The sequence below is a fragment of the Arachis hypogaea genome, chromosome 13 (assembly GCF_003086295.3).
Source record: "Arachis hypogaea cultivar Tifrunner chromosome 13, arahy.Tifrunner.gnm2.J5K5, whole genome shotgun sequence".
Lineage (NCBI taxonomy): Eukaryota > Viridiplantae > Streptophyta > Magnoliopsida > Fabales > Fabaceae > Arachis > Arachis hypogaea.
This window is the reverse complement of record NC_092048.1, coordinates 28,698,422-28,770,510: the sequence shown is the minus strand read 5'-3', so window position 1 is coordinate 28,770,510 and position 72,089 is coordinate 28,698,422. Positions and strand designations below refer to the sequence as shown.

The 72,089-nt window shown below is 39.7% G+C and overlaps 3 protein-coding genes and 2 long non-coding RNA genes across 7 annotated transcripts in view; 4 read left to right on the top strand and 1 right to left on the bottom strand.

The window, feature by feature from the left end:
* The first annotated feature begins 34,449 nt into the window (after positions 1 to 34,449).
* Positions 34,450 to 39,165, top strand: LOC112737858 (G-type lectin S-receptor-like serine/threonine-protein kinase At4g27290). 2 transcript variants are annotated; one of them, XM_025787993.3, is made up of 7 exons: positions 34,450 to 35,953; positions 37,185 to 37,313; positions 37,390 to 37,547; positions 37,630 to 37,840; positions 37,942 to 38,179; positions 38,274 to 38,424; positions 38,787 to 39,165. In XM_025787993.3, the coding sequence occupies exons 1-7, from the start codon at positions 34,702 to 34,704 to the stop codon at positions 39,078 to 39,080; spliced, it is 2,433 nt and encodes an 810-aa protein (XP_025643778.1). In that variant the 5' UTR covers positions 34,450 to 34,701; the 3' UTR covers positions 39,081 to 39,165. The 2 variants fall into 2 exon arrangements, 1 of the variants encoding a protein (XP_025643778.1); XR_003169120.3 differs by having other exon boundaries at positions 34,496 to 35,953; positions 38,357 to 38,424.
* Positions 39,166 to 43,674: 4,509 nt separating this feature from the next.
* On the top strand, positions 43,675 to 45,536 carry LOC112737857 (flavonol 3-O-glucosyltransferase UGT89B1-like). The gene has a single exon (XM_025787990.3). The coding sequence runs from the start codon at positions 43,824 to 43,826 to the stop codon at positions 45,207 to 45,209; it is 1,386 nt and encodes a 461-aa protein (XP_025643775.1). The 5' UTR covers positions 43,675 to 43,823; the 3' UTR covers positions 45,210 to 45,536.
* A 13,270-nt stretch (positions 45,537 to 58,806) lies between these two features.
* Positions 58,807 to 59,955, top strand: LOC140177521 (uncharacterized). Its single transcript, XM_072210640.1, has 2 exons — positions 58,807 to 59,394; positions 59,488 to 59,955. Exons 1-2 carry the CDS (start codon positions 58,807 to 58,809, stop codon positions 59,953 to 59,955), a joined length of 1,056 nt encoding a protein of 351 aa, XP_072066741.1.
* A 7,806-nt stretch (positions 59,956 to 67,761) lies between these two features.
* Positions 67,762 to 69,034, bottom strand: LOC112735847 (uncharacterized). The gene is made up of 3 exons (XR_003168570.3): positions 68,972 to 69,034; positions 68,701 to 68,809; positions 67,762 to 68,060 (listed from the first exon to the last, which is right to left on the bottom strand). It is a non-coding gene; the product is annotated as an uncharacterized lncRNA (long non-coding RNA).
* A 2,461-nt stretch (positions 69,035 to 71,495) lies between these two features.
* The window catches only part of LOC140178126 (uncharacterized), a 3,136-nt gene continuing 2,542 nt past the window's right edge, over positions 71,496 to 72,089 (top strand). Inside the window, exon 1 of one of the 2 annotated variants that reach the window (XR_011870367.1) lies at positions 71,496 to 72,089. This exon is cut by the window's right edge and continues 158 nt beyond it. This is a non-coding gene — a long non-coding RNA (uncharacterized lncRNA). The other variant, XR_011870368.1, reaches the window with a different exon arrangement.

Sequence of the window (72,089 nt, the reverse complement as noted above, 5' to 3'; positions counted from 1 at the left end):
TCTAGTTACCTGAGCCTTATCCTTGGACAATCAACACCACAGACACATAACTGGACTCTTTAACCATTGATACTCAGAGCTTTGCAACTTTTGATCTTTATCTTGATTTCTTTCTTTTATTCTATTTCTTTGCTATTTTTTTCTCTCTTTCTTTTTTTTTCTCATTCAAATTCAAGGATCTTTTTATTTGGTCAAAGGTCTCATAGTACTTCTCTAGGCCTCATGCTCATAAGGAATAATTCTTCCCTTTCACACAAGATCCTCAACATTTTAGTTCAATCCATGATAATCAAAAGTATGTACCACCACTTTTCATGAGAATAATTTATGTATCAGATTTAACTTCCCTCTATCTAAATAGCTCTTTTTCATGTAATTAGAGTGCTTAAGAAGACCTTATAAATAGTAAGTTCAATAGACAAGACAAGGAATAAGAAACATAAAAACAATGCAAATGCAAAAAGGAAAAACAAACAGAATAAAAAGAAATAAAAGGTAAAAGAAGTGTAAAAGAACTTGACCACCTCATTCATTGTTGTTGCCTTCATCTTCTCATAGGCTATGTAGAGCATAGCCTCCAACACCAAATTTAGAGTGATTGCTTATCTTCAAGTAAAAAAGAAAGAAACAGTGATGATAGAAATAGGAATAATCATGATTATCTAGTGAAAGCAATCAAGTAATGCAGATGCTTATTCAAATAAAACAAACCAAATTAAAACAAAACAAAATTAAAGATAAAACAACGTAAAATAAATAGGTTGCTAATATGTTTGCATGGGGATGGACCTTGTATGGGTGAAGTGTCACAACACCAAATTTAGTGTGACACAATCAATATAAAACTAGGCCAAATACCCAGTGAAATGCAAGCATCTTGTTGGTGTAGCAACACCAAACTTAATCCATGAAACACATACACAACTTTAAACAAAGCAAAAAGAATGATGAAAAGAAAATACCGAATGTTAGGTTGCCTCCTAACAAGTGCTTCTTTAACGTCACTAGCTTGACAGTTGTTTCTTGCTAAGGTGAAGGTTGATCATAATGCTTCAACTCCTCCCCCCTGACTGTGAATCTTATCCTTGTGTCTTCATTTATTAGCTCAATATGCTCAAGAGAAAGTATTTTACCCACTGTGTATGTATACGATGGATGGTAAGTCAACTTCACTTTCTCTCCGGGTGAGAAGTCTTCAGTAAGAATCTTTTTATTTCTTCATCCCCATAAGCATCTTCTTCTTGAGTGCTCCCCCCTTCCAATTGAGAGTATACACCCAACACTAAACTTAGAATGTAAGGGGGTTTCTTGTTAGTTTTCACAAAGGGGGGCTTGGGTAGTGTTCATACCCAGGGTCGAGCTGTCCGAACCGGGATATTCAGTAGCAAAGAGACCGACTTGTTCAGGTCAAAGCGGACCGACTTCTTTACGAAGAACTCGGCCAAATCGACAGCAAAGCCCAATAGAAGGGCCCAAATAGAGGAACACGACCCAGAATCTAAAAGCAATCCCAGCCTACAGAGATAAAGGCGGTTCCCTTGAAGATAAGCTGACTTCACTCAAGATAAGATAAGATAAGATAGGATAACTAACTTATCTTATCAGAAAGGTCAGCCCACGCTACTATAAATACACTGGAGCACCCAGGTATAACTCATACTCTGATTCTACATAAAACCTGCTTAATACCCGTGCTAACTTAAGCATCGGAGTCTCTTGCAGGTACCCCCCACCCTCCGGTGGTCAAGGATCAGCAGTGCAGCAAGTCCAACAAGTCGGACACAATAACTCCAACCGCCACCAGCCAGCCGGACACACCATCTCCGACCAGTACAGAAGATCTCATCTGAGATCGACCTCCAGTTTCAGGTAACCCTCGGAACATTGGCGCCGTTGCCGGGGAACCTGGAAGTCATCCCAAAACCATGGCGGACGGCCATGACAACGACCACGATTCAGATCTGGAAAACAGAACACCGCACAAAAACGCGGACACTATGCTAAAGGATACCCCAGGATCCAACGGGGACAAAAACTCACCAAATCCGGGAGCTATGAAAGCACTCCAAGAACGTTTAAAACAACTTAAGAAAGAAACCCAGCAACAACGGGAGATCGGAAAAGATCTGCAAAGAGAGGTACGGCGACGACGAGAACTAGAAGAAAAACTACAGCAATTAGAGGCCGACCTCAAAATGAAAGCTCCTCGGACCACTCCTGAGGAAACTTCACGCAAAGAACAGGACCCATTCACCAGGAAAATTATGAAGACCAAAATTTCAAAAGACTTCAAGCTTCCGGATATGGTTTTGTACGATGGCACCACAGATCCTAACCACCATCTTAGCAATTTTAGGAGTAGGATGTACCTTACCGATGCCTCAGACGCCGTTCGCTGCAAAGCTTTTCCAACAACTCTCACAAAAACGGCGATCAGATGGTTCGACAACCTACCTCCGAAGTCCATCACAAACTTCGACGATCTGGCCAAAAAGTTCCTGGCCAGATTCTCCATCCAGAAAGATAAGGCCAAGCACGCACCCAGTTTACTAGGGATCAAGCAAGGAGATCGGGAGAGCCTCCGCAACTACATGGAAAGATTCAACAAAACGTGCATGGACATACAAAGTTTACCAACAGAGGCTGCCATCATGGGGCTTATCAATGGCTTACGAGAAGGGCCTTTCAGCCAATCCATATCAAAAAAGTATCCTACCTCCTTAGACGAAGTACAAGAGCGAGCAGAAAATACATCAACATGGAAGAGAACGCTCGGTTGGGAGAAACCTCAAAATATGGGGCCTCCTACCGAGACAAAGACAAGGACTCCAAAAAGAAAGAAGATCGACAGGGTGAGAAAATTAAAAAGTACCACAACTATACTCCTCTCAAAGCATCCTTGGTCGACATATACAAAGAAGTCTGCCATACAGAGAAAATTCCCCCAGCGCGACCACTCAAAGGCAAAAAGGGAGGAGGAAATCGGAAGGAATATTGTGAATACCACCGGATTCAAGGGCACTCTACCAACGAATGCTTCGACTTGAAAAACATCATAGAAAAATTGGTAAGAGAAGGCAAATTAGATCGATTTCTGGCCACCCGGGATGATGACCAAAGAAAAAGACGGAGAGACGAAGATAATGGACGAACTGAACGGTCACCTCGGACACCAGAAAGACACGTCCACATGATACATGGTGGATTCGCAGGAGGTGGGATCTCCAAATCATCCCGAAAGAGATATCTCAAAGAAGTATACCACGTTGAGGGAAAGGAGGAAGCACCCAACATCCCGACGATAACATTTACTAAAGAGGACGCATCCGGCATCATTCCGGGACACGACGATCCCATGGTCATCACAATTATATTAGCAAACGCCAATCTACACCGCACACTAGTGGACCGAGGGAGTTCTGCCGACATCTTATTCAAAACAGCTTTCGACAAACTCGGTTTAGATGAAAGGGAACTTAGAGCATACCCGAACAATCTGTTTGGACTAGGAGACACCCCGATACAACCGTTGGGATACGTATCGCTACACACTACTTTTGGAAAAGGGAACCAATCTAGGACCCTCAAAATAGACTACATAGTAGTCGACGTAAGTTCAGCCTACAATGCTCTCATAGGTCGGACAACACTCAATCAACTCGGCGCAATAGTCTCAACCCCACATCTATGCATGAAATTCCCAACTACAGAGGGGATAGCCACGGTAAAAGCAGATCAAAGGATGGCACGTCGTTGCTATAACGAGAGCTTAAACCTCAAAGGAAGAGGAGAAGAATTTCATACAATTGAGCTTGGCGGAGCTCAGCGTCGGGAGGAACTTCGTCCGCACTCAGAAGGCGAGATAGAGAAGGTTCAGATTGGAGATACCCCGGATAAAACAACTAATATCGGCACGGTCCTAAGAGGAGATTCAAAAAACTCACTGATACAATTCCTGAAAGATAATGCCGACCTCTTCGCATGGAAAGCCGCAAATATGCCAGGCATAGACCCTAAGTTAATGTGCCACAAGTTGGCGGTCTATCCAGGATCTCGGCCGGTGCAGCAGAAGCAAAGAAAACTCAGACCAGAGCGATCCCGAGCTGTGGAAGAACAAGTGCAAACGCTACTGGAGGCAGGATTCATAAGAGAAGTCAAGTACCCACTATGGCTAGCCAACGTTGTTCTGGTGAAAAAATCAAATGGGAAGTGGCGCATGTGTACCGATTACACCGATCTCAACAAAGCCTGCCCAAAAGATCCATATCCACTCCCAAGTATTGACGCCCTGGTAGATGCTTCCTCCGAATATAGATACCTATCATTTATGGACGCCTATTCAGGATATAACCAAATCCCCATGTATCCACCATATCAAGAAAAAACATCATTCTTGACACCAAAAGCGAACTACTGCTACATCGTGATGCCTTTCGGTCTCAAAAATGCGGGAGCTACTTATCAAAGGTTAATGAATAAAGTCTTCTCTGCTCACATTGGGAAAATCATGGAAGTTTACGTGGACGACATGTTGATAAAAACACAAAGCGAAAATACATTACTGTCCGACCTGTCCCAAGTATTCAACACTATAAGAAAACATGACATGCGACTCAACCCCGCAAAATGTACCTTCGCTGTTGAAGAAGGCAAATTCTTGGGATTCATGCTCACACAAAGGGAAATCGAGGCAAATCCAGACAAATGTCAAGCTATACTCAACATGAAGAGCCCAACCTGTGTCAAAGAGGTACAACAACTCAACGGAAGATTGGCCGCCCTATCCTGATTCTTAGCAGGAGCTGCGATAAGATCTCTCCCCTTCTATGCTACTTTAAGAAAGGGAAAACAGTTCGAATGGACGGCAGAATGTGAGCAAGCTTTCCGGGACTTCAAGGAGTTCTTAGGACGGCCACCTATCCTATCTCGACCACAAAAAGGAGAACCACTTATATTATATCTCGCGGTAGGAAGCCGAGCGATAGCCTCAGCACTAGTCAGAGAAGACGAAAATGGGCAACAACCCGTCTACTTCATTAGCAAAGCACTACAGGGATCTTAGCTGAATTACCAAAAAATAGAAAAATTTGCCTATACCCTCATCCTAACATCTCGACGACTCCGTCCATACTTTCAGGCTCATACCATTAAGGTCAGAACTAACCAACCCATAAAAGGAATACTACAGAAAACAGATTTAGCAGGCAGAATCCTACAATGGGCAGTCGAGTTATCAGAGTTCGACCTCCAATATGAAGCTCGGACGGCCATCAAATCACAATACCTGGCCGACTTCATCGCAGAATTCACAGATACCCCGGAAACTCCCACAGAATGGAATCTCTACGTGGATGGCTCCTCAAATAAAACTGGAAGCGGCGCAGGCGTGATAATAGAAAGCAACCAAGGAACCCAAGTTGAGCTCTCCCTCAAGTTCGGGTTCCCGGCCTTCAATAACCAGGCAGAATATGAAGCACTGTTAGCTGGTTTGAAGCTGGCTAAAGAGGTCGGAGCTCAAAAACTCAATATTTACAGCGATTCACAAGTAGTCACATCACAAATAACAGGGAGCTACCAAGCCAAAGATCCCACCATGAAAAAATATTTGGATAAAACCAAGGAACTGCTCGGACAAGTTGGGGAATATATAATCTACCACATACCCCGCGAACGAAATGCCCGAGCTGATGCACTCTCAAAACTAGCCAGCACCAAACCAGGGGGCAACAATAGAAGCCTCATCTAGGAAATGTTGCAAAACCCATCAATCTCGGAAGAGGAACAAGTCTTGGCCATAGCAAGTCAGGACCAAGGATGGATGACCCCCATAATCAACTACCTCAAAGAAGGAACACTCCCCGCAGAAGAAAAGGAGGCAAAGAAGTTAAAAAGGGAGGCACAGTACTACACCATCATAAACAACATCCTATACAAAAGAGGAATCTCAATACCTTTACTAAAATGCGTACCGACCTCCAACACAAAGGAAGTGCTAGAAGAAATATATAGCGGCATTTGTGGTAATCATCTCGGAGCGCGAGCTCTCACCAAAAAAGTACTCCGGGCAGGATTCTATTGGCCAACTTTACAAAAAGAAGCCACAGAATTTGTAAAGACATGTCCACCATGTCAAGAACATGCCAACTTTCACATCGCCCCACCAGAAGAGCTCATCAACGTGACTTCACCTTGGCCATTCGCAAAATGGGGACTCAACCTTCTCGGCCCCTTCCCACAGGGGTCAGGACAAGTTAAATTTCTCATAGTGGGCGTAGATTACTTTACAAAGTGGATCGAAGCAGAACCCCTAGCCAATGCCACCGCTCAAAGAAGTCGGAAATTCTTATATAGAAACATCGTCACAAGATTCGGGATTCCATATTCAATAACTACAGACAATGGCACTCAATTCACAGATGCAGGCTTCAGAAAACTAGTAGCCGACCTGAATATAAAGCACCAGTACACCTCCGTCGAGTATCCACAAGCCAATGGTCAGGCCGAAGCGGCTAACAAAGTCATATTGGCTGGACTAAAACGGAGATTACAAAATACAAAAGGAGCCTGGGCAGAAGAGCTGCCACAGGTCCTATGGGCATATCGAACAACTCCACATTCAACCACGAAGGAATCCCCCTTCCGATTAGCATACAGAACAGAAGCAATGATTCCAGTAGAAATCGAGGAAGGATCGCCAAGAGTAGTTCACTACAATGAAGGAGTGAACTTCCAACTTCAGAGAGAAGAGCTCGACTTGTTACCCGAAACCCAAGAAAGAGCTCGAATCAGGGAAGAAGCTCTAAAACATCGAATGGCTTCCAGATATAATCAAAAGGTGGTGCCGAGAAGTTTCATAGAAAATGATCTCATCCTAATCCGAAATGATATCGGAACAACTCGACCAGGAGAGGGAAAACTGGCAGCAAACTGGAAAGGACCCTACCGAGTTATAGAAGTGCTTGAAAAGGGCTACTACAGACTGTCCGAACTCGATGGACGGGAGCTTCCCAGGTCATGGCACGCCTGCAACCTCAGAAGGTACTACAGTTAGAAAAAAGTATATAAAAGATCTCATCATTGGATGCACTCTTTTTCCTGAAAAGGTTTTTTAATGAGGCACCAAGTTGAGACTCAGACGATCCCATATGTATATATTTCTACCTTTTCTTTTAAATAAAATATTTTTGAGATATTCTACAAAGATTTCAAGACGTATTAATCTGAAGTATTCATCGTCCGATTATAAAGCGACAGGTCGACATAAAGTGAAAAACAATTTCACTGTACGATCACGATAAAGACAAATCGTCCGATAAAGGTGAAAACGCGATTCACCCAAAAGACGATCTAGAGATGACAACCACTTTCTACAAATCGGCAAAGATGAACACAGAATAATGCAAGAAGTTATCGAAAGCAATCTTAAAAAGAACCTGACGAGGTCTTACGGATCGCTAAGATAATAACTTTAAAGACTGGCCGACGTTGCCAAGTCGGACCAAGTCAATCCAAGTTATAAGTAAACCCTGGAAAGAGGTCTGGCCAACCCTATTAAAGAGGATTAGTTTAACTTAAAAGGGCTCGATACGACAAAGTCAGCCCAAAACTAAAAGTTATCAAAGTAGTCCCTGAAAGAGATCTGACAAAGATCCAAGAAAGAGGACTATAAATAACTTAAAGGAGACTGATATAACCAAGTCGGACTCCTACTACCACTAAAAGTTATCAAAGTAGTCCCTGAAAGAGATCTGACAAAGATCCAAGAAAGAGGACTATAAATAACTTAAAGGAGACCGATATAACCAAGTCGGACTCCTACTACCACTAAAAGTTATCAAAGTAGTCCCTGAAAGAGATCTGACAAAGATCCAAGAAAGAGGACTATAAATAACTTAAAGGAGACCGATATAATCAAGTCGGACTCCTACTACCACTAAAAGTTATCAAAGTAGTCCCTGAAAGAGATCTGACAAAGATCCAAGAAAGAGGACTATAAATAACTTAAAGGAGACCGATATAACCAAGTCGGACTCCTACTACCACTAAAAGTTACCAAAGTAGTCCCTGAAAGAGATCGGACAAAGATCCAAGAAAGAGGACTACAAATAACTTAAAGGAGACCGATACGCCAAGTCGGACTCTTACTACTACTAACAGTTATCAAAGTAGATCCAGGAAAGAGATTGCAAAAATAACTTGGAAATGGACTGCGAAAACAACTCGGAGACCAACTTGAAGGAATCAGGTCACAAATCAAGCGAAGAACGAACCAAAAATCAAGTTAGATCTACCTAGCAACAACCACAAAGGATTCAAAATTCAAAATGCAAAAGCATTCCAAAAAAGTGGTTAAGCTGTAGGGCTCCAACATTCACGGAAAAGTCCAGCACAAAAGATAAAAACCACAAGGTCAAAAAGCCTCGGAGGCAACCAAAACCTACCACAAAGAAGCTAAAGCATGCTACCATTTGTTTTTTATAAAAAACAAAAGTTGCTAAGGCAAGCAAAAGGAAAGTGCCAGCAAAACGTAAAGAGTTTAATAAAGCCCACAGGCCGGGCCAACCACATGTCCAGAATAAATATAAAAAGCTAAGAATCAGAAGACTTTTTAGCAGCATCAGGAGACGGAGGCCGAGTCTGGAGAGGAACGGCATCTACCGTACCGTCATCCCGATTCAGAATCTGGCAGTCGGGATCAGAAACAGGAGGACCAACCTCGGCAGGGACAGCAGGAGTCGACACCTTGGTAGAAGCTACAGGGGGAGGATCGACATCATCCTCATCCTCGTCATCAGGGACAACCTTGCCATCCCTGACAACGTTCTCCAAACTGAAGAGGCTCAGATCAGCTTCGGGAGCAATAACCTGAACTTGTGCCTTCAGGTTTTCATAGGCAGCAGTTACACTGCCAACAAGGTGACCTTGAAGTTTGGAGTAATTCTCCCGGGCATTCTCCAATTCTTCTCTTAGGCGCAACACCTCCCGGTAAGATGTCAAATAACTATCCTTGTGCCGCATAGCCGTGTCCTCGGCCAGTTTCAGAGAGCCAGCCAAGGAAGTAGATATAGCCTTCTCATTTTCTAAATCTTTCTCCAACTTGGCCACCCTTACTTCAAGCTCCCCTTTCAAATCCTTCATCCGATCAAACTCCTGTTTGGCCTCTTCCATAAAAGCTTTAGTGGCATGAAGAGGGAGACTTTGAGCAGTCCGATATAGGGCCGCCCCCATATGCGCCAACTTGATACCACTACGAGTGATGTAATCAAAATGATGAAGAATCGACGCGTCGTCCATAGGAAGAACACCATAAGGACCGACTTGTTGATCTACAAACTCAACTGCATCAAAGTCAGGAGCGTCAAGATTGAAAGGTTCAGTTGTCCTTTGCTTCTTACTAGGAGGAGGACCAGGAGCCGCAACGGAAGATTGTGGAGGATCAACCTGACGGACCCGAGGGGTAGGAATTGCTCTCCTCGGCCCAGGAGAACTCGGTATAGGAGGTTTAACCAGAGGCTGAGAAGATCCCTCTCCAGCCGCTTTGGCCGAGAGGTTTAGTGCTGCGGTCGCCTTCTTCGCCTTCTTATAGGCCCTCATAGAATCATTATTCTTCGACATCTCTGAAAAACACAAAAAACAAAAGAATTGTTACAACACAGGAGAAACAAAGCCCGGGAGCAAGTATAAAAATAAATCAGACAATACCCAAAGCAGCCCGAACCAACGATGGATCACTCAAAAATCTCTTCGTGTCCAGGTGGGGCGGCTTCCCCCACAAATCTTCAAGAAAGACCACAAAGGCCCGCTCAACCTCACTAAGCATTTCCCACGTGTAACGTGGCACTCTTACATTCTTTTGCCACTCCAGAGGAAAAGCAGGTTCATCATTTTCATCAAGAAAAAAGGGGCGAACCCCCTCAATGGCACGGACTCGGAAGAAGTAATTCTTAAAATCTTTAAACGACTCATCATACATAGAAAAGACTTTATGCCCCTGGGCCGACCTAAAAGAAACCCATGAAGCTTTCTTTTTAGAGGAACCCCCAGGTTTGGCCGAGACAAAAAGATAAAGGAAAAGAGTCTCGGAAGGTGTTATATCCAACTCCTGACAAAGAAGCTGAAATATTTTGATAAAACCCCAAGAGTTTGGATGCAGCTGAGATGGGGCAATATTGCAAGACCACAACAAATCAGTTTCAAAATCGGTAAAAAGGAAAGTAACGTTCAATTGGCTGAAAAAGTATTCATAAGCATAGAAAGAGGGACGCTCCCTCTCGACGGAAGTCAGAAAATAGACTCTCTCATCAGAATCAGGAGCAACAAGCTCATAATCACCCTCGTAGGAACCGTTAGCACAAATCCTATGGCGCTTCCTCAGCTCTGTGCAAAATTCAGCATCCACAATAGAAACACACAACAAAACAAGGGAGTCCAGCCAATCGGACATCCCCTTGGGAACTCGGAAAGACATCTCTACAATGTTATTGCGAGAAGACATGAAGCCAACTAAATCCTACAAAGTAAAGAAAGAAGATGGGATTACTAAAAACATCTCGGACAAGGGAAAAACAACTCAACACGATGCAGGAAGATCACACAGAAAAGGAAAACCCCAAGACTCAAACCAAAATCTTGGGGCATCCTTTGGAGGCAATAATCAGGCAAAGTTTCCAGAAAAAATCCACAACTCGCACCCCAGTACCTCTCAGAAAGAAAAACAAAAAGAAAGCAAAAATACAAAAAGGATCGCTCTCATACGGTTTATCAGAAGAAAGCGCTATTTCTACAGTTTAGTAAAAACGGTCAAAGAGGAAAGGTGCAAACTTTTTTTCAAAACCAAGTAAAAGGCAAGTACCAACACCGAGCATACCAAAATCATCAAAGACACCATCCCCCTTCTTTCCAAGAATCAAATGCGTTATCATCAAAAGCACAAACAAGAAATAACATGCAGAAAGCCCTAAAACACATCAAAGCAATAGGAAAGGCAAAAAATACTCAGAACACGCATTACGACTACAACCAAGGCACAAGTAGAAGCAGAAAGGTCCAAACTTCCCTCAAAGCAAAATCGCAAAAAAGCCAAAAGCAGCGAAAGAGAAAAGAAAATGCGAATAGAACTCACCTGGAGAAAAGAAAGCTTCAAAGGAAAAGATGTAAGTCGTCCCGATAATCGCCAGGCAACGCCGCCACGAAAGAAAAGAAGAAGTGAAGGCGAAAAACAGAGAACGAGAATAACGGAGAAAATGATGAAGAAGTTACGAAAGAGCAAAGAAGAGAAACCGTCTCTGATTGTTCAAAAATCAAAATAAAGAGCCAAAGGAAAAAACGGAGCAATTAAAGCTAATTAATTAGGGCATTAAATCCTCACACGTTCCCCAGGACAAAGCACTAATATAAAAGAGCGCGCTTTTAGAGGAAAACGTTCTACATTCAAAAAAGCTGCTGCAAGAAAATCGACAAAATGCTTGAGTTCGGCTTCACTAAAAAAGGATCGAAGTCGAAAACTCGACCTCAAAAAGAAGACCGAGCTCAAACAGGGGCACTGTTCATACCCAGGGTCGAGCTGTCCGAACCAGGATGTTCAGTAGCAAAGCGACCGACCTGTTCAGGTCAAAGCGGACCGACTTCTTTACGAAGAACTCGGCCAAATCGACAGCAAAGCCCAATAGAAGGGCCCAAATAGAGGAACACGACCCAGAATCTAAAAGCAATCCCAGCCTACAGAGATAAAGGTGGTTCCCTTGAAGATAAGCTGACTTCACTCAAGATAAGATAAGATATGATAACTAACTTATCTTATCAGAAAGGTCAGCCCACGCTACTATAAATACACTAGAGCACCCAGGTATAACTCATACTCTGATTCTACATAAAACCTGCTTAATACCCGTGCTAACTTAAGCATCGGAGTCTCTTGCAGGTACCCCCCACCCTCCGGTGGTCAAGGATCAACAGTGCAGCAAGTCCAACAAGTCGGACACAATAACTCCAACCGCCACCAGCCAGCCGGACACGCCATCTCCGACCAGTACAGAAGATCTCATCCGAGATCGACCTCCAGTTTCAGGTAACCCTCGGAATAGGTAGCAAACTCTTGTTAGTCTCATAAGGAGGTTCTTGAGGTTAGGATCAATTGACTCAATCTTCATGCAATTCTCCTCCTCACTTGAATGATGCATGATTTTAAAGACATGAAAAAACAAGTGCTCATCATGCACCCTCAACATTAATTCTCCATTTTCCACATCTATTAAAGCTCTTCCAGTGGCTAGAAAAGGTCTCCCTAGAATGATAGAGGCATTCTCATCTTCCTCCATGTCAAGAATAACAAAATTCACTGGAAGAAAAAACTTTTCTACTTTGATCAAGACATTTTCAACCACTCCATGTGTATACTTGATTGATTTATCTGCCATTTGTAAAGCTATTCTTGTGGACTTTATCTCTTGAATTTGAAGCTTTTTCATCATAGAAAGAGGCATCAAATTGATACTTACCCCTAAATCACACAATGCTCTTTCAAAAGTTGTGTTTCCAATGGTGCAGGGAATTTGGAAACTCCCAGGATCTCTCTTCTTTCTTGAAAAATTTCTTTGAATAATTGCACTACACTCTCTAGTCATGACCACTGTTTGGCCTCCCTTTAAGGATCTTTTCTTGGACAACAATTCCTTTATGAATTTAACATATAGTAGCATTTGTTCAAGAGCTTCTATGAATGAAATGTTGATTTGTAGTGTCTTGAATATCTCTAAGAATTTGGAGTATTGATTTTTCTTGTCCTCCCCCTGGAGCCTTTAGGATATGGAATCTTAGGCTTGTACTCAGGCACTGGAAACTTCTCAATTGGTGGCTCTTTTGAAGCTTGAATTGATTGTTCTTGAGAAGTTGTGATCACGTGCTCCTCTAAAGGATTGGCTTCCTCTTGGGCCTCTTTTCCTTATTTGTCAGTGGCATCCTTCTTGGCTACTTTTTCCACTACCTTTCTACTTTTTAAATAAATAGCTTTGCACTCTTTCTTGGGGTTCAGAATTGTATCACTACGAAGAGAATTTTTGGGTTTCTCCACAAATTGTTTTGCAAGTTAACTCGCATCTCTAAGTTTCTTATGGAGGCATCTTGGTTCTTAAAATTGGATCTGATTTCTTACATAAAATTGGAGGTCTCTTCCATGAAATTGTTGCTTCTTTGGATGAATGTGGATGTATGTTGGGTGAGTGTTTCTAAGGCATTTTTTAGAAAGTTTATTCTTGGTGGATTTTATGGTAGTTCTGTGGGTGGTGTCTGGGATTGGTAAGGATTGTTAAGGGTATTAAAATTGTTGGTTTGTTAATTTTGGTTATGGTTCTCCCAACCAAAGTTAGAGTGATTCCTCCATCCCTGGTTATAGATTTTGGAATAAGGGATATTAGGTGGTGGATTTTAAAATTTTTTTATGTAGTTAACTTGCTCTTCCTTGAACAACCCACATTCGTCATCCTTGTGAACTCCTCCACATAAGTTACAACTCACCTGTGAACCCACTGAGGAGACTTGCATGTGCCCCATTTGCCTTGTGAGTGTCTGAGTGAGGCAATTTGTTGGGACATCATCTTGTTTTGTGCCAAAAGAGTATCCAAGGTATCCAACTCTATCACGTCTCTCTTCGTTGTTCTTTCAGAAGAGTATAAATATTGATTGTTAGCCACAATCTCAATCAAATCCAATGCATCTTCAATGGTCTTCATATGCATGGATCCTCCAGGTGAGGAATCCAATAAGGTCCTAGAAGTGGGTGTGAGTCCATAATAGAATATTTGTAATTGCATCCAGTCAGCAAACATATTTTAGGGAAACTTTCTCATCATCTCTTTGTACCTCTCCCAAACTTCATAAAGAGATTCTCCATCTTTCTGATTGAAAGTTTGGATATCATGTCTCAGCTTTGCCAACCTTTGGAGTGGAAAAAACTTAGTTAGGAACTTCTTTACTAAATCATCCCATGTTGCAATGCTCTTCTTAGGCTGAGTCTCAAGCCACTTCTTGACTCGGTCCCTCACAAAGAAAGGGAACAACATCAAATGATATGCTTCAGCAAAGACACCATTAGACTTGATGGTGTCACATATTTGTAGAAAGCTAGAGATAAACAGGTTGAGGTTTTCTTAAAGGCTCCCACTGAATTGACAATTTTGTTGAACCAGAGTTATAAGTTGAGACTTCAACTCAAAATTATTTGCCTCCACAGTGGGCCTCATTATGCTACTTCCACAACTATTGTTTGTGGGGGGTGACATAGTCTCTAGGAGTCCTTCTGATATTAGCATTAGCATTGTTGTTGGCTGCCATGCTTTCTGCCTTAATTTTTTCTTTACTGACTTCTTCAAATTGGTGGTCTCTAGCTTGCTTTCTTTGTCGCCAAAGAGTCCTTTCAATTTTTAGATCGTAAAGAAGAGGCTCTTTCTCTTTATTTCTCTGTATAAACAAACAGAAAATAAGAAAATTTGGAATTTTCTACATCAAAGTGAAGAGAATTCCCAGTGAAGTAACTAACAAAAATGAAATAAACTGAAATAAAAGAGTCTAATCTAGGTAATAAATTAACGGGTAGTTGTTATATCTCAATTAATCTCTGGCAACGGCGCAAAAAACTTGATGTGGATTTTACAAAACCACAAATGATCAGCAAGTGCACCGAGTCGTATCAAGTAATACCACGAGAGTGGGTTATCGTTCCCACGAGGATTAACAGATTAAGCAAGTAATAATCAATTGATTATTCTAGTCAGACAATTAAAATTTAGGTTTTTAGAAAGCTTTAACATCAAACAGTGAAATAAACAAAGGCAAACCATGAGTATTGAGAAAATAATATGATTAGAAGAGTTAAGGTTTCAGAGATGTTCAGACTTTCAGAAAAATACTTTTCACTTTTTACCTTGATCATGCAAAGATGTATCTATGGAAAACTGTTAGTAATCAAACCTCAATCCTTTGGTAATTTAATTTCTCTTTAACCTAATTAATCACTAATTCCTTAGTCAATCACTTAAGAAAATAGTTGAATCATGTTCATTGATTTAGAAGCCACATAATTCACAAGAATTATTCCTAGTTGATTCGATGTCACATATCAAGTCTAGTTTTTAAACTTAAGAATTGTGAGAATAAGTTCTCAAGTTTAATTCAATTAATTAACTTTTTCAAGAAATTAAGAAAATTCAAGTCAGACAAGAATTATTCCCAACACATTCAAATCCTTTGGATGAAAAAGAAAAACTTTTTCTTAAGAAAACATCAATGCATTAATCAAAGGTAGAAAAGCTAGAATATTAGTTCATAGGAATTAACAGAGCTCTTAACCTTAATCAAGGAGATTAGTTGCTCATGATTTTAGAGAAAACCTAAAATTATCAAGTATAAAAAGTGCTGAATAAAAAAAATGTGTGTGTCCTCTCCCTTCTATACTAACCCTAAAACAAATTTTAAATTCAAAACTTAAAACGGAATCAATTTAAGACAAAATCAAATCAAACTAATTAATGTTTCTCCTCCTCCAGTTAAGCCTCAAATCTTTCTCCTCATGATTCTCGATCAATGCTATAATTGAGCTTAAGTTGAGCCTTGAGTGAATCACTTAAGTCTTGAAGAATTGGAGGACTTAATTGAATGAATTAAAGCCCCCGGGAGGTGACCCATAATCCCACGTCACACGTGAATCCCTTCACATTGTACGTGAAGTCAAATCTTGTCCAATTTTCTCTCTGTCTTGATCACGTTAGACGTGGAGAGTCCCACGTTGAACATGGCTTCATCTTGCTTTAATTTTTGCCTCTGTTTTGCTCCCAGGTGTCCCACGGCTGAATTTTTACATGAGACACGAACTGAGTGTCGTACGTATGCATGGCAGATGTGTACGTATGATGCTCCTTATGGCTTTAATCGTGCGTACGCATGCTAGATAGATACACGTGATACCTTTCTATGACTCTAATCGTGCATACGCATGATAGATGCGTGCGTATGACTCCCTTTGATTCTCTCTTTACGTTTCATGTCTGGAGACTCACGTTGCACGCTAATGTTATCATGCGTACGCATGCCAGACGAGTGTGCACGATGGCCCTTTTTGCACTGGTTGTGTGTACGTGCATGAGATGCGTAGGCACAACAACCCTATGTACAATGGCTATGTCTTCACGTCTCACGGTTGCACTTCACACTTCCAATTTTTGCTTTTTGTTTTGCTTAGCTGTTCCATGCCTAGATGCCCATATTGCACGGTTATCTTTCCGCATCAATCAGTGTATAGGGAGCTCTCTGTTTGGTTCATAGGGCTCTTTGAGTTGCTTTCCCTTCTTGTTTTTCTTACTCAAAGTGATTCCTAGCCTCTTTTTCCCTTTGATATTTGTCAATTCTCTTCAAAATTCTCCTGTAATCAATGAATTCAACTAACTTAAAGTAATGCTCATTTAGACATGAAATCATTGCTTATCTAATAAGAATTCTTAGCTATTTGAATGAAATTATAAAGAAAAAACAACTAAAGATGCGAATGCATCAATCAGTGACAATAGTATTCAATCATATAGTTCTAATTATTCTTTACATTCATGTTAACTAGTTTCTTTCTACTCCAAGATTTATCTTCTTCTTCTTAAATCCGTTCTTGCTGCACTTTCTGTTAAGCTCATTAGATTCTAGTGTCTCAACTAGAATCTTTACATGGTATCGAGAGCCTTTTCATTGTTCCCATCATCATGTCTATCTCATTGACTGAATCCTCTTCCAAGAAACCCATTACACCTATTACTGAAAAGCTTGATGAATATAACTTCACAACTTGGGGGTACTTGGCCCTTCTTACAATTCAAAGTGTTGCTCTTGAGAATCATCTTGATCCAACCAAGATTCCCCAGCAATATCAAACCCATGAAGCAACAAAGACTTCCACAGAAACTGAAGAATATAAACAATGGAGGCTTGATGATCTCACTCTTTCAACATGGTTCGTTTCCTCAATCTCCACCACACTCAAACATAAAATCATTCATTGCAAATGGTTTCATGAAGTCTGGACCATTCTTAATAATCACTTCACAGACTCATTAACCACAAGAATCCAAAGCCTCAAGTCACAATTGAAGAGTGTTAAAAAAACTGGATCTGTCACAGAATACTTGGCCAAGATTCATAAATTGGTCAATGCACTATTTGCTATAGGTTACACAATCTCAGAAGATGATCATGTTGCTGCAATTCTTGATGGACTCTTTGAAGAGTATACAGGATACATCACCTCGGTAATGTCAAGGCTTGGATCATTTCGTGTTTCTAAAGTAGAATCTTTCCTCCTAACATATGAAGATATGCTTGAATGGTTCAAATATCCAGAAGGTAATTTTCCAATTGCAAATTTTGTTCAATCTGCACCAACTTATATGTATCAAGGAGGAAGAAACCCTATGCCTCCAAGAGGCCGAGGAGGACGAACTAGAGGCCGTGGAAGCAGATTCCCCTTTTTAAATCAACGCCCACATTGCCAACTATGTGGGAGGCTGGGACATGTAATGCAATCATGCTATTACAGATTTGATCCCACTTTTTAAGCAACATCTTCCTCTTCATAACCTCAATTTCCATATGGAAAATCTCGCTCACCACCACCCTCTTCCTCATTTCATCAACCAAGGGCCTATCTTTCAACACAATCAACTGTAGGAGATGCAATTCGGTACCCAGATTTTGGTGCTAGTTACCACATAATACCAGACTCTCTCAATCTATTGACCTCCACTCCTTCTACCAATGAATCATATCAACTCTATGTAGGTAATGGCCAAGGTAATAGAATTCTTGCTCGAGGTTCTTCTATTCTTGTTAATCATAATTGAAATTTAAGTTTCTTGTTGACAAATTTACTACATGTACCTAATATCACACAAAATTTATTAAGTGTATCCAAATTTGCTGAAGATATTGGTGTGTTGTTTGAATTTTGGCCACATTTTTGTTTTGTTCAAGATCAGGTTACTCGAGATCTTCTTCACCAAGGCAAAGCTGGAAAAGGAATCTATACTTTTGATAATCTTTCAATTCTAAAACATGTTGCTTTAAGTTCTAATGATACTTTACATAATTTTGTTTCTGTTTCTAATATACATTTACAATCTAAGAAAGCTCTTATTGCTAAAAGTCATAGAGATATAACCATGGAACTCTGGCACAAATGTTTAGGCCACTGTTCAGTCCCAATTGTTAAATCAGTTTTGAATAAATGCTTAATTCCAGTAGATATTGATAACCATGATTCAACAGTAAGTGAATTTTGTTCAAATATAGCAAAGATGCATAGATTGACTTTCTTTGAATCAAATTCAATTTACAATTCTCCTTTGGAACTAGTCTTTATTGACATTTGGGGCCCATTATCTATTACATCTAGAAGCGGATTCAAATACTATATTTCATTTGTTGATGCATGTACTCATTTTACCTGTATATTTCTTCTCACCGACAAATCACAAGCTCTTCTTGCTATGCAAAACTACAAGATATTCATGGAAAATCAAATTAGATGTAAACTTAAATCTGTTCAAACTAACAAAGGTATGGAGTTTATGGCTATAGCTTTTACTAATTTTCTTACTAACCATGGCATCATGCATAGAAAGTCATGTCCTTAAACACACCAACAGCAAGATAGTATATAAAAGAAGCATAAACATATTACAGATATAGATTTATCACTTCTTACAACTGCTGCTCTCCTAATGCAGTTTTGGGAAGATGCTTTCACCTCAGCTTTGTATAACATCAATAGATTACCAACTAATGTTCTCTCAACAGATCACCATATGAGGTTGTATTTAGTAAAGTTCCTGATTACAATTCTTTAAAGATACTTGGTTGTGCATGTTACCCCTATTTAAGACCTTAACAAAGCTAAGTTTGATCTTACTGATGCGTGAGCATCTTTTCTATCTTTTCCTAGTGAATTTGCATTCAAATTGTTGAATTTAATCAAGATTTAAATATCTTTTAGCCACTATGGATGCTACTTTGAGTTGTGTGCAATTCGATTTATTTTAGGTAGTATTCTGATGGATTTAACGGAGTTTTATAGAAGAAGAGGCAGAAAGTGGATGATGCTATCAACCCTAGCCTTCCTGCACTCTAACGGACATAACTTGAGCTATAGAGGTCCAATTGACGTGATTCTAGTGGCATTGAAAAGCTAATTTTCAGAGCTTTTCAACGATATATAATAGTATGCCTTTTTTCTTCATTCTATACGGCCAAGGTGGCACCTAACTTGGAATTTCCCAAGTTAGGCGCCATGATTTCAAAGTTAGGCACAGGAGGGAAAGTTCACTTCAGGCACTGCAAAGTTAGGTGCCATTAGGCTCAAGTGAGGCACCAGGAGAGGAGTTCAGCGTGAAGTTAGGCGCTATGCTCATCAAGTTAGGCGCCAGGATGGATTTTTGCACTAAGTTAGGTGCTTGTTTTCCCAAGTTAGGCGCCAGGTACAAGCAATGCGCCTCCAATCCTTGCTGCCTCCTCCAAGTCCAACTTCAACATCCTCAAGTTAGGTGTCATTCCTATGACACCAAGTGGTCTCCCATTCATCCATCAAAGAGCACTCGAAGATTGCTTTTAATTTTGATTAAAAACTTATTTTATTTACAAATAGGAAAAGATATTATTTAGGTTTAGAAAATATATTTTACATTAATTAGGATTAGATATAAAAGGGAAAAGAATTAGCCCTTTGGGCTCACTCTTCTCGAACCTCATTCCGCACTTTACAGTTTTACAGAATCCTTGTTTTCTCTCTGAACCATGAGCAACTAAACCTCCACTGTTAAGGTTAGGAGCTCTGTTTATTCTATGGATAATACTATTACTTTTCTATTTTAATTCATGTATTGATTTCAATTTCAAGAATTGTTTTCGTTCTTCATCTTATGAATCTGGGTGGAACGAAAGTATGACCCTTATTCTAATTGAGTTCTTGTAAAACTTGGAAAAGCAATTTACCTGAACAACAACTTAAAATCAAATTCTCCTAAATCACTAATTATCTGGACTTAACGGGATACTTGACATATAATCTTCTTATATTTGGGTAATTAGGGTTTCTGTGACACATAAACTAGATTTGAACTTAACCCTCTAATTGGAATCAAGTGACCAAGATATTGGCGGTTGATGAAAGTTAGAGGAGACTAAAAAGGTTTAAGAAATTAGGGTTTAGTCACATATAGTTTTCCATGAATTGAATCTTGCATGATTAAAATAGTTGGTAAGAAATAGAAATCGGAAGATAAACATATCTGAAACCTTAACTATTTTACTCATATATTCTTCACACCAGTTTACTGCTTGCTTTATTAATTTTTTGAATTTACTGATTGATGCAATTGAACTCTCAAAACACCATTCTCTGTTTATCTGACTAAGTAAATCACTCAACCATTGTTGCTTAATCCATCAATTCTCGTGGGATCGACCCTCATTCACTTGAGGTACTACTTGGTACGACCCGTGCACTTGCCGGTTAGTTTGTGGGTTATAAATTCCGCAACAAATTTTTGCGCCATTTCCGGAGATTAACAGCTATTAGTTGTTTGATTGCTTAGATTAAGCGTTTTTACTTTAGTTTTGCTTGATTTATTTTTATAAATTTTTTAATTTAACCTAGTTTATTTTTTTCTTAATTTTTGAAATTAAGTTTGGTGTTGCCTCAGCTATTTAATTACTTAGATTAGATAATTTTTTTTTCAATTAGTTTTCTTTTATTAATAAATTATATTTTTATTTTCTTTTTCTTTGCCCTTCTGTTTTGTCCCCCCCTGTTTTTCTTTTTTTCTTTTAATTTTATTATTTAGTTTTAATTTTAATTTGCCTAAAAAAAACTAAAACTTTCGTTCTTCTTTTTTATTTTTTTATCTTTTATTTTTTTTAGTTTTCGTTTTTTATTTTTTTAATAATTCAATTTATTCTCTTTATTTTATTTTTCTTTTGTTTTTGTTTTCCTTTATATTTTATTTTATTTTTGTTTTTTATTTTTATTTTTTATTTTATTTCTTTTTAAAATATATGTATATATTTTAAAAAAATGAAAATAAAATTCTTTCTGTTTTTTTCTCTTTATTTTTCTGTTTACCACATGGTGTGTTAATTCTGTTTGGTGTTTTGTGCTAAGAAAAAATAATAGAGAGAGATCACATGGGTTACTACTCACACCCAATGAGTGATTCATATTATTGTGGAGGGAGAAACTATCCAAATTTTGGTTGGAAAAGTCAAGACCAAAGAAACTTCAGTGCTCCATGTTCCATCTATCAAGAACCACCATCTCCATATTCATATCAAGAACCACCACCTCTCTATTCATATCAAGAACCACCATCTCCATATACATACCAAGAACCATCATCCTCTTTTTATTCATATCAAGAGCCACCATATCCTTATTCATATCAAGAACCATCAGCTCTTAAGCTTCTCATGAAAGAATGCATACATGATATGAGGATGAGTGTCAAATTATAGATAAATATATGGAGTTGATTATCAAGCCCCAGGAAGAGGAATAGGCAAATTCCTTCCTAAGAGATACATTGCAAGATCCTATGGAAGAAAGTGAGGAAATCAATCAAAGGAGTTCATACTTCAGTGAATTAGAAAACTCTCCACCCTCACTCATGGAAGAAGAGGAAGATGCAAAAACAAAGGAGAAAGATGCACAAACAAAGGAGGATGATACACAAACAAAAGAGGAAGTCATGCACACTCCATGCTTGCATATTCCAATAATTCTGGAGGAAGCCATACAAGTCCCTTTAATTCTATGCATGCAAGCTCCTGAGAAAAAAAAAATCTGAATCCACTGCCCACATTTGAATTAAAGTCTTCTCCTCCAACACTTGAATATGCTTTCCTTAGTCCTAATGAATTAGAGAGTTGTATGGGAGTTGCTTTTTGGTGGGTATCATTTTTCTCCTCATGTCCACTAAAGTCATTTCTCTTAACTAACTGGAAGAAGAGAAAGAAAAAGCAACAATCAACCGTCAAGCTAGTGACGTTAAAGAAGCGCTTGTTGGGAGGTAACCCAACTACTAGTATCCTTGGTTTTGCAGTTACTTTGGTTTTAACTTTATAGTTATTTTGATTTTAGTATTATAGTTATTTTAGTTCTGGTTTTAAATTACTTTATCTCAATTTTTTAGAATTTTTCTTGTTTTACATGTGTTTTGGTCATGCAGAGTGATTAGAACAGGAACGGGAGCAATTAAAAGGAATTTTTGACACCCTGGAGTTTTTCTTTACTTGGGGACAAGCAAACTTTTAAGTTTGGTATTGCAGAGTGCGCTCTCTGTTTACCTTATCATCAGTGGCAACATGGGGAGATGAATGTTCTTCATGGAGGAGCACAGCCGGAGGAATGAGACGGCCACTAGCATAACTGAGGTGGTTGAGTTCCTTTCATTCTATTTTCCCTTCCGTTCTTATTTTGTTGTCTTCTGTTTTCTATTGCTTTGATTGCTTGCATGATCTTTAGTACTTTCAGTTCTTAAGATTTAGTTTCATTCTATTATTTTCTTTTAGTTAAAAAAAAAACTTTGTCTCATATACCGCTTACTTAGCTTGAATCTAAAAAGAAAAGAAAAGAAGTGATGTATTGCATGAGAAATTGAGTTGCATGAGAAATTGAGTTTATATTGAAGAGTAGTCTTATTTACTTAGATGTGGTAGTATTATCTGTGATTCTGAATGCATGATATGAATATTGCATATTTAAATTTGAATCAAAGGATGTTGATGTATGAGGAACAAGAATTTAGAGAACTATTATGAATTCTCTGAAGTAAACAAAAGCTTAATCCTTGAAGCAAAAGAAACAGCAAAAAAAAAATAATAAAAGCAAGGTCCAAGGCTCTAAGCATCAATGACTAGGGAGGTCAGACATGATTAAAAGCTCAAAGAGTTGTTTCTCTAGTCACATGCTTGTAGTGTAATTGTGTCAAGTAATCCTTGAGACAGAGCACTAAGAGTTGAGATCAAATGCATTTAACAGCGTATGCCAAAGGCTTTGAGCACCACTGTCTGGGAGTGACTGAAAGAAAAAATCAGAACCTAAAGAGCGTCCCCCAATCAAGTGCTTGTGGTGTTTTTGTATCAAGTAAAACTTGAGACAAAGCATTTAAAGTCACGGTTATGCTCAAGGTGCAAAGTACCAAGGAAAAGAGAATGAAAGAAAGGATAAAGGCCAGAGAATTCATAATATTATCCGGATTCTCATTCCAAATGACAGTGACATTCCTCTGATTCAAAGGATAGTGAGATGCTAAAGCTATTCAGGATTGTAGTTTATAACTCCCACTATAAGAAGAGACAGGAGCCTAATTGAACACTCACTTCTCATGCAAATTCACATCCTAAGCCTATATTAGCTTTGGTTGCTTGAGGACAAGCAACAATTCAAGTTTGGTGTTGTGATGCGTGAGCATCTTTTCTATCTTTTCCTAGTGAATTTGCATTCAAATTGTTGAGTTTAATCAAGATTTAAATATCTTTTAGCCACTATGGATGATACTTTGAGTTGTGTGCAATTCTGTTTATTTCAGGTAGCATTCAGATGGATTTGACGGAGTTTTATAGAAGAAGAGGCAGAAAGTGGATGATGTTGTCAACCCTTACCTTCCTGCACCCTAGCGGACATAACATGAGCTACAAAGGTCCAATTGACGTGATTCTAGTAGCATTGAGAAGCTAACTTCCAGAGCTTTTCAACGATATATAATAGTATGCCCTTTTTCTTCATTCTATATGGCCAAGGTGGCACCTTACTTGGAATTTTCCAAGTTAGGCCCATGATTTCAAAGTTAGGCGCAGGAGGGAAAGTTCACTTCGGGCACTGCGAAGTTAGGCGCCATTAGACTCAAGTGAGGCGCCAGGAGAGGAGTTCAGCGTGAAGTTAGGCACCATGCTCATCAAGTTAACGGGATACGTGACATATAATCCTCTTATATTTGGGTAATTAGAGTTTCTGTGGCACATAAACTAGATTTGAACTTAACCCTCTAATTGGAATCAAGTGACCAAGATATTGGCGGTTGATGAAGGTTAGAGGAGACTAAAAAGGTCTAAGGAATTAGGGTTTAGTCACATATAGTTTGCCATGAATTGAATCTTGCATGATTAAAATAGTTGGTAAGAAATAGAAATTCGGAAGATAAACATCTCTGAAACCTTAACTGTTTTATTCATATATTCTTCACACTAGTTTACTGCTTGCTTTATTAATTTTCTAAATTTACTGTTTAATGCAATTGAGACCCAAACACTCTTTTCTGTTTGTCTAACTAAGTAAATCATACAATCATTGTTGATTGATCAATCAATCCTCGTGGGATCGACCCTCACTTACCTGAGGTATTACTTGGTACGACCCGATGCACTTGCTGGTTAGTTTGTGGTATTCAAATTCCGCACCAATTACAAATCACAAAAAAGCTTGTTTCTTGGCTATGATAGCAGCCATAATGGTTATAAATGTATGACTAAAGAAGGAAAAATTCACCTATGTAGACATATCATTTTTTATGAGACTTATTTCCCTATCATACTATGTTTGCTACTATTAACACTGCTCACTCTAGTCTGCCAAATTCATAACCTGCAACCTTTATTTTTAGAACTCCAACAAACAATAACACTCAACCCTAAGTTCCTCCCACACCTACTTCTATAAGCCTAACTACACCAGCAATAATTCATGACCTTTCACATGAGAATAATACTTTATCCTCATATTTTACAACACCACAAATCATGACCCTCCTACCCAAACCAGCACTCCCATTACTATTTCAGGTATAGAAATATGCATACCTTTAACCTCAACTCCTAATACAAACATTAATACCAATTCATCTCATACAAATACACACCAAATGGTTAAAAGATCAAAAGCCAAAACTCAAAATCCCACTGCCTTAGTTGAAATTACTCAGACTAGTATTGACTTATACAACAATCCACCTAAACTAATGACATAAGCTCAAGGGTGTCTACATCGGCAAAAAGTCATGGAAGCTGAATTTCAAGCCTTGCTAAAGTGAAAGATATGGTAATTAATATATTATCCCACCAATAAACATGTGATAGGCTACAAGTGGGTTTATGTTATAAAAAGATATTCGACTGGCTTAATTAAGAGGTATAAAGCCATATTAGTGGCCAAAGGATTTCGACTGGCTTAATATTAGTGACCTTCGTTGACGGCAGTCTCAACCTCGGGAAGAACTCTTCTCTGGAAATTCCAACCTCCACCAGTTCAACTCTACCAAATTCTTCACCAAAATAGTCCTCGAACCAATTTTGCACCAATATAAGCCAACCCAAGCTTCCACCAATCAACAAGGCACTAACCCGCAACAATCGGCTCAATAATCAAGCTATTCACCACAAAAATTACAATTTCTCAACCTAGGGTTCATAGAATTAGAAACCTCTAAAGGAAAAATGCTTTCTTACCTTAACCCACTCGAATATAGGATAGAACCCACTTGAAATTTATGCTAGAGTATCCCTAAAGAACTAAAATCACAAGATTTTAACACTATGTATCCAAAAATACAAAATAGAAAAGAACTCAAAAACTGGATAGAGATTTCAGATTTATTCACCACAATATTTACATAGAATTGAAGAGGATGAGGAGAGCGATGTGTGGCCACAAACGACTCGTCAATCGGAGTTCCGTATCAAAAGTAATGGGCGAATGAAGATGGTGATGAATAGTGTTAGGATTCCTCTACCCCTTCTCTTCTCATATCCGCCCCTCACTCTCATAAATGGAGAATTGGTGCTGAAATGCTAGGTTTTGAGGCTTTTAAGCCTTGGACATGGGTCTAACATAGGCTCAGTTTAATCGTTTTAACCCGTTGGCCCAACTTTGGATCAAAATCTTTAAAATTGGTGCTTTAATTCGTATTCTAAATATTTTCACGTTTTCCAAATTATAAATTTTAATTTCTTAATCTTCTTTGCTCATATTTAATTTATTAATCAATTATTCATCATTTTTCTGGATTTTACACAATCTAGGAGTAGGAGACCAGAACGGTTACAATTTTAACAAAATATACCCTTTCTGTCTGTGGTTGCAAAGACAATTTTACTATGAGAGCGAGTCAACCTTAGGCACGTTTTTTCAAACTTAAGATGAGGGAGGGCATCTTCAAGACTAGGCAAAGGGATTCTGATGAGGAAGAGAAGCTCTAATTGGCTCATAGTCATCAGTAAGTGCCATGAGAAACTGTATGACATATGTTCGGTTGTGATAATCCTCATATGCCTTAGTATTTGTTGTATCTTTAAGAATAGATTCACAAGAGATCAATTGATCTCAAATAATTTTCATCTAAGCGAAAAAATAAAAAATCACTTGTCCACGGGATTGCTTAAGGCTATGAAGCTCCTTTAACAGTTGGTATTGATAGGAGAGGTTAGAAATAGTGTAACATTTTGCCAAAAGATTCCATAACTTTTTAGGAGTTTCAAAATGCTTGAATTGTAGATGAATGCATGGAGTAGAAGTGTTGTGAAACCAAGTGATAATCTGGTAATTTTTAATATTCCAATCTTCTAAATTCTACGCAAAATATTTATCAGCATCCTTCTTGGATTTGGAAGTCCCATCTTTTGATTTTTGAGTCACAGTCAATTTAACAGGACAAACAACATCACTAGTCACATAACACCATAATTTGCACCCTTTAAGAAATTCTCCCATAGTTTTAATCCAATGAGTATAGTTGCAAACATTAAGGATAACATGAATAAGCTGAAAAATATCCAATTTTTTCATAATAACAGATACAAAGATGAAAGAGGAAAGAAACTACAAGATCAAAGCAAAAATTGAGAAAACATAGGGCAAAATCGAAAAGAGCTCACAAAAAATCTTAGGGTGGGTCCGACTATCTGCCTCGTTAGCAAAGGAAGGACACGTGGTGACACCTAAGTAGAGCAAGAAAACACGTCAATGTTGACTCAGCGGGGTTTGATACACTGGTCAACGAATAGGTCAGGTTATGTAAGACACAGGTGGACATGGGTCGGTATGAGGCACAAATCGTAAGGATGTTCACGGGTACGGGTAATTTGATTATTCATCCAAAATCGATCCAAACCGATTATATTAATTTTAGACCCAATGGATAATCGAGTACAACCAGGTCGGACCCGATCAAATCCGACCTTAATTGGTTCGGGTATTGGTTCTGGGATTGTGAAACTCAAACCAATCCGATTACCCAATTAATTTAATATTAATTAAAAATAAAATCTAATTATATATACGCAAATTTATCTCTTAATCCTAAAGTCTTTCAAATTATGATAGTTATTTAAATTTGAATCGATGATATATTATTTTTTTAATATTATTATTACATATTTATAGTATATAGATGATTTTTTATTTTTTTCTAATTTTTATTTCAAATTTTTTTGAATTTCATTTTCAATCGGTACCCAATTATCCGAACCGATCCAATCTGGGTTTAATCGGTTTAGATTGGTTGGATCCACTCACTAAAAATCATAAATCTAAACCAATTAAAATTTAATCGGTTTGGTTATCATTTTTCTTCAAATCTAAACCAACCCAACCCGTGATACTCTTAGCGGATCATTGACACGTATGACGATTCTGGACCGTTGATCGTAGTTGTTGATCCAACGATGTTGGATGTGTCTGAAGGGGGATCAATGGAAGCGGACAATAACCTTGTAGCGGCGCTTCTAGAGATTTTTGGTGTCAGAGTTGTGTTCTTTGGACTCAAAATGACGAGATAAATATGATGATATGGTCGGTGACGAAATACAACATCGAAAAACAAAAAGAAAACACTACCCACAAAAAAAATAAAGGAATATAAACTAATTTTTATATAAAAAAAAAACCTATATTTAATGCCATGTTAAAAATAAGAGATAAATAAACTGAAAAAAAATATTATTTATTGTTGAGAATTATGTGAATAATACAATATACAAAAATAAATATAAGTGTTAAAAAAATTAAAATAATAAAAATATAATATTCTATTAATAAATATATAAATATACTAATTAATCTTAATTATACTCTAATACAAAGAATAAAAATTAAACTTCCAATTAGCTGTAATTCACGAGTCGATAAAAGGTGGTACCTTTCAAGTGATTTTGCAATCATATTAGTGATCGTCCAAGAGATATAAGGATTAAGAAAAATAATAGCATATCTTTAAGTTGAATCTTTTGAGTGTATTCATTACGGATTTGAGAAAAATTTACACCAGATTATTGTTGATTTTAGCGTGATATACGGTCTAATCTGAGTATTATGTAACCCAATTATATCTCCAAAAAGATGTGTTGGGATTGATAAGTTACGTTAGGTCAAGCTAGAGATACTAAACCATAAAAATTATAATTTTAATTTATCATATTCAAACATTCATCAGTTATTTTATGTTTTCCAAAGTGAAGTTCACGTAGGTAGCACTCTTTATAAATGACTTTTCCAACTGGCACGGAAGTTGCGGTTGATAACCGATTGACAACACACACACACACGCAAGTAGGATTTCTCTTTTCAATAATTAAAATAAATATATATTTTATTTACTAAAATATATAATTTTTAGTATTTTTATTAAAATGCACGTTATTTTTTATCTTGTTTACAGTATAAATAAAATAAAAATACACATAACTCGTTTTCACTATAAACGAGATAAGATATAGAATAGGATACGTGTATATTTTGTTTACACTGTACTTTTATTTCATTTACACTAGAAACGAGATACAAGATTATTTATGACGTTTATAGTGTAAATGAGATATGTTATGACAAATTTTCAGCAGCTATAAAAAGATGTGCAACCCTTTGTATTCTTCACAAATATTTCACTTCTTCTTCTATACCCTTTTTCTTCCGAAAAATAAGCCAAAATGTCTAGTAGTAGTGGTTATCTAGTTGTAATTGTGTATCCCAATTGCCATATGAGAAATAGTAATACTGGAGTAATATTTGAGTGTGATAATCCCATTTTGTTGCGTATCTGGCGCGTAGGTTCTTTTCCGGAGTTGAAGAGTCTGATATTGAATAGCGTCGGTGGTAGCGGGAGAAAAGAGATCAGAAAGGTGGGGTATAGGTTGCTAGTACCGATAGAAAACAGAGTTTTTCGATTTTGTCTGTTTTTCCTCCATGGCGACGAGCATGTGCGCTTGATGTTTGACATCCATGGATGAATCATAGCGGAGCAAGTGATGGAGCTTTTTGTGGAGGTTGGTTATTTCGGTGGCGGTGGATCTGGCCAGTCGGACTTTGTGCAGGATGACCCACCTCTCGCACCGAAATCGCTACTCATTGCTAATCCAGTGGAAGACATGGACGTTGATGGTGAGGACTCTGACAAGGAGTATGTTGCAGATAGCAACGAGAGTGGTTCTTCTGAAGATGATGATGAGGAGGAGTTTGTACCAGAGACTTCGGTCGAGGCATCATGTCGGTATCTTCTGCCTGTCTTGCACCCAATTCTGGCCTTGTCATCTGTACTCAGTCACTATCATACATTGGATCTAGACGCAATGCAAGAGAAAAATCCATTTTCCAACATGGGTGAAGATTTTTACAACTTGGACGGTGGTGTGGAGTTGCGGGTTGGGCACATATTCAAAAACAGAGATGTAGTAATGCAGGGTGTGAAGAATTACAGTATTCACAGAAGTGCTAAGTATCGAGTCATGGAGTCGGATAGATTAAAGTATCATGGGCATTGGCAGAAATCTTAAGCAGGATGTCCTTGGCATCTCCATGTTGTTCTCCGACAGAATCTCGGATTAGTAAGTTCAAGTTTAATTATGTTCTATATTCTCATTTATCATTGTTATGCTTGTTGTACATCTCAACCACAGTTGTTTTATTTCTTTAGGGAGGTGCATAGGGTTGGAGGAGCGTACACATGTTTAGCACCCACCATGTCTCAGGACCACTGACAGTTGGACAGCAGTCTCATCTACCGTGCCATCCTCCCGTTCATACAATCTTCACCATCCGTTAGCATCTCTGTCCTACAAAGTACAGTTAGGCAAAGCTATCACTTCAAATCCTCATATAGAAAGGTCTGGATGGCAAAGCAAAAGGTTATTGCCCAGATATACGATGATTGGAAGGAGTCATACAATAAGGTACTGAGGTTGCTGCAAGCACTATAGAGTTGCTGTCCCGAAACGATATGTGAGATCAGGGCTGTAACCTACTATGATGGGCACCTTATGGTGCGTGATTGCAGCATGTTTGATAAGGTAGTTTGGGCCTTCCCTGCTTGTATGGAGACTTTCAAGCATTGAAAGTCGTTCATCTCCATCAATGGCACGCATCTGTATGGCAAATATGGTGGTGTTTTGCTTATTTCAGTGGCACAAGACGATAACAGCAATATCCTTCCTATAGCCTTTGCAATTATTGAGTCTGAGACCACGAAGTCCTGGTCTTTCTTCCTTACCAATCTGAGGCGACATCTGACTCCACAGCAAGGCCTGTTGATTATTTCTGACAGATCCTAGGCGATCAAGGCTGCACTGAGAGCTGACGATAGTGGGTGGCAGCCTCCTAGAGTGTTCCTGCGAGGCCAAACCCTGTCCCTCTGGGGCGCTGCAGCTCCTCCTCACTCTCTAACACCCCTCTCTCTCTCTCTTGGTAAGCCTCCGGGTGTCTGCCCGAACCTCCCTAGCCTGCCGACGATGGTCAGGGACGTCTTGGAGAAAATGTAGAATGTCCCTCTACTGGCTAGCAGTAGGCTGCACGTCTTTCGGTAAGTCCAACAGCTTGGGGTCATCAAGCACATTCTTCCGAAATAAGTGTCTAACACGGCAAGCCTTCCGATACCAATCCCAGTACTCCTGCGTTGGTCGATAGTTTATGCACGGCTGGATGGGTATCCGGTGTCCCTCCTCAAACCGACCCCTCCACTGATCGTACCACTCACAAAGCTTGGTAGGCCACCAGACGTTCTCTCCCCGTCCTGTGGTAGTCAGGAACCTGTCAACATTAAGCGAGTCCCCTGCTCGCCATTAAACTGGTGCTTATTTCGGTCAACATGGTAAAACTCAACTATGTTGAAGCAGACGAGGGGAGCAACAGACATCCATATCCCCACTCCACCTTGCCCTCCAGCCATAGCAGGTAGATGTCCTGCAGTGCAAGGTCATCGTAGGGAGTCCACAGGAACTACAATGGACGTTGTGAAATGATCATTAGTGATAAGGGCTAAGAAAGTTTGAATAATTTATGCAACTTTGACCAAATAAAAGGGTAACTCGCTTATCTCATCCCACAGTAATTGATCCAATGCCCAATGCCATCACAGGACTCTCTATTCGTGCTAGTCCCTGCTCTTCTGTGTCATATCTGTCAACCTATAGACATTTGCAAGAATAACCACTATTCAATTAATTGCACATCATATTGAATTACGTAAATAAAGAATAATAAAACCGTAGTGAACAATTACCTCGTAGCCATGGAGTACATGTAAACCTGTCACTCAAGTGGACACTATTGAGAAAATCTGTGGTATATCCAAGATACTAGCAGAGGAGTGCACCTTGCGATGTCTATGATGGAGCAGTGTGCTGCAGAGCATAGGAAATGGTACGCCCATACTAGCACTGCAGATCCCCAAAACAGAGAACGGCACCTCTGAAAGTCATCTAGTAGTGGGAGCCACCGGAGATGGACTTGATTATTTGACCTATCAATCATCAGATAACCTTCAATCATCAATAGTATATAGCACCTCGCGTACTGTCGGAGAGTGGCTGGATCATCTGTATCAAATATCTGTCGGAGTCGCTCCCAAAGCCATGCCAGCTTGAGGGAGAAAGACTACTTCCTATGTGCACCCTACCACTGGATTGCAGGAGGCTTGGCACCGAGTAGCCGCTCCACCAACTTCCAAGTCTCGGTCCCATACCACGTGTGAAAATCACAGAAGCACTCACCCACTGGCTCTCTATTTGTGCGTAGCCCGAGATGGTATGCGACGTCTTGGAGGGTGATGGTGCACTCACCCCACGAAAAGCGAAAAGTGTGGGTCATAGGACGCCAGTGCTCCACAAATACTGTGATCAGAAAGTTATCAAATATGAAATTTCTGAGTGGTACGGCGTCGCCGAAGCCAGCCTCCATCAGGTAGGGGACAATGGCGTCCAGTGATGGAAGTGTGTGACTCACTCTTTTAGGAAGAAGTAGACGAGGACTCTGGAGAACAATAAAAAAATCCGAATAAAAAATGTGTAAATCTATCAAGCTATAAAAATTTTACAATAAAAAATTAATTTGAATTATAAGTTAAACTATTTTAACAAATAACGATAAATATTTACCTTTAAATTAATTTAAGTAAAAATATTTATTTAAATAATAAATAACTAAATTAATAAACATCTATATAATGTAATTTAAATAAAAATATTTAGTTAAATAATTAATAACAACATTCATTTCTCATCTCCTTCATAACTTACATTAAGTAAAAATATTTACTTAAATAACTAACAACAAATAAATATTTAATAACAAAATTAAAATAAACTATTTACTTAAATATTTAATAACTAAAAAAATAAACATCTTGTTACTTAATTAAGTTAACTAAAAAATATTTAATTAAATAATTAATAACTAAGTTAATAAACATATACTTAATAATTTAGTTTAAAAAAAACAAATCTAAATAAATATTTAACTGACAAATCTATTTTAAAGTATGCCTAAAATTATATACTATCATTTAAACCATTGCTAACAATATATTCATTCGTCCAACATATATTGCATACTACTTCTATAAAATTAAAGTACCCTAAGTATGGTTACATATGTATGTTTTAACATAAATATAAAACAAAAAACAACACAAACCTCAAAGTCGATTGCTCCTGTGATGTGCCATGTCAGTCGGTTGATATCCGCATCTTGTGCATCGGTGCGCGCCATAATCTCATGTAAACTTAATATAACTACATCGTTTCGTCCCTTATTTTGTTTACAGTGTAAACGAGATAAGAAATAAGGTTCATTTTAGTAAAAATGCTATAAATTACATATTTTAGTAAATAAAATATTTATTTTATTTATTTAAAAAAAATCCCACGCAAGCAATGACGGGAGAGTAATTTTTCACTATATTGATTTAATATAAAAAATTTATTAGATAAAAAATAAATAAATAAGTAAATATAATAGCATAAGAATTTTGTATCTTATGAAAGATAATAAAATCCCTCCCAACCCATTTAATTCATCAATTTTATACAAGAGATTATAGAGTTGAAATGTACCTCAACAATATTAGTAAAAAATATTTTATAAAAGATTTTTTTTCAATATATTTATATAATATTTTTTCCATAAAATTTTATTATGACATTTTCAATGAATATTTTAAAAATATTTATTAACAAAACTTTTTGTATAAATAAAAATGTACAGTTTCAACTTTCAAGGGCTTTCAGAAATTAAAATATTCCTTTCAAAAGTCTCAGCTGCTTATGCCTAATGGGCAGCGCTCATCAATAAAGACTTTTCTAACATCCATTTTGCCCACGGAGTTGACTGAACACCAAATTTAATAATTTATGTTTAACTACTCCTTTAATTCTTTGTTTTTTATATTTGTCAATTTAGTTTAAATTTTTCTCTAATAATTTTTTAATTTAATTTTCATGAAATAATAATGTCAAATTTTTTTACATACATATCTAATTACATATTGTACCAAATAAAAATAATTTTTTTTCTTTTATAATCACTGCTTAAATAGTTATACAAAACAAGAATATGATTATTAAAAATTATATGATTGGATGTCCGTTATAATTTACAATGTTAGTAATTAAAATTAAATTTTTTTTTGTAAATTTCTTATTGAAGTACTCATTATACTATGAATTATTTGTAAACACGTTAAAATTATTTTATTGTTATATCTTCATTAATTAAATTTTTTGACAATATGTATTCAATTACGTATTGTACCAAATAAAAATATATTTTTTCTTTTATAATCACTGCTTAGATAGTTATACGAAACAAGAATATGATTATAAAAAAATTATATGATTGGATGTCGTTATAGTTTACAATGTTAGTAATTAAAATTAAAATTTTTTATGTAAAATTTCTTATTGAAGTACTCATTATACTATGAATTATTTGTAAACACGTTAAAATTATTTTATTGTTATATCTTCATTAATTAAATTTTTTGACAATATTACTTTTTAAATTATTCTTAAATTTAAATTTTTTAAATAGCTATATTTTCAATAAAAATATCGCATAAAGAATAACGGAAGAATCACCACTTAATACATTTCTTTTCCCTTTCAGGAGCTGACACTTCTCTGTTTAAACTTTAAACCAAGAGAAGTAAGATGTGATACCATACCGTATACATTAATGTCTTGACCTTGAGAGTTACATAACTTTTGGTCTTTTCGATATACATTACAATATTCCAAACATAATTTTAAAGCGACTCTCTTTATGACCAAATTCTACATGATCTTATACCCGTACATGAAATTTAGAGCTGAACTTTTCAATAACCTTAGTCCTTATGAATAATAACCGATGCAAATCAAAGAATGGCAAGCTATAACGTATTTTTTCTATGCTCCCTCTTATTCTCCTTCTCCGCCATGGTCATTAGTCTAACAACCATCACTCCAAATACATCAATTTATTACAACGAGACACTGATTTCCGCAGCTAGAATTTTCGAAGCTGGATTCCACAGCTTTGGAAATTCACAGAACCTATACTTCTGTATATGGTACATGAATATTTCACCTAGAACAATTGTTTGGGTAGCAAACAGAGACACCCCCGTGAATACCTCTGAAGCAACGTTCAAAGTCAGCAATGGAGGAAATCCAGTTCTAATTGATGGATCAGGGACCGTAATTTGGTCTTCCAATGCAACAGAAACCGCAGCGGATCCTGTTCTGTTGCTGTTAGACACAGGGAACATGGTTGTGAGGAAAGGAAATAGTAGCAGCGGGAATATTTTGTGGCAGAGTTTTGATTACCCCGGCGACACGCTACTCCCGGGGATGGTGCTTCGCGTTAATCGAGTCACCGGAGTATACAATTCTTTGAGGTCTTGGAAGAATTCAGGTGATCCTGGAAGTGGTGAATTTTTGTACCACTTAGATGGTCATGGTTTTCCACAACTGGTTATTGGAAAAGGTTCATCAACATGGTTGTATAGGATAGGTTCTTGGACCGGGTTATTCTTCAGTGGAGTTCCTTGGGAAACACTCTACAGGTACTTCAATTTTTCCTTTGTACTAAATGATCAAGAAGTTCACTTCGGATATGAGCCAAGAAACGCTTCAATTGTTTCTAGATACATGATAACACCTCTGGGAACCGTGCAACGGTTTCTATGGTCTTCTGAGACCAAAACTTGGCAGCTTTTTCTTGCTGGTCCACAGGATCAGTGTGATAATTATGGTTTGTGTGGCGAAAATTCAGAGTGCAATGTTAATAACTCTCCACAATGTGATTGCCTTGACGGTTTTGTGTTAAAGTCTGCTGGGAATTTGAACGGTGGGTGTGTTAGGAAGGTGGATCTGGATTGTGATGAGAGAGATGGGTTTGTGCCGTACAAAGGAGTGAAGTTGCCGGATACTTCTTCGTCGTGGTTCGATAAGAGCATGAACTTGCAGGAATGTGAGGAGAAGTGCTTGAAAAACTGCAGCTGCACAGCGTATGCAAGTTTAGATGTTAGAAATGGCGGAAGTGGATGCATCATTTGGTTTAATGGCCTCGTCGACATGAGGTCAGAATCTGAAGGGCAAGATATTTTCATTAGAGTGGCTGCTTCAGAATTAGGTATATACATCCTATTATATTTTTTTTCCTTGCATCTATATTTTTTTTCTTTCCTAGTAGCATAGTACTTAATGACCATTTTATCACAATAACATGAACTAAATTCCCATAATAGTCCCTCAAATTCACGACTTTCACTAATTTAGTCTTTTAAATTCTAATTACACTGTAGTAGTTTTTGAGATTGAGTTCTGAGCACCATAGCGTGGCAAATGAGTGCCAAATTATTTTTATTTTTGTTGAGTTAGTACCCAAAAGGAGTCTAAGAACCACTGTAGTATCCGAAGCTCAATCTCAATCTCAAGAACCACTATAGTGCGATTGAAATCTGAAGAATCAAATTGGTAAAAGCTGTAAATCCGAGGATTTCTATAAGAATTTAGTCCACTAAGTCACTAACGTAACATCTAAATAAGTTTCTTCCATTAACAATTCATGGTTGAATTCACATAAAGGTGGCACTGTCTCACGGCAAACAGGGTCAAGGGCCAAAGTGTCTATCTTTTTCTCTCAAGAGCCGCACCGTCGTTCGAATAAATGGATAAGAATCAGCTTGATTGTTTAACTGTAATTCTATAAATCATTATTATATATGCATACCAAACAGGTTTTAACTCTCAAACTGGTCATCTAATAAACTATGATGATGTATGAATTGGTCTCGACATTTATGCTGGGTTGGTTGTGTTCTTAATTTTCCTTCACAGCAAACTAAATTTAATTTTAGATGGACCCAGGAGTCAGGCGGATTTAGATGACAATTTGACTAATATTTATTGTTTCCCGCATGAAATACCCAACTAGATTGACCAAGTCTTGTTCTGCCATCAGAAGATGCATGCGCATAATGATTGAAACTTCTAGACCGTCATAAGAATAATGCATGTTTAAGATTGTAAGCATAATTCAGTTTAATCCTTAACTTCTTAAATTGTTTAAGTTAATCCCTGGAAGTTACACTTCATGATTTAATTTAATCTCCCCTAAAAGATTGAAGAGAGACTAAATGTAGTCTAGGGGACTAAATTGAGTTACAAAATATAATATAATCTTAGCACTAAATTAAGCATGCTAAAAAGTTAGGGACTGAACTAAGTCATAATTACAATTTCAAGGATTAACAATATGATCAATATTGCAAGTAGAAAATAGAAACATAAAAAAAAAATGATAAGAACATATCCCTGTGTTCTACTGAAACTTGCTAGTAACAGTTCTATTAACATGTAAGGAAATTCAAGGAGTAAAGCAAACAAGAAAAAGCTAGCAGGGATTTTGGTAGGAAGTGGAATAATCATATTGGGGATCCTAATTGCTGGATATGTCATCTATGTAAGGAGAAAGAAACATGAGAAGCCAGGTAAGTTTTGAAATAATTTTAGTTTTACCTCTTTTATAGATGACACTGTCCTTGGTAAGTCTTGTACCATTTTCAGGTGAGGACACAGGGATTAACCAGGTGAATCAGGTTCAGAAATATGAGAAGGAAGATATTGAATTACCCACATTTGATTTTTCAACCATAGCTAATGCAACTGATCACTTCTCTCCCAGTAACATACTAGGGGAAGGTGGATATGGACCTGTTTATAAGGTGACAAGATTTTAGCATCTTTGTAATGATAAATCCATATGCAGAGTCCAAAATTCTAACATCATAAGATAACGATCAACAGGGTGTGCTAGCAAATGGGCGAGAGGTAGCCGTGAAGCGGCTCTCATTGAAATCTGGACAGGGACCCCAGGAATTCAAAAATGAGGTTACACTGATTGCCAATCTTCAGCATAGAAATCTTGTGAAACTTCTTGGTTGTTGCATTGACAATGATGAGAGAATCCTAATCTATGAATACATGCCAAACAGAAGTTTGGACCATTTCATTTTTGGTTTGACCTTCTACCCTCTCTGCATTTGTAATTAGTTGTTAAACCTTACGATGAATATAAAGGTTTCATGATAAACTATTAAATGGAAAATTTAATGTCAGATCAAACTGGAAGCAAAGTTTTGCATTGGAATATGCGTTTGCATATTATAAGTGGAATTGCTAGAGGGCTTCTTTATCTTCATCAAGATTCAAGACTAAGAATTATTCACAGAGATCTAAAGACCAGTAACATTCTCCTTGACAGTAACATGAATCCAAAAATATCAGATTTTGGATTAGCGAGGGTTTTTGGAGGTGATCGTGTAGAGGCCAACACAATAAGAGTAGTAGGAACTCAGTAAGAATGCTAAAATTGGAGTCAATTACTATATTATAAATTCACAATACTTAATTTCTCATTATCTTTATTTTGTTTTCCTTTTATGTTACAGTGGTTATATGCCTCCTGAGTATGCTGTTTATGGATCTTATTCAGTTAAGTCTGATGTCTTTAGCTTCGGTGTTATTGTGCTAGAGATGCTTAGTGGGAGAAAGAACAGAGAATTTTTTGAAGAGCAACATCATCATAACCTTCTTGGACATGTAAGCCTAAAGTGAACATTTTGTCACAACTTTCTACTTTCTCTGATGCATTATATACGTCATTTTAGTTATTAGCATACTACTTAAAAGAATTTAAAATTAAGAATTGATTGATATTGCTTGTAAGATTACCGTTTTTTAATAACTCATTTATAGTTATATTATGTTTAACATTGTGCAGATGGTAAAATGAAAAATATTTAAGAAATATTATATTGGAATGCAAGAACGATAGTATGTTGACCTGTACAGAGTGTCACACTATTAGTTGATTCAAGCACAAGTTGGTTATTATGAATATTAGTCAACTTCTTTAAGTGAGTATTAGCATCATATTTCTCTTATACTCGAATGTATTTCAGGCATGGAGATTGTGGAGTGAGGGTAGGCCATTGGAACTTATGGATAGCTTTATGAGAGATTCAGTTATTATATCAGAAGTGATAAGGTGCATTCACATAGGGCTATTGTGTGTGCAAGAGAGGCCAGATGATAGGCCGGACATGTCTTCTGTTGTTCTAATGTTGAATGGTGAGAGAGCATTGCCTAATCCAAGGCAACCAGGGTTTTATCCACATGAAGTGGGTTCTTCAACAAGCAAACATGAACTCTCTTCCACTAATGAAATTTCCATTTCATTGATAGAGGCAAGATAGAAGATATCTGAAAAATTGAGTATTGAAATAGAAAAATATTGAGTGCCAATATTTTTTATTAATGTCAGCCAATATTTTGAGTCAATATCTTATTTTTATATTATTTAAATTTAAAATTTAATTTTTAATATTTAAAATTAATTAAATTTTAACAAAAAATACTAAATTCTGTTAATCATCCAATATTGTTCGTTAAAATATTTGTCATGAAATAATAAATTGCAAGAAAAAAAAAAAAATATATATATATATATATATATATATATATATATATTGTGTAAAAAGATGAGCCATTTATATTTTAAAAAGGGCTAATTTTTTAGGATATCGTAAAATGATGGTATAATACGAAGATATTATGCAAATTTAGTATAATGCGTCGATATGGAGATAGGTCGGTGCTAGAACAAATAGTTACTTACGATTTGAAGAAGTGATAAAGATAACACAAAACATGATTAACGATTTGAGAAAGGACAAAATTTTGTCCTCACTAAAATCAGAAGTCACGATTTATATTTGGAATCTCTAACACAAAAAAAAATCGTTAGTGCCGATTTTTTTTATTGACAATTTTATTTTTTTATTTTTAAACGTTAGTAACGATTAGTGTATTTTCTTTTAAAGAGAGTTTGTGAATGTAATTTCTTGTGAGTGTTTAAATTTTTTTCTCTTCTTCTCTTGTTTCTACTCTTCTCGCTTCTTTTCCTTCTTTTGTTGTTTCATTATTTTTCTTTTTCTTTTTATTCTAAGTTGTATGTTCATTTTTTTATCACTATAATATTTAGTTTATTTGTTTTATTTATTAAAAGAGAGTTTTGACAAGAAATGGATAATAATATTAGTTTAAATTTTTTTTATAATGGTCAAATTTTATCAAAAACACCTGAAGTTGTTATTTCTCTATACGTAATAATCCATGTATATCTATTGTTTATTTTACAGGAACGTTTCGAGGAGTTTAAGAGTTTTATTTACTAAAATATAGATCCTCATATGCCAAACGTTGAGTGATAGCGGCTATTTGTTGAGACATGGTTTTGTTCTGAGCCAAAATAGCATCCAAGGCATCCAACTCTATAACACCTCTTCACAGTTTTCTCTGAGGAGTATAAATATTGATTATTGGCCACCATCTCTATCAAATCCAAGGCCTCATAAGTGGTCTTCATATGCAAGGAACTTCCTGCAGAGTTTTCCAGAGAAAGTTTAGAAGTTGGAGTGATACCATCATAGAAAATCTGTAATTGTACTCAATCTGCAAATATATCCGGAGGGCACTTCCGTATCATAGTCTTGTATCTCTTCCAAGCTTTATAGAGAGACTCTCCTTCAAACTAGCTGAATGTCAGTCCTCAACCTAGTCAACCTCTAAGGCAAAAAAATTTGGTTAAAAAACTTACTAACTAAATCCGCCCAGGTTACTATACTCTCCTTAAGTTGTGTCTCAAGCCACTGACTAGCTCGGTCCCTAACAGCAAAAGAGAATATAACATCAACTGGTAAACCTCAGCAGAAACTCCATTGGTCTTGACTGTATCACATATCCTCAGAAAATTGGATATGAAGAGATTAGGATCCTCCTGCGGACTTCCACTGAACTAACAATTTTGTCGAACCAGAGATATGAGTTGAGATTTCAACTCAAAGTTGTTCACATGTACAGTCGGGGGTACAATACTTTCCACACAACTCCTGAAATTGGGGTTAGTATAAGACTCTAGAGTTTTTCTACCAAGTGGGGCGTTGTTGGGGTTATTGACCACAAGATTTTCAGTATTTTCAGCCATACTGAATTTAGTTTCCTCTTCAGACTCGTCCCCAAAGATCTCGTGAACTTCTTGATCTCTAGCTTGTTTCCTTTGCTTTCGAAGAGTTCTTTCAATTTCAGCATTGTACATAAGAGATTCTTTATCCTTGTTCCTCTACATAAATAAATAGAACAAAGAAAAGTGAGATTTTCAACATCACGGTGAAAAAAATCCCAATAAAGTACACGAAAAATGGAAGAAAAAGAACTAAATTAAATTAAGCAAAAGGGACGAAAAGTTAAAAGAAAATAAGGCTAAAAGAAACGAAAATTAAAAGGTAATAAAAATGAACTCAAACTAAAATAATGTAAAATAAAATAGAATAAAATAACAACTAAATAAAAGTCAAACAAATAAAAAGGTTTAATATAGGTAACAAATCAACTGGTAGTTGTTAGTCACAGTTAATTCCCGACAACGGTACGAAAAACTCGGTCGTGAAAATTCACAATCCACAACTTAACGGCAAATGTACCAGGTCGTACCAAGTAATAAACTCAAGTGAGTGAGTATCGATCTCACGAGGATTACTAATGTCCTTTGTTATAATGCAGTCGTCTGTGGTGTGTCAATATTTTTTTGTGAAAATTACAGTATTTAGACTTGTCCACATATCGATGATCTTGATAAGTTCCTGCTTTGTTTGGGGTTTAATTAGTTTGGAGTGTAAGATGTCTTTGATAATGCCTCCCTCTTGGTGTTGAACGAGTGTATGTGTCAAACTTTGGGGTTAATTAGTTTGAACGACTTTCGATCCTCCTTATTGTTTTGATGTTTGTTACGTTTGTTTTCTTCTCGGCCAGCAGAGATAGGTCCTTCTACTCTCTGGATTTATTGAATCTCTTCTATTTCAATTTGATTCGTTGCTTTCTCTAGAAATTCGGTTAGTGTTTTTGGTTTTATCACTGCTATGGTCTCCTGGAATTTTCTAAGACAAATCCCACTCTTCAGCGCATGTAGGTGGACATTTGGGTTGAGGTTCGATATCTCCATGGCCATCTTAGCGAATCTCGTCATATAGTCTTTAAGTCTTTCATGTTATCCTTACTTTATGGTGTTGAAAAAGTGTGAGTCATATACATAGATCTTTGAGGCTACAAAGTTGTTGACAAATAGATTGGCCAACTCATCGAAAATTGATATAAAACCTATAGGTAAATCAAAAAACCAAATCAAGACAGCACCATCTAAAAAGGTGAGAAATGTACAACAAAAAATTAGATCGGATATACCGTTCATGAACATCATCGAATAAAATTGTGACGTGGATATTGGGGTCACCAATTCCCTCATATGGTTTCAATGTTGTAAGTAGAGTGAAGTTTCTAGATATTTGGAAACCCATCATTTCTTTTAAAAAATGGTTGCTTCTTTTTGTTGACGACTTTGGGGTGGCTACCACCGCGGTCTTGACTTCCGAGGTGTGCTTATCTTCGTTGCCGCCATTATCAGGATTCTTTTAGTCCTCTTCATCGCTTCGGCCATTTTGCTTTTGATTTAACAACTCAATCATCTTCTAAAACTCTGTTTGCAATGATTCATTGATAGCCAATAATTCGATCTCGACGGAAGAAAGAGGAGGTGGATTTTGTTCTTCCACCATCAATTAAAGACTTGCAACAAAGAGGTACAGACGAACAGAAGAAGTAATGGCGGGGTTAGATGAAATTCGGTCTCATGTTGGATGTCAAATATTCCTGGATAGTAAGCTTTGAGTAATGTATATAACTTATTTTGTCCAGAATTAAACTCATCTTCGTCTGAGATGAATGAGATATATGTCTGCTCTATGAGAATGGACAATGACAAATACCTATAAAAATGTTTTGACACTCAAATAAATAAAAATAAAAAATGAGTATAATATTATTCAAAATAAATAGTGTACTTTCTTTTTTTTCCCTCTAGAGGTTCATATTTAAAAAGTTGCTATATTATAGAACGATTTTTTGTTGACGGAGGATTTTGGTAACCGCCTTAAACGGGTTTGAAGTGATTTTGTTATAGCTAATACTTCATGCTGCTGAATTGCACGTTGTCTTTATTTTTATGGGAGCTACTCAAATGAAGATGCAAAAAACATCTTTTTATGAAGATGTTTTGTATAAAAGTGTGATTTATTAATTTGGCCACACTTCAAATAAAAACAACACTTTTATAACATATCAAAATCTAACCTTACAATCCATCATCTAAGGGTCAAAAAGAAAAATCATCACATGAAGACAATTATAATATCTTCATGGGAGTACCCACCTATTTTTATTTGGGTCGGAAACTAACGAATCACTAATTAAGGACACTTTTTATATAAAAAATAGTGATAAAATTCACCAACTCATTCGAAGATTATGAATTATGCATCATCATTCTAATTTTTCTAGTTTTGGACAAAGACTCTTGATATTTTTCCTTTTCATTAGTCTTAATTTTAAGTAATAGAAATCTACTATATTCTATTAAACTTCATTCTACCCAACTGCAGTACCGGAAGCCACCAAAGTTATCATCTCATATTTTCATGGTATTTTCAATTGATACCAATTTTAAATTGTAAGGTGCCATCTAGGGGGAACTATCTAGACAAAATTTGGCCACTAAATAATTAAGCAACTCACATATCACGTATGCGATGCCGTCAGCACTTACAAAAGTTGACAAGCAATTCAATAAAATAAAAAAGTAAGCAACTAGCGTATACGATGCAAACAGCGGTTCGGCACTGTCCGCACTGAGAGGTAACGTAACTCATGAGTCAAAACGTTGGAGAAAACTATTAATATGCAAATCACCATGCAATCATTATTCATACCAACTTTTCTCCAAATTTTATTCTTTTCCTTTTATAACTCGAAGCTGAATATCTTAGGAAGTATATTAACGAACCACGCTCTCCTTCGTCTCCGTTTCCCGTTAGAATCCAGCTCCAAACATGTCTCCAACAAAGACCCACGTCCTCGCATACCCCTTTCCCTCTTCTGGTCACTTAATACCCCTCTTAGACCTGTGCAAGGCCTTAGTCTCTCGTGGCATAAACGTCACCGTTTTGGTTACTCCGCCGAACCAACCCTTAGTCCCATCCAATTACTCCCCACTTCTCCAAACACTCGTCCTCCCGAACCTTCAATTCCCAAATCCGAACCAAAACAGGCTCGTAGCAATGGTCACCTCCATGCGCCAAAACCACTACCCGATCCTTCTCGACTGGGCCATGACTCATCCTTTACCCCCCAAAGCCATCATCTCAGACTTCTTCCTCGGCTGGACCCACTACCTCGCCCGTGACCTCCATGTGCCACGCCTCGTCTTCTCTCCTTCTGGCGCCTTCGCACTTTCCGTCTCTTTCTCCCTTTGGCGCGATCTTCCCCAAATCGAAAACAACGACGTCGTTTCGTTCCCGAAACTGCCGAATTCCCCGATTTACCCCTCGTGGCAGCTCACATACCATTTCAGGGAGAGCAAGAGAGGAGAATTTGAATGGGAATTTCACAGGGAAAACATGCTCCTGAATCTAGAAACATGGGGCATCGTTTTCAACACTTTCACTGAATTGGAGCGCATTTACCTCGACCATGTAAAGAAGGAGCTAGACCATGAGAGGGTCTGGGCCGTAGGTCCAGTTCTTCCTAATCCGGAAGACGGTTCGATCGGATCGGAATGCCGCGGTGGTTCAAGCACTGTGAACCACGACGATCTCATAATGTGGCTCGACTCGTGCGAGAGCGGTTCGGTGGTGTATGTCTGCTTCGGGAGCCGTACGGTTCTTACGAGTGAGCAGATGGAGGTGCTGACGCAAGCATTGGAACTCAGCGGCGTCCGTTTCATATTGTCCGTGAAGGATCTTGACACGCGACACGTGGAACGGGACCACCGTAACGTTCTAAGTGGACTCGCGAATCGGGTGGGGAAGAGAGGGTTCATCATCCAGGGATGGGCCCCGCAGATGGTAATACTGAGTCACCGTGCCGTGGGCTCGTTCTTGACTCACTGCGGGTGGAACTCGACGCTGGAAGGAGTGGTCTCCGGTGTTGTGATGCTGACTTGGCCGATGGGTGCGGACCAGTACACTAATGCGAAGCTGTTGGTGGACCAGTTGGGCGTGGCGGTTCGAGCGGCGGAGGGGACGGAGAATGTTCCGGAACCGAGCGAGCTGGCGAGGAAGATAAAGTGGTCGTTGGAGAGAACTACAAAGGAGAGGGTAAGGGCTGAGGAGCTGAGAGGTAAGGCTTTGAGTGCGATCAATAAGGATGGGAGCTCCCAGGAACAGTTGGATAAGCTGGTGGAAAAGCTAAGTGAGATCAGGGTTGTTCAAGCGTGATGGGTAGAAATTAGAAAAATTTTATATATTGATGAACAAATTTGATATTATACTGCATGATGTTTGTTAAATCAATGCAACTAGGTATCCTCCTGATATTGAGCAATTGAAAAATCAATGTTTTATTTCCTTCGTTCACATAACTTAGTATTAATTCCATCTTTGTCAGATTTTCTTAGGTTTTTTTTGTTTTGATTACCAGAATTTACATGGTGGAAGCTTAATTTTCATATATACCTTACAAGTACTTGTATCAGCGTTTGAGGGCAAGATAACAGTGAAAGTTCACATACTATAACAATTATAATCAAATTCTTTATGTAGTAATCATAGACTTTATTTTTATTTGTTTTATCCTATTTTCACTCGTTACCCTCTAGTTTAGCTCTTTTTTCTATTGAATTTTGTTATGAACTATCAAAAATTGTTTTGGAGTACCTTGAAATATATATATGAATATGCATTATGCCAGGAATTTTTTTATTTTATATATAAAAAGATTATACTTTGAAAGTATGGTAAAAAACTAAAAATATATTTTTATTTTATAAAAAAATAGGTCACATTTTTAAAGTATATCAATAGTTTTACAACTAAGTAAGATTACCAAGTTCACATCTAGGAAAGCTTCTAAAAGCTTGGCACTAGGTTCCATGGTAGGCACGCCTTAAAAGTGCGGTGATGGGTTGATGACAATTGCCAGACTTTAAAAGCAGGGCAATAATAGGCCTCTATCAACAATACTAGAGTAAGACTCCCGTCCGGGACGGTAAATTAATAAAAATATCAAAATATATTTTAATAAATATTATATTATTTAAATGTTAATTAAAATATACACAAATTGATATTAAATTTGATATATTTTTTAATAAAATATTTTATAATACAATAATTGTTCTACGAAAGTTTTTTGTATTTATTTTAATTAATCAACTTAGTTTTTTTATATGATATTTATTTTCTTTTTTTATTTTTAGTTATTGTTAAAGTTGTTTCTTTTTACTTTTTATCACATGTTCTAGTTAAGATATATTCTTTTTGAATTGTTGACATATATGCATTTTTTATTGTCTTTTTTTGTTTATCTTTTTTTTTTTGGATTCGTTAACTTTTTTTTCTCCTTAATCTTTTTATTAGTATATCATTTAGGTATCATGATATTACTGTTAGTGAAATTTCTATAATCAATAAATAATATAAATAAATATTTTAAGTAAATAATTTTTTTATAATATTATTTATTTTATTTGTTGCAATAGAGGTTGAATTTTAACATTTTTTGTTGACAAATATCTTGGAACAATATATTATTTTTTAAAACTAAAATTATTTACTTTGACTTCAAATATAATTGGTGTTCATACCCTGACCCAATAATAAAGGCCCAGGATCAAAGCAAAGAAGCCCAACCCAAAGGGTTGGCCCTCACCCAATACCAGCCTTCATCCCAAGAAGTCAGTACTGAACACGACCTGCTCCAAAGAAGTCGGATACGAGAGTTAGCTGGCAGATAACACTCATTCGAATGAGTAACTGCCCCTAGAAACTCTCTAACCACTTCATAGAGCCATATCTTAACCTCCCTAAGATATGGGAACGGTTATCCACCTAAAAAGGTGGCACTACTTCAGCGGTGGTTATTGGTTCACCACTATAAATACACTGACACCATTCAGGTATCGCTAAGTTCCAATACTCTCTAACCTGCTCACACTCTTGCTAACTTAGGCATCGGAGTGTCTTTGCAGGTACCACCCCCCATTCTCTCGCACGTACAAGTCGGACGGAGGAGCACCGAATAACAGATCCACTCTAAAGCCACCTCCTTCATCCGTTTGGGCTAACCAACGCCATCCAGCCCATTAATCTCCGGTTACCCACCGTAACATTGGCGCCGTTGCCGGGGACCCGAGAGATCAACCAGTGATGGCGGATAGATCCCCTGAAGAGGGTCATGTGGAGACAGATTCTAAACAAGAGAATCTGAACACTGGAAACAATGAGGCAGATCAGACCCTTCACCAGGAAGCCAATGATCAACACAGGGAAGGCACCTCCGGAATCAAAAACCCGAAGGTAAATTCCTCGGAGGGGCGCGAATCAGAAAAAGGAGGGCCATCCCACACAATCGAACTCATGGGATTAGTCCACAGTCGCCTCGAGCAGCTAGAACAGGAACGGGAACGACAAAAGGAAACCGAAAAGAACCTAAAAGAGGAGATGGAGCGACGAAAAGAGTTAGAAAGAAAACTCTTAAAGTTAGAATCCTCCCTCAAAGGTCAGAACTCCCACGACGGTAGAGAAGATTCACCCTTAGGGGAGAAAGATCCTTTTAGCGAGGACATAATGAGGACAAAAGTTCCGAGAAACTTTAGAAGTCCCGATATGGACCTCTACGACGGAACCACTGATCCAAAGCATCATCTGAGCAACTTTAAAAGTCGGATGTATCTGGCTGACGCTTCTGACGCTACGCAATGCAAAGCTTTTCCGACAACCTTGTCAAAAGCAGCGATGAAGTGGTTCGACAGCCTCCCTCCGAGGTCGATTACCAGTTTTGAAGACCTCTCAAGAAAGTTCTTGATGAGGTTCTCCATCCAGAAAGACAAAGTAAAACATGCACCAAGTCTCCTGGGAATAAAGCAGGAGGTCGGGGAGTCCTTACGGGCCTATATGGAAAGGTTCAACAAAGCATGTTTGGAGATTCAAGACCTGCCTACCGAAGCAGTCATCATAGGGCTAGTCAATGGTCTTAGAGAGGGTCCCTTCTCACAGTCCATATCAAAAAGACACCCCGCCTCTTTAAGTGATGTACAGGAAAGAGCTGAAAGGTACATCAATATGGAAGAAAATGCTAGGCTAAGAGACCCGAATTGGCGACCTGGTCACCCTCCCTCAACGAAAGAGAGGGAGAGGGAAGCTAAGAAGAAGGAAGAACTCGGCCTCGATAGGCCAAGAAAATATCACTCTTACACTCCACTGAAAGTTCCTGTAGTGGATGTATACAGAGAAATTTGCAATACCGAAAGGCTGCCTCCTCCCAGGCCCATTAAAAATAAAAGAGGGGGGAGCCGCGGTGATTACTGTGAGTACCATAAGATATATGGGCACTCTACAAACGATTGTTACGACCTTAAAAATGTGATAGAAAAGCTGGCCAGAGAAGGTCGGCTTGACAGATATCTCATAGAAAGGTCGGACAGCCATGGAAAAAGAAAACGAGATGATATGGAGAGAAGAGATCCACCACTACAAACTCCGGAGAGACATATCCATATGATCTCAGGAGGGTTTGCGGGAGGGGGACTCACAAAATCTTCTCGCAAAAGACATCTCAAGAGAGTTTACCAGGTCGGAAAGGGGTCATCCGACCTTCCGACCATTTCATTCACAAAGGAAGATGGGCGAGGAATAATTCCTGGGCACGACGACCCAGTGGTAATTACCATGATCCTGGCAAATGCCCATCTCCACAGAACACTAGTAGACCAAGGAAGCTCAGCGAACATCCTCTTTAAGCCCGCTTTCAACAAACTAGGGTTAGACGAGAAAGAGTTAAGAGCCTACCCCGACACCTTGTACGGATTAGGCGACACGCCAATAAAGCCACTAGGATTTTTGCCCCTCCATACCACCTTTGGAAAGGGGGAAAAATCAAAGACTCTGAGTATAGACTTCATAGTCATCGACGTGGGGTCGGCCTATAATGCTTTAATCGGCAGAGCTACCCTTAATCGACTCGGAGCGGTGGTATCGACACCCCACCTCTGCATGAAATTCCCGACCTCAGCGGGGATAGCAACGGTGAGGGGAGACCAGAAGTTGGCAAGGAAATGCTACAATGAAAGCCTAAACCTGAGAGGAAAAGGCAAAGTAGTTCACACAATAGAGCTCGGTGGAGCAAGGATTAAAGAAGAACTGCGACCACGACCCGGAGGAAAAACCGAGGAGATTCAGGTCGGAGAAGAGGAAGGAAAAAACACTCACATAGGAACCAACCTGGGGGAAACCCTAAGACAAGAGTTGACTAAGCTCCTAAGAGATAATTCCGATCTCTTCGCCTGGAAGGCCTCCGACATGCCTGGGATAGATCCCGAGCTCATGTCCCACAAGCTCTCGGTCTACTCGGGATCCCGACCTATACAACAAAGAAGACGCAAACTCGGCCCAGAGCGAGCTCTAATAGTAGAGGAGCAAGTACAAGCGCTCCTAGAAGCCGGTTTCATCAGAGAAGTCAAATATCCAACATGGCTAGCCAATGTGGTGCTAGTCAAAAAAAAAAAATGGTAAATGGAGAATGTGCGTCGACTATACCGACTTAAATAAGGCATGTCCCAAGGACCCTTATCCACTACCAAGCATTGACACCCTAGTAGACTCTAGCTCGGGGTATCAATACTTGTCATTCATGGACGCCTACTCGGGGTATAACCAAATCCCGATGTATGAACCAGACCAGGAAAAGACATCATTCATCACGCCCAGAGCTAACTTTTGCTACGTGGTCATGCCATTTGGATTGAAAAATGCAGGGGCCACATATCAAAGGCTGATAAATAAGGTGTTTGCCCCTCACCTAGGGAGCTTAATGGAAGTGTACGTCGACGACATGTTGGTAAAGACCAAGAAAGAAGCCGACCTCTTGTCTGACCTTTCACGAGTCTTTGACACCATAAGGTTGCACGGGATGAGACTAAATCCTGCAAAGTGCGCCTTCGCGGTGGAGGCAGGAAAATTTCTAGGATTCATGCTAACACAAAGAGGGATCGAAGCCAATCCCGACAAGTGTAGAGCTATCCTGGAAATGAAAAGCCCGACTTATTTGAGAGAGGTCCAACAGCTGAATGGCCGGCTAGCAGCTCTCTCCAGATTTTTGGCAGGATCAGCACTAAGATCCCTTCCGCTGTTCTCCCTATTGAGAAAGGGACACCAGTTTGAATGGACTCCCGAATGTGAGGAAGCGTTCCAGGAGTTCAAAAAGTTTCTGAGCCAACCTCCTATTTTGACCCGACCTGTAGCCGGAAAAGACCTCGTCCTATACCTATCCGTGGCAGACAAGGCTGTCTCAGCAGCCTTGATAAGAGAAGACGAGGACGGTCAACACCCCATCTATTTCATCAGTAAAGTTCTACAGGGCTCTGAACTAAGGTATCACAAATTAGAGAAATTTGCCTACTCCTTAGTGGTAGCCTCTTGAAGGCTACGGCCTTACTTTCAAGCTCACACAATAAGAGTCCGCACGAACCAACCCATGAAGCAAATCCTCCAAAAGACGGATGTTGCAGGAAGAATGGTTCAATGGGCAATAGAGCTCTCCGAGTTCGACTTGAAGTACGAAACTCGGACGGCGATTAAAGCCCAGTGCCTCGCCGACTTCATCGCAGAATATGCAGGAGATCAAGGGGATAAACCAACTACATGGGAACTCTATGTAGATGGATCCTCCAACAAAACAGGAAGCGGTGCAGGAATAATATTGGTAGATGAAAGGGAACCCAGATAGAGGTTTCCCTCAAGTTTGAATTCCCAGCTTCAAATAATCAGGCAGAGTATGAAGCCTTGATCGCAGGATTGAAGCTGGCAGAAGAAGTCGGTGCTACGAAGGTGATGATATACAGCGACTCCCAAGTGGTGACCTCCCAAATAAGTGGAGAATATCAGGCAAAGGACCCAAACATGAAGAGGTACTTGGAAAAAGCTTTGGAGCTCCTGGGGCGCTTTGCAGAAACCGAGGTGAAACACATAACTCGGGATCTAAACAGCAGAGCAGACGCCCTATCCAAGTTAGCAAGTACCAAGTCAGGAGGAAATAACAGAAGCCTGATTCAAGAGACTCTCCAGGAACCTTCAGTGGTAAAAATGGAAGACAAACAAGAAGTCTTTGAAGTGGTCGGATTAAACCTTGGATGGATGAACCCCTTAGTCGAATACCTGAAATTCGACATCCTCCCTAAGGAGGAAAAGGAGGCCCAGAAAATCCGAAGGGAAGCACAACACTATACCTTGGTGAAAAATATTCTCTATAGAAGGGGGATATCAACACCATTGTTAAAGTGTGTACCGACCTCAAGAGCCACCGAGGTATTGGAGGAGGTACATAGTGGAATCTGCGGGAACCATCTCGGAGTAAGATCATTAGCCAGAAAGGTGATCCGAGCCGGATTCTACTGGCCAACCTTGCAGAAAGATGCCACAGACTTTGTGACAAAGTGCCAACCGTGTCAAATGCATGCAAATTTCCACGTGGCCCCCCCAGAGGAGCTCATTAGTATCACCTCCCCATGGCCCTTCGCAAAATGGGGAATGGATTTGTTAGGTCCTTTTTTCCAGGCGCCAGGACAAGTCAAATACCTAATAGTGGGAATAGATTATTTCACAAAGTGGATAGAAGCAGAACCACTGGCCACCATCACTGCACAAAGAAGCCGGAGGTTCCTCTACAAAAATATAATCACAAGGTATGGGATACCTTATTCCATTACCACAGATAACGGAACCCAGTTCACCGACTCCACTTTTAGAAGCCTAGTAGCCAGTATGAACATCAAACACCAGTTCACCTCAGTGGAACACCCACAAACCAATGGGCAAGCCGAAGCAGCCAACAAAGTCATACTGGCGGGGCTGAAGAAAAGATTACAAGATGCGAAAGGAGCTTGGGCTGAAGAGCTCCCACAAGTACTATGGGCTTACAGAACAACCCCCCAATCCGCCACTGGAGAAACACCCTTCCGACTAGTTTACGGTGTAGAAGCCATGATCCCAATAGAGGTCAATGAGCAAAGCCCAAGAGTGATTTTCCACGACGAGATCGGGAATATACGGGGGCACAAAGAGGAGCTCGACTTACTCCCCGAAATCCGAGAAGAAGCCCAGATAAGAGAAGCAGCGTTGAAGCAAAGGATGACCGCGAGATACAACAAAAAAGTCATTCGAAGGAATTTCACCCCAGATGACTTGGTCCTAATCAGAAACGATATTGGAGTCAACAAATCGGGGGAAGGAAAGCTCGCTGCTAAGTGGAAAGGACCATACAAGATCAACGAGGTCTTAGGAAAAGGCTATTATAGGGTAACCGACTTCGACGGCAACGAGTTACCAAGATCATGGCATGCTTGTAATATGAAAAGGTACTACAGCTAAAAGCGAACCCTACTCCCTGATGTACTCTTTTCCCAATTTCATGATTTTTTCCCAAAATCAAAGGGTTTTTTCTGAAAAGGGTTTTTAACGAGGCATCATAGTAGGGGCTAAGGGAAAATAAATTATCAAAAGCCCTTAGTAGCAATAAGGTACCTCCTCAATTAATAAAGATCTCTTTCATTTTAAATATCTCTTTTAAATTCCCTTTTTATTCTCTTTCTACGAAACGCGCCGATTTAAGCTCGACAAAACGTGAAAATCTCATGAACCGACCTAGATGGTCGTCAGGATAAAACGACGAGGTACAAGTCGGCGTAAAGAGGCTATAGAAGTCGATCATGATAAACTCGGGAGCAGTCCGACTCATAAGTCGGAATGCGAAACCGAGTAAAATTAAAATGAATCGCAAAAGTAGCCTAAGTCACGAAAAACTCAATAAAACAAAATTGAGTACTAGGAATAACAAAAAAGAGATAGGAAAAAACTAAGAAAAAGTTGTAAGGCTGCCTTAAGGATCAAAAAGATTCAGAAAAGCAGGCAAGCCCCAAAGAATAGGTTTTTTCCAGAAAAGATCAAAGGAATAGAAAAGCATGCGCGCATAAGGTAACTCAAAACCCTTATCCAAAAAATGGTATTTATTTAAAAAGCTAAATTAAACCCTTATTAAAAAAGGGTATAGTAAATTGTTTTGTTTACGGCCTTAAAAAGACTGAAAATTGTTCAAACATCAACAAATAAATATAAAGAGTTTAAAAAGGGGGGGGGTCCACAGGCCGGACCCCCAATAACCAATAAATTACTTCTTTGCAAGAGGAGTAGAAGGATCACCACCACCAGGACCACCACCAGGACCAGGAGTTGGAGAGAAAGTCGGAGGAGCGGCAGAAGAACTCGGAGCTTCCTTAGAACGAGGAGGGGACTCTATGATCCTCTGTCCCCGAGTCTTCAAATCAGACTCAGACTCCACCACGGGGACAGGAGGATCCACGATGGCACCATCAATAACAATCTTATCAGGGTCCAAAGGAGAAAGGTCCAAGTCAGGAGCAATGACTCCGACCTGCTCCTTAAAAACCCTCCAAGCCTCATCAGCACCATCCGCAATAGAGTCCTCCAACTCGGTATAGGCCTTCCGGGCATTCAGCAAGTCATTCTTTACAGACACAAGATCAGCAAATAAACTGTTGTAGCTGGCTTGCGCTGCCTTCCTCAAATCCACCTCCATGTTGCATTGGGCTTGCAACTTCTTCTCCTTCTCCCGGAGGCTGTCCCTCTCCTCCTTCAGCTTGGCGACTTTCCCCTCCAACTCCCTCTCGTGCTCCTGATATATGCGAAGCCTGCCTTCCAGCTCCTCGACCCTCGAGGTCGTCTCTAAAGAGCTGAGAGGAGTCTTCTCAAATATATCTAAGAGTTTGCCACAAACTCCCGCCGTCTTGAGACTCTCCTCAACCACAGCAGTGAGGTAGTGCCGAACAGAAACATCATCCATGCTCATACGAGCATAGGGATAAATGTTCTTTCGGACGAACGCAAGAGCGTCCGCCTCACCAGAAGCGCCAGACTCTAAGGTCTTACGCTTCCTCTTCTCTGGTTCAGGAGTAGGTCGGACGGAGGGGGGTGGCAGAGAGGAAGCAGAAGAGGAAATCACAATAGGCTGGGAAGGAGTCCCGACATTCCGAGGAGGAGGAGGAGGAGAGACGACCGCCCTAGCGCCGCCAGACCTGGCACGAGACCTCGCCTTGGCCTCCTGAACCCTTTGGTAAGACTCCTGGGCATTTGTTTTTGCCATCTCTGAAAAAAGCAACAATTGATAGATTAGACAAGTCGGAAGAATTAATCAGACAAGTCGGAGAATCAAATAAAAACTACCTATTTGTGCCTGGATAAAACTTGGAGACCCCTGGAGAAACTTTTTTGTGTCCAAGTAGGGAGACCTCCCCCAAACTTCTCGGAGGAACCCCACAATGGCCGCCTCCACCTCCTCCAGGTCGTCAAGACCATATTTTTCACAAGGGGAGGCCTCCAACCAGTATAAAGGAAAGCGGGGGGAAGAAGTGTCATCCAGGAAAAAGGGGTGGTGGCCCTCTACAGCTTGCACTTTGAAAAAATAGTTTTTGAAATCGTGGAAGGATTCGTCAAAAAGGGTGAAAATCCTTCTACCTTGTATGGCTCGAAACGATACCCACTGTTGTTTATTGTTTAGCCCACTAAAGGGTTTTGTCATATGAAAAAGATGGAAAAAAATCTTTAAAGAAATCGGGAACTCTAATGCCTGGCTGATAAATTGATAAATTTTCAAAAAACCCCAAGAGTTGGGGTGAAGTTGGGTAGGAGCGACTCGGCAATGACGTAAAACAGACATCTCAAAGTCTGAAAAGGGAAGAAAAACACCCAAACGGGTGATCATACACTCATACATAAAGAAAAAATGGGAGGCAGCCTCATTAGCCCTCCCAAAGCAAACCCGGTCTTCTGGACCCGGGGCCACTAACTCATACTTCGGCTCGTCCTCCTCAGAAGAACAAATTCTGTGGCGAGTACGAAGGTGGGTGATAAACTCAGAATTGACTGAGGGTTCCTCCCCTAAAACTGTGACATCGACCCAGTGAGAGAGAGCATCTACAGAAGCCACTTCTTTTCTAAAAAAGGGGTGACAAAACCTACAAGGGGAAAAGAAAAATCACCAACACGGTCTCTAAAGGAAGGGGGATGTGAAACCAAAGTCTGCAAATCAAATTTATCTACAAAAGCATATTAAAGAACTAACCTTTATCTGGAAATGAAGGTTGGAAGCAAAAGCCTTCGAAAGCACAAGAATGCAGTACGAACGAATGCAAGGAAATTTGAAAGATCGCAGAAACGAAACAACGAAAGAGAGGGAAAGTATTTATAAGAACGTTAGGGGCATAATGGTAAAATAGGGGCAGTCATTAATGGAGATGCACCGTTATCAAGGCTATTGAATCCCTACGCACACCCCTAACGGACACGACGCTTGATTAGACGTAACTGTCAGAACCAAAAGGTCACGAAAGGTCACGTCGGTTTCAAACCATCACGTCGGTCCTCTTACAAATCGTCTACGACCCCGAGTAGAATACTCGAACCCAAACCTTAAAAAGAGATTGGGCTCGAGTAGGGGCACTGTTCATACCCTGGCCCAATAATAAAGGCCCAGGATCCAAGCAAAGAAGCCCAACCCAAAGGGTTGGCCCTCACCCAGTACCAGCCTTCATACCAAGAAGTCGGTACTGAACACGACCTGCTCCAAAGAAGTCGGATACGAGGGTTAGCTGGCAGATAACACTCATTCGAATGAGTAACTGCCCCTAGAAACTCTCTAACCACTTCATAGAGCCATATCTTAACCTCCCTAAGATATGGGAACGGTTATCCACCTAAAAAGGTGGCACTACTTCAGCGGTGGTTATTGGTTCACCACTATAAATACACTGACACCATTCAGGTATCGCTAAGTTCCAATACTCTCTAACCTGCTCACACTCTTGCTAACTTAGGCATCGGAGTGTCTTTGCAGGTACCACCCCCCATTCTCTCGCACGTACAAGTCGGACGGAAGAGCACCGAATAACAGATCCACTCTAAAGCCACCTCCTTCATCCGTTTGGGCTAACCAACGCCATCCAGCCCATTAATCTCCGGTTACCCACCGTAACAATTGGTATAAAATTTTTGATTGAGATAGTACTTCAGTGTCGTTACTGTTTTAGAATGAAATTAGATTTAAGACAATTGAGTTTAATAATTTTTTGCTTCTCTATCAAATAACACAAAAATTATAGCACTTTGATCTAAAATTTTTAATTTAATTTTGAATCTACCTTTAATGAATATTTTATATTTTCTTTATTTGAATAATAATACGTAATAAATCAATTAATTATAGAAGTTATGGTGTTAATTTTTTAAAAATATTTGAATAAAAGTTAAATGGTTAATTTTTAAATTTTGTCAAGTAATCAAAATTAATGAGATGACATCATTAGAAAAACAAATGTGACTTAAATTTAATGTACAAAAAATTTGTATTAACTTTTACATAATAATAAAGATAAATTCTTATTCTGCAGTAAAACTTAAAAAAAAGAAAAATGGTAAGTGTTACGGCCTGGCCCAAACCATTTGCGGGCCGGCCCCGACCCGAACACCACCCAACCCCAACGGTCAGGAGCGACGTGCTCAGTCGTCGATTCGGACACGCGCCCCTGACAGCTTTGCTACAGCTGTGCGAAGGAAGCATTGAGGAAGGTGGGCCTATCCTTGATGGGCCCACCTCTGACACGGTATATATGGGGAAGGTCCCACCCTTCCCCCAAGGTACGTCACATACCATTCATCCCTTTTTCACCTGCACACTTTACTGACTAGAGCATCGGAGTGTCTTTGCAGGTGAAACCCCCTCCTCACGCAAAGTACCCGGGACGTCGTCTACTCCAGCCCGGTGACTTACGACCAAGCGAGACCCCCTTCATCAAACAGGATACAAACCCGAACCGTCCGGTACCCGACCTACCGAACATTGGCGCCGTCTGTGGGGACAAGCTTCTGAATGGAAGTTGTACTGGGCCCAGGAGGAGCAGGGCGAGAAGCCGGGAACAGAGGGGAAGCCTCCGCGGCATCCTCTCGGGAGCGCACGAGATCCCCTCCTCGACAAACCACACGATCCCAAGAAAGACGCCCCTTTGGGAGAACTGGCGACAACAGCGCCAGAATAATGCAGGAACTATGTCACAGGATGCAGGACCTGGAGCGCCAGCTGGCAGACCGGGAACATCGCCAGCAAACTCCCGAATCAAGTTACTCCCGTTCCCCCCCCCGAGAAGCCACTCCCGACGCACAACTAGCCCAAGATCTGAGCCCGAGAGCGCCAGGGAAGAATGACGCACAAGGAGGCGCCGCGACCCCATCATATATGCCAGGCGCGGGAGGAAACGCACCACAGATCGTGACCGGGAAGACGGTCGACGGGAAGACGATGAAGGAAGAACAAGGAGAACGCGCGGACTAGTCATAATAGGCGCGACCCCATTTCATCGTTCCATCCTCGAAGTCCGGCTACCAAAACACTTTGACAAGCCAATGGACATGAGGTACGACGGAACCCAAGACCCACAGGAGCACCTTACGGCCTTCGAGGCCAGGATGAACCTGGAGGGAGTGGGGGACGAGGTAAGATGCCGCGCTTTCCCGGTCACCCTCGCGGGACCTGCAATACAGTGGTTTAATAGCCTCTCGTAGGGCTCGGTGGCCCAGTTTTCGGATATTAGCCGCGCCTTCCTAGCCCAATTTACTACCAGAATAGCAAAGGCAAAGCACCCAATCAATCTGCTCGGAGTGACGCAGAGGTCCGGAGAACCGATAAGGAAATATTTAGATCAGTTCAACGATGAGTGCCTGGAGATCGACGGGCTGACTGACTCTGTTGCTAGCCTATGCCTGACGAACGGACTCCTAAACAAAGACTTCAGAAAGCACCTCACCACGAAGCCGGTGTGGACAATGCAGGAGATCCAATGTGTAGCCAAGGAGTACATCAATGATGAGAAAGTCAGCCAGGTCGTGGCTGCCAACAAACGGCAGCCCTCTTACAATCAAACCAGGCATCACGGGAGCGGAGAAAGACAGAAGGAACACGCCAGGGATGGCGGTCCGAGCAAGACACCTAGGCCATTTCCCAGAGTCGGGAAGTTCACCAATTACACCCCTCTCACCGTCCCCATCATAGAAGTTTACCAATAGATAGCCGAGAAGGGGATTCTGTCGAAACCCCGACCTCTAATAGACCGAACAGGGGGAAACAAAAGCCTTTACTATGACTATCACAAAGGCTATGGACACAAGATGTAGGACTGCTTCGACCTAAAGGACGCGCTGGAACAAGCGATCCGGGACGGGAAGCTGGCTGAATTCTCCCATCTCATCAGGGAGCCAAGAAGACGAGATCGCGGTTGAGAGACAGAAGAGAAAACTCGCACAGTAAAATGAGGCCACGACCAGAACGACAACGAACAAGGTCTCACCATAGTAAACGTTGTGACGGCGAGAGACGCACCCCCAAGGTCGAAGTGGCGCACAAGAAAGATGCCAAAATCCTGGCGATCTCTTCGTCATCTGCACAAAACCCCAAGAGGTTGAGGTCGCCACCCATCTCGTTCGGCCCAGAGGACCAGTGATTTGACGAGGTCGCGGAAAGCCCCCCATGGTCATCACGGCCAGAGTAGGAACCGGCCTCATCAAGCGCATCCTCATAGACACCGGCGCCGACTCGAATATTATGTTCCGCAATGTGTTCAAAACTTTGGGACTGCGGGACGCCGACCTGAAGACCCACCAGCACGGTGTCGTAGGGTTAGGCGACCACTTCATTAAGCCAAACGGCATAATCTCTTTTCCGATATCAGTAGGACACGGGCAGGGATGAGGCTCGACAATGGCCGAGTTCGTGGTTCTGTGCGACTCCACAGCCTACAACATCATCCTGGGGAGGAAGACCATCAACGATCTCGGGGCAGTAATCAGCACGAAGATGCTGATAATGAAGTTCGTGGCTGACGACGAGTCCGTGGGATCCATAAAAGGAGATCTGGAAATGGCAATTGCCTGCGACAATGCCAGACTCTCCTTAAGGAAGAAGTCCAAGGAAGCAGCAGGAGTGTTACTAGCCGACCTAGACACGAGAGTCGAAGACAAGCCCAGACCCGAGCCAGAAGGGAGCTTGGAAAAGTTTAGAGTCGGCAACACGGACGAGAAGTTCACCTTCGTGAACAGAAACCTACCACACGAGCTGAAGGGGCCCCTAATGGAAATGATCAGGACCAACGGAGACCTATTTGCATGGACGCCAACCGACATGCCGGGAATAGACCCCCAGCTCATGTCACACCACTTGGCCGTGACGGCGGAGGCCAGACCGGTAGCCCAAAAAAGGAGGAAGATGTCACAAGAGCGAGCAGAGGAGGTGGCCAGGCAGACGGCTAGCCTCCTCGAAGCAGGATTTATTCGAGAACTTGACTACTCGGTATGGCTGTCGAACGTAGTTTTAGTAAAAAAACACAATGGGAAATGGAGGATGTGCATAGATTACTCCGATCTCAACAAAGCATGCCCCAAGGACTGCTACCCCCTGCCCAACATTGATGCACTCGTCGACGCAGCGGCGGGATATCAGTACCTAAGTTTCATGGACGCCTACTCTGGCTATAACCAGATACCTATGCACCGACCTGATGAAGAGAAAACAGCGTTCATAACGCCGAGGGGGATATATTGCTACAAGGTAATGCCATTCGGCCTGAAGAACGCCGGGGCCACTTACCAAAGGCTAATGAACAAGATATTCAGCGACCTCATAGACAGGACGGTGAAAGTTTACGTGGACGATATCCTAGCCAAGACCACTGGCCCTGAGGACCTCCTAAGCGACCTAGGAAATGTGTTCGCGGCCCTCCGACGACATGGCATGAGGCTCAACCCCCTCAAATGTGCCTTTGCCATGGAGGCCGGGAAGTTCCTAGGATTTATGATAACCCAAAGGGGGTGGAAGCTAATCCTGAAAAATGCCAAGCGATACTCCAAATGAGGAGCCTGGGTTGCATCAGAGACATTCAGAGACTGGCAGGAAGGCTCACCGCGCTATCTCGCTTCCTTGGGGCGTCGGCAGCAAAAGCCCTGCCCTTCTTCAACCTGATGAGAAAAGGGATAGCGTTTGAATGGACCCCGGCGTGTGAGGAAGCATTCAAACATTTCAAAGAGATCCTCGCAACTCCTCCCGTGCTAGGGAAACCCAAAGTCGGAGAACCGCTCTACCTGTACCTGGCCATAACGGACGAAGCGCTGGCAGCAGTTTTGGTACGGGAAGAAGGGAAGGCTCAACAAACAATCTACTTCGTGAGCAGAGCACTGCAAGGAGCAGAACTGAGATACAGCAAATTAGAGAAGCTAGCTCTGGCACTACTAACCTCCTCCCGAAAACTAAGGCAGTACTTCCAGGGTCACCAGGTAGTCGTAAGAACGGACCAAGAAATCCGCCAGGTGCTCCAAAAACCTGACTTGGCGGGAAGAATGATGACTTGGGCCATCGAGCTATCTCAGTATGATTTGCGATACGAGCCCCGACATGCGATCAAGGCACAAGCAATGGCAGACTTCTTGGTGGAAGTAGCGGGGGACCCAACCGAGGAAGCGGGCACACGGTGGAGGCTCCATGTGGACGGGGCCTCCAACCAAACGTCCGGGGGTGCCGGGATCATTTTGGAAAGTCCTACCGGGGTCATATACGAACAATCAATCAAGTTCGAGTTTCCCGTATCAAACAACCAAGCGGAATAAGAGGCCCTCCTGGGCGGCTTGATCCTAGCCCGAGAAGTCAGAGCTACGAGGCTGGAAGGATGCAGTGACTTGCAGGTCGTTACCTCACAGGTGAACGGAAGCTACTAGGCCAGGGACTCACTATTACAAAAGTACTTGGAAAAGGTCAAAGAGCTAGCAAAGCAGTTCGAGGAGGTCGCGGTCTAACACATTCCGAGGGAAAGGAACACACAGGCAGACCTCCTATCAAAGCTAGCGAGCATGAAACCGGGAGTTGGCAACAGGTCCCTTATTCAAGGAATGACAAAGGAACCAGCAGTCGCCCTCCACCTAACAAAGATAGGCCCCTCCTGGATGGAACCCATCACTGATTTCCTAAAGAACGGCAAACTCCCTGAGGACGAGAAGGAAGCTAAAGCATTAAGAAGGGAGGTGGCCAGATATGCGATCATACAAGACCAACTGTTCAAAAAGGGACTTAGCCAGCCCTTAATGAAATGCCTCCATCCCGACCAAACGGACTACATGCTCAGAGAAGTCCACGAGGGATGCTGCGGCCACCACATCGGGGGCAAAGCCCTAGCAAGAAAGCTCATCCGAGCTGGATATTACTGGCCGTCGATGATGGTCGACTCAAAAGAGTTCGTAAAGAAATGTGTCAAGTGCCAAGAGAACGCCAACTTCCACAAAGCGCCAGCGTCCGAACTAAGCCTACTGACGTCCTTCCGACCTTTCGCACATTGGGGAGTCGACCTACTGGGACCTTTCCCGGTCGGCCTGGGACAAGTCAAATACCTCATAGTCGCTATCGACTACTACACCAAATGGATAGAGGCTGAACCACTGGCAAGCATATCTTCAGCCAATTGTCGAAAGTTCATGTGGAGACAGGTGATAACTCGATTCGGCATCCCGGAAGTCATCATCTCTGACAACGGGACACAATTCACTGACAAGAAATTCATGGAGTTCCTCACCGGCCTGGGCATAAAGCAGAAATTCTCCTCAGTAGAGCACCCCCTGACAAATGGTCATGTTGAGGCCGCAAACAAGGTCATTTTGCTGGGCCTCAAGAAGCGGCTGGATAGCAAAAAAGGCGCATGGGCCGACGAACTCGCCTCGGTCCTCTGGTCCTACCGAACAACCGAGCAATCATCCACAGGGGAAACTCCTTTCTGCCTGACGTACAGAGTGGACGCAATGATACCTGTAGAGATCGGCGAGCCAAGCCCATGATTACTTCTGAAGGGAGTAGAGGAAGCGGTAGAGAAAGACCTGGCAGATGAGGCTAGGGAGGTGGCCCATTTGCAGAAATGGCACTAAAGCAAAGAATGGCCCTGCGCTACAACACCAAAGTGCTCAAGAGGGAATTTGAGAAAAACGACCTCGTCCTACGGCGCAACGATATCGGGCTACCGACCCAGGGAGAAGGCAAACTGGCGGCGAACTAGGAAGGGCCCTACAGAGTCAAAGAAGTGATTGGCAAGGGCACCTACAAACTGGAAAAGCCTGATGGAAGGGAGGTCCCGAGAACTTGGAATACAGGTAACCTGAGAAGGTTTTACTCATAGCTCAGGCACGCCGGCTAGGCGATCTAACGAGCTTAATCGTTTACCTTTATACTCGCAACGGTAATAGACTTGTTTAATTGCCAATTAATGTTTACTTGTTAAAAAATTACCTCTCTATTGTTCCTTTTTATCTCTTACTTACACATCACACGGAAACGAGTTCCACAACACATTAAACGGAACCACGATACGGCACCCCGGGACTGATCACCCCGGGAGCCACCTAAATTAAAGCCATAACAAACAGCTACAACGAAAGCAAAAGGCCACGACCTGGCTTTACCGAATTACCAACACAACGGTAAATAAACACGAGCAGAAAGCTCATACCAACAAAACAGTAATAAAACAAAACAAAAATGCTATCAGATAAGCAAAGAAGACGATAATCACAAGCCAACCAAGCGACTTTTAATGTATAACGAAGTAAGCTTCAAAAAGTTCTACAACAAAACCACAAATCCATACAAAAGCATAAGGTACAAGAACTTATTTCTTGGGCATGTCAACAATCTTGCCATCCTTGATTGTCTTGAAAACTCCAATTGCCGACGTATCGAAGTCGGGAGCCACGATCTTCACCTGGGCCTTAAGGGCCTCCTCAGTCATGAAGATCACGTTCTTCCCCTGCTCTCTAGTCACCTTATGTTTCTTCTTAAGCTCCTCAACCTCAGCTTGAGCGGCCTTAGCCGACGAGACGGCCACGTCACGCTCTTTCTCCAAGGCCACCACCTGACCTTGCGCGGCATTAAGTTGGCTCTCCAGAGTCATCTCCCGCTCGGTTAAACGGGACACGGTGTCATTGGAGGCCTTCAGCTTCTCCTCAGCAGACGCGGCTCTCTCCTCAGCAGCCTCCAGTTTTTTCCCCGTCTCGGACAGTTGCTCCCGAAGGGTTTCAACTTGAGTCTTGAATTCATTATTGGCCTTGACAGCGGATTCGAGCTTCCTGCGCAGCGACTGCATCCCCGACAACTCGAATTCAGCCTTCCGAGCAATTGCGGCACCGCGGAGAAGGGTACGGTACATCCACCTCGCCTGTCCCGCAAGCTCGGTGCCAAGGAAGTGATCCTCTGTGCCGGGAAGCAGCTGCGAATCTATGAAGGTCCCGACGTCGAAGTTCCGCTCCATAACGGTCAGAACCCCTTCTGGGCTGGAGGATGCCCTCTGCCTTTTGGGGGTGGGGATAAGCTTCAAATCGTCATCCTCTTGCTGAGCGGAGGTCGAGTGCTCGGGGCCAACCGTCTCCTCACGGATAGGAGAAACGCGTGCCCCGTCAGAGTTCTTATCCGTCATCTCGGTATCACGGGGTGACGGCGTCGCTTGATCCTTATTCTCAGGAGGTCCTCCGATTTCCCGTCAACCTTCTCCGCTTCCTCCTCATCGTTGTCCGCCAAGAAAGTCTTGAACAAGTCCTCAAGCCTTGTCACGGAAGCAGACATCTCCACTGCAGCAAACAAGTAAACAAGTTAGTCGTGAAACCGGCACAACCAAGCGAATGAATAGAAACGCAAAAATACAAGGCAAAACAACTCACAAACGTAATTTCTGGCGACTTCCCTGTCACCCATCAAAAGGTGGGGATTCACATGATTCTTCCCAAAAACTGCCAACAACACGTCGGCGACCTTCTTATCCACAACGGACATCCCCTTATAAGACACCTTAATAAATGTGTTGGATCCCGCCCCAAAGCTCTAGTACGTCGGAATAAGGCGCTCCCCTTCTAACGACAACCAAAAGGGGTGACGACCTTTGACCGGACACACCTTAACATATTTGTCTTTAAACCCATGATAAGAGTCCTCGAACAAGCTGAAGATCCTCCGACCTTGGGCAGATCGGAAGGACATGAACCCTTTCCTCGCTTTCCCCTCCTTGGAAGGATTCATGAGGTTGAAGAAAAAAAGGAAGACATCAACAGATACCGGCAACTCCAGATATTCGCATACCATCTCAAAACAGCGAATAGAAGCCCAACTGTTCGGATGCAGTTGCGACGGCGCCACAGAGATCCGGTTAAGAAGCGCCATTTGAAAAGGAGAAAACAGGATACGAACCCCCACCTGGGTGAACATGTATTTATAAAACCAGATCCAGTCGGGGACCCGAGGGGAATGGAAGTTAAGCTCATATAGCCGTTCATTGGGGGGCAGAAACAAAGACGTCATAATTGGCTTCCTCGTCTGTCCCTCTGCACAAGTACTCGCCTTGGCAGAACTCCGTTAGCACCCCCTCGTCCATCTGATTTGGCGAGTCCTTCACGTCGGAAGTCACCCAGGTGTAGGGGTCGTAGTTCACGGTGGAGGGAGAGGCCCGAGAAACAATGCGATGCATACCTACAGTGGGGGGTACCACTCCGTTAGTCTATGAGGTTGGAAATCTGGAAAAAGCCCAGAAACTACATTTGTCCTATTCAATAGCTAAGATCGAGCATGGCTAAAAGCAAAATCCAAATAAAAGCCTACCTTGAAATGGTAACCCCCTTAACGCACCTATTTGACACTAAAAGGCCACCTATCATACAAAATCAAGCAAACAGCATGCATGCAGAAGAATAACAAAATAAACACGAAGCAAAGAACGAAGAGGATGCTTACCTGGACTGATTACGAAGATTCGAAGGAGGAGAAAGGAGAGCAAATGTGCAAAAATGCAGAAGTGACACCCTGGGAACTCAGAAGGAGAAGATGATGGAGATGATGGAAGTGAGGATATGAGAGGAGAACAAATGCAAAACTGTTTAAAACTGCCATTGAAGAAGCGTGAAAGGCCTGGGGGCAAAATAGTCTTTGCACGCGGGGTTTTCAACCCATTATGAGCATTTAATGCTCCGCGCGAGGAACGAGGCGACAAACGGTCACTCAGCAACAAACAGACACGCGCGCAAGGGGCACGTCCCCTCCACAGGCGGCCGACCTGGCGACAACACGCCACCAACCACCTTCACGATCATTGCTGGCGCGTTGGGGGCACTGTTACGGCCTGACCCAAACCATTTGCGGGCCCGCCCGACCCGAACACCACCCGACCCCAACGGTCAGGAGTGACGCGCTCAGTCGCCGACCCGGACACGCGTCCCTGACAGCTTTGCTATAGCTGTGCGGAGGAAGCATTGAGGAAGGTGGGCCTGTCCTTGATGGGCCCACCTCTGACACGGTATATATGGGGAAGGTCCTACCCTTCCCCCAAGGTACGTCACATACCATTCATCCCTTTTTTCACCTGCACACTTTACTGACTAGAGCGTCGGAGTGTCTTTGCAGGTGACACCCCCCTCCTTATGCAAAGTACCCGGGACGTCGTCTACTCCAGCCTGGTGACTTACGACCAAGCGAAACCCCCTTCATCAAACAGGATATCAACCCGAACCGTCCAGTATCCGACCTACCGAACAGTAAGTATTTTTAGTAAAATATTAATTTATTAATATACTTTTTCAATATGTCATTAAACATATTACCATTTCAAGAATAAAACTAAGTCGCACTTATTAGCATGACAGATATTAATAAAACATAAAATCAAGAAATATATGAAATTTAACAATGTTAACCATTTTTTTTATAAATGATTCTATCAATCACATTGATTTTATTAGGGACGAAGTCATAGACTTAACATATTGGGTTAAATAACTAACATTTAAAAAAAATTATAAAAAAGAAGCTATCCTTCTCCCTTAGCTTTTCCATCAAACAAAAACAACAAATAAAAACTCAACAATGATATCAATAAAAAAGGATATAAAAAAAGAACAAATAAAAAACTAATCTTACTATATTAATATCATCTCTTACATTCACATTCATGCCACTCTCACCCCAAAATGTAGAAAATTTTTTTTCTAATTTGTTCTTTCTGTAACAAAATTTTACCATTTAATCTTTTAACTTTATCCTTTTTCTCTGACCAAACAACCACTGCTGGCTTAACCAAACTGGTTATTTCCCTTTTAATTTTTTTTTTGTCGTCCAATTTTTTTCGTTTACTATTTATCAAAAATATTTTACTACTGGTTAAGTCGTAAATCCAAAGTTTATAAGGAAAAAATATAAATAATATTAAAAATCAAGATAAATAAGTAAAGAAAAAAATATGTTAATATAAATTCTTATGTTAAACGTCACCAAAAAAATTCTTATGTTAATATAAATTTCTTTTTCTAAAATGTTGATTATATTTAGTGGAGCAAGTATCATTTCACCCATCAGATAATTTAAAAAAAGACTACTCAAAAGATTTAGCAAAATAGCTTTCATGATAGATTTTATTAATGCAGTAAAATCACCACATGCATTTATAAATTCATAATCGAAATAAGAGTTTCTTGTCAATTATTTTATCGCTCCAGCAATTAGTTACTAGATTACAATATAAGCATTTTAAAACAGTTAAATTTTTTGCTTTGGAAGCATATTTGCTACTATTTGCAGCCCATTTGATTTTGCATAAATATCATACAATGGCTAAATTTATGATTTTTTTTAAGAAAAACTCAACTTTAAAGAGAAGAAAGAAAAGCCATGGTATATTTTACCATTTATCAACTTCAAATACAATTGTATACCATTCGTGCAGCACATGTAACTCAATATTAAATAGTTAAAAACACAATGCATTTCACTAAATTTATCACTAAGTTGCTTTCAAACTCAGCTGTATTTCATATTCATATTCTCAGTTATAAAAATAAAAGTACACAATTTGAACATGATCTTCCTTTTTGAAATCAGGATTTGAACAACAAAAGTTGAGGACAATTTTTCATTCAAAAATCAGAGCTCGTCTACAAATTTAAGACATTAATATACTAAGATATATAGCTAGTTAGAACATGCAGTTAGCGCTAAAATTAATATATTGATTCAACATAGATACTTGATTAGAGAGAAGTCCCAAATTTTTAAGTTAAATTTAAGTTAATTAGAAAACATTTGGGTGATTGGGTTTCCTTTATTATATTTTAAAATTATTTGGACATATTGAAACACTGTATCAAACACACATTGACATACTCCCATCATTTTTTTCCTCCTAAAATGGTATATTCATCATGTGATATATAATAATTATGCTTGAAATTCCTAGAATGCTTAATTTACTTCATTTTATTCGTTGTCATATATTTTATCATTTTGTACAACCTCAAGAAGATCATAGGTACTCCAAAATATAAGTGAATATTTTTGCACTAAATAAGGAGAACATACTCAGATTTTAACATCTATGATGATAGGATGCTGATTTTGAAAGACAAATACTTGTGCAAGATAACGCTATAAATAAGGCATAAAACATACAAATTTTCATTATTGGTATTGAGGAACTAATCAAAATAATAAAACATTTCATTATTGGTATTGATGGAACAAATCACAACAATAAAATAGCAAATCGCATCATCTATATAAAAAGAGAAACTTTAAGTATGAAAATTGAATTAGTTAATTAACAGAGAAACCATCTTTCTTTGGCCAAATAAAATGAACACCTTAAAAACAATGAAAGAAGAAAAAGAAAAAATACCACAACATTTCATTTGATTTTTAATAATAGTTAAAACAAACAAACATCATTACCCTGCACAAAACTTTTCTTACATTCCTATATTACATTTCTTGAGCTTATGGATTAACCAAAATATGATCTTATTTTTTTCTGTTTTTTTTTTTCAATCATGAATTGCATTGCAGCAGTAATAAATGGCACGCTGACTAAGAATCTAGATACATATTCAAAACGGTGCTATAAATGTTTGGTATAGGGTACTCTTCTTCTTTTTGTTGATTCACACGAGTTCACAAAGCTGCAACAATGATGACACAATTGCAACATCACTTTAGTAAAACATTTTCTAAAAAGTGATTCGCAAAAGAGATAGTAGTATGACTATTAAAGCAAACATAAACAAACAAAATCACTTGTAATTAAAATGCAAAGAACAAAAACTTGATCTAAATGAGTAACAATATAATAAATATATGCATGTATGTTTACATAGATATATAAATGTAGATGCATGTCTGTTGTTGCAGCCTCTTGTATTTTGCATTCTCTTCTAGCAGGTAAACCACTTTAACCAACATAGTACAATATGAAATCTACACAGAAATTTTAAGGACTAAATTATCATAAATTCATCATAATGTTACTCAAATAACTAAAAGGGGGAGAATTATCATTATACTGCAAAAGGAGGGAGACTCCACGTACAAAAGAACTAAGAAAAGTGAAAATTAGAAAAATATCTTAAGTTAAAAAAGAACAAATAAATAAATTAAATAAATTTCTTATTTGACGTATAAAGCTAAAACATTTAAAAGAAATTATTAATCAAAATAAGAAAAGAATTAAAAAAAAAGTGAAATTAATCCATAGTAAGATTTTAAACTCACGCAGACCACTAAATACTTTGATCATTTTGAAATATTTAAATTCAAACTTACCTGAGGAAAGAATGCTGTCTCGAGAGCCCAAGTGTAACGGGTATAATGCCTTGCATGTCTCCCACTTGAAACCCCCATGTCTCCTTCACTATCTGAAGTTCTGAACACACTTACAAAAGAAACAAAATTACAAACAGTTGGTGAGCAAAATACAAAAAGGAAAAAGCTGCCAACTTTGAGGGTATCCGACATCATAAAAATAAGAATTGAAACCAAATTTATAAAAATTATAGAGAAATGAAAGATGGGTATTGATAAAATGTGAGTGTACCAATTGCTTGAGTTGGAGAGCAGCATGAACAATGCCCTTACCTCATCATCATTATGAACCTGAAAACATCCTTGGAATTATTATTTTCAAAACTTTGGCAAACAAAAATACAAAATTAAGTTAGGACAAAGTTCCTCAGAGGGGTATTTAACCAATTCTCTTTATGCAAACATTTCATATACTCTTCGAAGCTCTTGAATTCAGAATTCCTTCTTAAGCTTTCGAATTAACTCCCTTTACATTACACTTCATTGCTTATATACATCCTTGGTTGTTGATAATTTCACGTATTTTCAAAATCCTTGTGAAATACCATCTTTGTCTAACTGTAAACCTGGGCAATCTCCCGATTTCTTGCAAATACCATTTGTGTCGTTTGTAATCTTCTCAAGTTTAACATTTCTTATGTGTTAGTTTTTAAAGACGCGATTTGTGCGCACAGAAAATGAATTTGATAAGTATACGAGGTTATAAGGAGTCGCGAAGTTTCGAGGTAACGCAAACATCTATACTTTGTTCAGTTCCCTCAATTGTTTATTTCATATCTTCTCTTTTTATTAGGTAAGATGATCTTCCTCTTGAGTTTATCTATTCCTTGTGGATCTTTCATTTGATCGTGTTCCTACACATTTCCTTGGATTTGGTAAATGACGTCCTTGACTCTGGTCGTTTTCTTGTGAATCTTGTACCTTGATTCAGCTTGAAATCAATTCTAATGAATGCACCGTTTTCTTCTTATTATCTCTATTGAAGTTCTTTAATTTCTCCATACGTACACCTCTTATTTATAAATTGCTATCTGAATCTTTAAGAACGTCTATCCTTGCCATTATACTTCTCATACTCTTTGACGTAACATTGGAATTGTTTTGGGTATGTGCCGACCCTTAAATCTTTGAAAATGTAAAGTGCCCCTTTTTATTATGTTGTAATGGCTTATGTGTTCTAAATCGTGTCGTTCAATTTGATGTGTCATTCCTTTTTCTCTTTCTTGTGATGTAATCTAAATTTCCTTGTTTCACCATTTGCACCTTACGCATATCTTGATCTGCTTACACTTCTGACTATTTTAAGGCTCTGGTAACACGGCTATTGATTCCATATTCCTCCACGAACTATAAAACCTCCGTGATCATTTGAAGTTGATCCGCAATAATGCGTCACCATAGTCTTTAATCATTCCTTTTCTATGAAATCTCATACTTCTTCGACTCAGCTTGGATATGTTTCAAACTAATACGCTGATTTTCTTCTTATTGATCCTATTCAATTTCTTTGATCCAAGGGTTATCCTTAAAGTTGTCAATTAATTTCTTTCTAGCAAACTTCATTGCTTGAGCATCCTTGTTTACCTGCAATTGCATTTATTCTTTCAAATTTTCGCAAACGCGGTCCTTGTCGCTTATCTTTCTTTTCTATGGTTTATTATCCTTCTGAGTATACTCGAGATTAGTTTTGGTATCTTGCGCAACTGTTAGACTTAGTAAACGACACATTAGTCCTTTAGAACACGTTTGATAAGCACAAAAGGTGAAATTTGTAAACATACGACGTAGCAGAGAGTTGTGGAATCTTGTTTCACGTGAAAAGTTTTATTGATATTAAGTTTGTGACTACTAAGATTTGCAAAATATTTGATGAGGTTGAGAACCTTCGGATGAATTGATCGATAAAGTACGATTGAAAATGTTGAAGATAAGTTAAGTTGAAATTTGAATAGTTGAATATCTAAGTTGGTACGAGATCAGTGTGCGAATGTTAAGCACATCGTTTTAACCCGAGCCTGTTTTATAATCTATCACCACCTTGCCTTACCACTACATGTTTGAACCATGTCGTCATTTGCATCAAGCTTGCTTTGTAATTTCTATCTTGCAGTTACACTCTTACCCTTATATCTTTATGCTATATAATAATCAAAGTATTTGAAACTATATAAATATTAATGATAAGGTTCTTTGCTTTCTCATAAAGTGTTAAAACCATGTAAAGTATTTTGTAATACATTAATTTTCGAAGACGAAAATTTTTATAAGTTGGGTAGGGTGTAAGAAGCAGAAATTTTGGAAAAAATTTTAAGCAAATTTCAAATTTATTTATTTATTAGAGATTTTATTTTCAGAAATTATTTCATTGAAAATAATTAAATCAGATTTTGATAATTAAAATATAAATTTTACTTAATTTCATTATTATAAAATAATTTTCTATACATAAATTATAAAATTTAGCAGTTGTAAAAGAATAAGAATTTTATATGATTTAGTTTAAATAATTGAGATTTTAGAATTTAATATTTTAATTTCATAAGCAAAGAAAATAAATTATATCATCTCTAATTTTAAATTAAGATACTTGATTAAAATCTAATTAAAAAATTGATAATTAAGTAATATTTTTTAAAGTAATTTCAAGGGATTTAATTAGATTTCGAATTAATAAAATATACCTAATTTGATTAGAATTACCAAATTCTAATTAACCCAAATATTCCCAAATTAAACCCTAACCTCCCTAATACTAACAGCACTGCCACCACCCCCCAAACCCTCAGCCACCCACCCATTCACCAAAACAAAATAAAAAAAAGAAAAAAAAGAAAGAAGAGGGAGAACGGAGAAGGGACATAAAGGAGAGGGGGAAACTGAGAAGAAAATGTGGGAAGAGAGGAAGAACGCGTTAGCGCGCGGAGGGTCTTGCCGCCACTGTCGCCGCTAGTCCAGCCGCGTGCGAGAGAGAGAAGGTTCGCAGATGAAAGACGCAGCGGGACGGAAGAGGACCCACGCCCTCTCGTCGCCGTTCACGGGGGCCACGAGTCGCGTCGCTGTTGTTGAGGAAGAAAGGAGCACGAGTTTCCGCCACCACCGTCGCCGGCGATGTCGCGAAGAGGAGAGAGAGAGATCGGGTAGAGGGAGAACGATTCGCGCCGCCAGCTGCGTCCGCGGGAGAAATCGCCACCGTTCGTGTCTCCTATCGCTGTCAGCTTCGCGCCGAGCTCCCATGGTCGTCGCCACCGAAGCCTTCACCGTCCTTGCCGCTGGAGTTGGTCACCGGAAGAGAAGAGGTGACGGTGGTGGGAGTTGCCGTTACTATTCTATCTCTGCTCATTGAAGGATGC

Excerpts from the sequence above, each read along its gene's own strand:
- LOC140177521 (XM_072210640.1), top strand. The coding sequence starts at position 58,807 with ATGGCCGAGTTCGTGGTTCTGTGCGACTCCACAGCCTACAACATCATC. Across the intron at positions 59,395-59,487 it reads TTCGAGAACTTGACTACTCG|GACTGCTACCCCCTGCCCAA; the intron begins GTATGGCTGTCG and ends GCATGCCCCAAG.
- LOC112737858 (XM_025787993.3), top strand. The coding sequence starts at position 34,702 with ATGGCAAGCTATAACGTATTTTTTCTATGCTCCCTCTTATTCTCCTTC. Across the intron at positions 37,314-37,389 it reads AAAGAAACATGAGAAGCCAG|GTGAGGACACAGGGATTAAC; the intron begins GTAAGTTTTGAA and ends TACCATTTTCAG. Across the intron at positions 37,841-37,941 it reads TTTGGACCATTTCATTTTTG|ATCAAACTGGAAGCAAAGTT; the intron begins GTTTGACCTTCT and ends ATTTAATGTCAG.
- LOC112737857 (XM_025787990.3), top strand. The coding sequence starts at position 43,824 with ATGTCTCCAACAAAGACCCACGTCCTCGCATACCCCTTTCCCTCTTCT.